General features: G+C 45.8%; 4 protein-coding genes across 4 annotated transcripts; 2 read left to right on the top strand and 2 right to left on the bottom strand.

The window, feature by feature from the left end:
- Positions 1-13,460: 13,460 nt before the first annotated feature.
- Positions 13,461-22,620, top strand: LOC310683542 (uncharacterized protein; the record flags this gene model as incomplete). The annotated part of the gene is made up of 4 exons (XM_083453474.1): positions 13,461-14,643; positions 16,981-19,754; positions 21,720-21,959; positions 22,582-22,620. 4 exons carry the CDS (start codon positions 13,461-13,463, stop codon positions 22,618-22,620), a joined length of 4,236 nt encoding a protein of 1,411 aa, XP_083309600.1.
- A 693-nt stretch (positions 22,621-23,313) lies between these two features.
- Positions 23,314-36,134, top strand: LOC310683541 (IgGFc-binding protein-like; the record flags this gene model as incomplete). Its single annotated transcript, XM_083453473.1, has 8 exons — positions 23,314-23,966; positions 25,042-25,631; positions 26,493-27,060; positions 27,768-28,372; positions 29,463-30,036; positions 30,826-31,025; positions 31,827-32,207; positions 36,093-36,134. The coding sequence occupies exons 1-8, from the start codon at positions 23,426-23,428 to the stop codon at positions 36,132-36,134; spliced, it is 3,501 nt and encodes a 1,166-aa protein (XP_083309599.1). The 5' UTR covers positions 23,314-23,425.
- A 4,432-nt stretch (positions 36,135-40,566) lies between these two features.
- LOC310683540 (IgGFc-binding protein-like) lies at positions 40,567-46,699 on the bottom strand (the record flags this gene model as incomplete). The annotated part of the gene is made up of 6 exons (XM_083453472.1): positions 45,991-46,699; positions 44,758-45,331; positions 44,138-44,337; positions 43,537-43,678; positions 42,705-42,943; positions 40,567-40,854 (listed from the first exon to the last, which is right to left on the bottom strand). Exons 1-6 carry the CDS (start codon positions 46,417-46,419, stop codon positions 40,567-40,569), a joined length of 1,872 nt encoding a protein of 623 aa, XP_083309598.1. The 5' UTR covers positions 46,420-46,699.
- A 2,182-nt stretch (positions 46,700-48,881) lies between these two features.
- On the bottom strand, positions 48,882-58,546 carry LOC310683538 (IgGFc-binding protein-like; the record flags this gene model as incomplete). Its single annotated transcript, XM_083453470.1, has 11 exons — positions 48,882-49,025; positions 49,688-49,957; positions 50,465-50,805; positions 51,348-51,489; positions 51,949-52,148; positions 52,569-53,142; positions 54,148-54,734; positions 55,598-56,165; positions 56,580-57,184; positions 57,543-58,116; positions 58,538-58,546. 11 exons carry the CDS (start codon positions 58,544-58,546, stop codon positions 48,882-48,884), a joined length of 4,014 nt encoding a protein of 1,337 aa, XP_083309596.1.
- Between the last annotated feature and the right edge of the window lie 13,256 nt (positions 58,547-71,802).

Here is a 71,802-nt window from a genome sequence, read left to right as displayed (position 1 = left end):
CGTACATGCCCCTTACAATGTAGTGGGCGGGCGGGAAGGTGACATTGGGACAGTGCATGACTAACGCACGAACCGCCCCCATGCGACGTCACAGCCAGTACAGCGCCCGCCACAGTGGGGAGTGTCGGGGCGCACAATGCACCTCCTCCCCTTGCTAGTATCCACCCCGGAGCTGCGGCAAAGGTGTAAAAGAGCCACATGCAGCTCCGGTTGCAGACCCCTGGCCTAGGTCATAGTTCACTGTATCCTGTTTCCCACAGTGACCAAGTGCCTTACTCCTTTGGTATTTTAATCTTAGGAGTCATCCAAGGAGGTTCACTAGCAGGATGTCCTCCTGATACAGAAGCTAGGAATAAGATCATAGAAAGGTCATGCTGCATCAGACCAAAAGTCCATCCGGGTCGCAATCGCACCAAACATTCAAAGTGCTCTTTAGCAATCATGGTTACCCTGGAAGAATCTTCGGAACTGTAATTTCATAGAATCATGGAATTGCAGAGTTGGAAAGGGTCCTGGGGGTCCTCTAGTCCAACCCCTTGCAATGCAGGAATCTCAGCTAAAGCATCCATGACAGATGGCCATCCAACCTCTGCTTAAAAACCTCCAAGGAAGGAGAGGAATTTGTTAAGCATGCTGGTCATTGGAGCTCTGTGAGAGGTCTCCTAACAACTCTCAAGATCAGGCATAGGCAAACTCAAGCCCTCCAGATGTTTTGAGACTACAATTCCCATCATCCCTGACCACTTGTCCTGTTAGCTAGGAATGATGGGAATTGTAGTCCCAAAACATCTGGAGGGCCGGAGTTTGTCTATGCCTGTTCAAGATGCTTAACAAGACTTAACAAGAGAGCCAGTGTGGTGTAGTGGTTAAGAGCGGTGGACTCATAATCTGGTGAAGCGGGTTCGCTTCCCCGCTCCTCCACATGCAGCTGCTGGGTGACCTTGGGCTAGTCACACTTCTTTGAAGTCTCTCAGCCCCACTCACCTCACAGAGTGTTTGTTGTGGGGAAGGAAGGGAAAGGAGAATGTTAGCCGCTTTGAGACTCCTTCAGATAGTTATAAAGCGGGATATCAAATCCAAACTCTTCTGCAGATCCCACAATTCTTTAGAAGAAGCCATGGCTGTTAAATTGTTATAAGAGTGCTTTAAATGTATGCTGTGAATGTGATCCCAGCCCAGCAACCAGTTTCCCACAGTGGCCACCCAGGTGCCTCTGGGAAGCCCACAAGCAGGCCATGAGCCCAACAGCATTCCCCTGCTCATGGTCCCCAGTCTCCACCCCGTCATTCAGCCCAGACACTGAGGTCCATCACTGCGAAAAGTGAGGTTACAGGGAACCAGGCAGAGGGCCTTCTCGGTAGTGGTGCCCACCCTGTGGAACGCCCTCCCATCAGATGTCAAGGATATAAGTAAGCTTTAGAAGTCATCTCAAGGCAGCCCTGTATTGGAAAGTTTTTGGAAACCCAGTCAGATGGGTGGGGTATGATGATGATGATGATGATGATGATGATGCCAGGTCAGTCTAAGTGTCTTTCTTGCTTATTGGCATCTGCTCTCATTGGCAGCACCTCTTCAGGGTCTCAGTCAGAGGTGTCTCCTACCACCTGCTACCTGATCTTCTTAACTGCAGGTGCCAGGGACTGAACATCCATGAGAGACATGTGCTCTGCAACTCTATCAGTCCATCCCCAAAGGAAGCTGTGGGGTGAAGGAGAATGAAGCCCCGCTGAAATTCAGCGCAGAAAAGTGCTTGGCTTTGCCCACAAAGTCTAGTCTTGAGCCACACCTGCCGAATCAGAGATGGAGAACATGCAGCCCCAGCCAGCCTGGCCCAAGGTCAGGCATGTTGTCATTCCACAGCCTTCTGAAGCTTGATTTCTATCAGGGTTCATCCCATTTTCAGTAGAATTCTTGTGGGTTTGATTCCAAGGGCCTTTTTAGCGATAGCACCCTTTACAGTCGTACCTCAGGTTACAGACGCTTCAAGCTGCATTTTTTCAGGTTACGGGCCGCTGAAACCTGGAAGTACTGGAACGGGTTACTTCCGGGTTTCGGCAGTTGCGCATGCGCAGAAGCGCCGAATCACAACCCGCATGTGAGCAGACGCGCCGCTGTGGGTTGCGAACGTGCATCCCACACAGATCATGTTCGCAACCCGAGAGTCCACTGTATTTGGAATGGCTTCGTGGGACAGATTCCTGAGGCATTTACATAATTCAGGCCCCAGATTTTGTTCACAAAGTAATATTTTAATCATCATGTTTTCAAAATGCATATTTTGGGGGGGGGAGTAGCCCATTCCCTCCAACATTTCTCTGATGAAAATAGGGACATCCTACGGTAAAATAGGACATTCCGTGATGAAATCAGAAACCAGTGTGGCTTCTATAAATCCGGGACTGTCCCTGGAAAATAGGGACACTTGGAGGGTCTGGGGGGGGCTTGTTGGGGCCCCTGTGTGATTCTTCATTTGTTCCCCCTCTCACTTAACAGCAGGCTAAGGGCACCTTTGCCACTCTGCAGAGATATAGTACAGTCAGCTCACACACTCCTCCCAGGCTGGGATTGAGATCAATCAGACACCCCAGCCATAAATCTCAGCACAGTGACTCCACAGTGACCGTGTCTTTGCTTTTAATTTCTTGAGCAGTTAAGGAAAGAAAAGGCATAATTGGGCATTGACATGATCTTGCTTTGACCCACAGCATAATGGCAGAGCGTGGCTCGCAATTCTGGTCACAGAGGGACAAATAAACAATGCTTCTTGGGTTGGTCTCCTATCTTTCATTGGGCACAAGACCCGATGAAACTTGTATTTGCCACAAGGAGACAAAATACTCAAGTGGCATTCATAGTCTCTGGCTTATATTCCACATAAGATGTTCATTCAATAAAGTAGTGGGTGGGGGGATCAATTTCGAGAAGGCCCCATGAAAACACACTGCAGATTCAACCGTGAAAAGGACAAACCAAGACTTGCGACACTGTGACCGCCTAAATACCAAACATGGCTTTGAATTCACGAGCTTTTCATGCTAATCAAATGCTGCTTTGAGGAGATAAGAAGCTACAATACCCAGCTCTCTTGGTCTGGCCACGCTTTAACTCCTGCTGAGATAAAAAAAATAGAGCTACAACTGGGAATAAATTTGCCTCTTATACAACTTGTATGGCTGCAATGTTTAGTTGGTGAATCAGTTATATTTGTTGGTTATAGGGCTGAATGAAAATGAAGGGAATGACACATTTCATGAGCATCTTTGACCTCACATGATGATGTCACTGGTGGCAAACGAAGTTAAATTTGGAGTGAATGCAGTTCCCTTACTCTGCACTAACTTAACTCGCCTTCAATGAGATCATTACAGACAAATCTCCCTAGATACCTGAAAATGGTACTGTTTCCATGAAAAGAAGTCTGCCAATCTGAGCGGTGAACAACAGTGAATGGACAGGTAAGCACTGGAGAAGTTGTTTGGGGGACATTTTAGTTGCGTGACAAGGCCCTCTTTTTGTCCTAAAAAAACAACAACAAACAAAAGATTATTATTGAACATTCAGCTCAGCCTCCTAATTAAAAGCTTTTTTTTTTCCAGCTTACCTTTGTTATTTCCAAACATTTCAAGGCATTTCAAAACAGTGTTTGTTTTATTTGTTTTGACAATTAAATATTTAACCACTCTTGTGACAATTTAAATGCTTTAAAAATTACATCTTTCATTAAATAGCAACAACAACAGCTCAGTTAAAAAGGTGCTCCTGATTAATCAGGCAGCAAAACTGATGGTTCAGAAAATGTTAAATATGTTTAATGTAACTTCTTACATTCTCACAGGCCCATATAAGAACAGCATAAACAGCTGGGCCTGATGAGCATTTACTGTTCCCAACCCTAATCCTGCCGAAAGTCATCTAATTAGATTGCTTTCGGTAGGAGGATGGGATGCAAATAAAAGTTGCTTATTATTATTATTATAAATGAAGGGGATGGTCACTGTATTAGAAGAGGCATTCCACCTCCCATCTTAGAAAGGAAGGAATGCCTCTCACTAGAAGGTCATTTTAGACCATCAAAATTTGGTAAACCGGCTGAGTTTGAGAGCCCTTCTGTTCATTTTCAGAAGAATGATGAGATAGTGCATTTGGTCATTTGTCCAAAAGTCCTGCCTTGTCTGTGCCACTGTTGCCTCTTCTAAGACAATGCTATGAAATGTGCATGCATCAGCTAAATATACCAAAATCAATGCTTTGTTTTCATCACAGGTACTGTTTTACACATATGCATATTTGTGCAGATTGTATCAACTAATGAATAAATTGAAACTTGTTTGACTAATTAATTGGGTGCCACCCCTAACAAAGCCCTATCAAAATTGCTCTGTCTAGTGGTCCTTTTCCAGAGATTTGTGGGATATTCTTGCCTTCCTACAGGAACTTGATTGAGCTTGGAAATGATGGGGAATGTATTCTTTCCTGTTCATCAGGAATAGAGCCGTGGTCCTCCAGATGTTGTTGAACAGAGGTGGGGTCCATCAACAGCTGAAAGGCCACAGTTTCTCTGTCCTATTGTACACGATGAGTAACTGAGCATCTGAATACCCCCAGCAGAATAATCCGTTTCATCCATTTATTCTGGCATATACGATATTAGCTGGGCAGATAAAGAAGCAAAGAAACATTTGCCTGCTTTGGAAGAAATTAGAGTCTGAAGCAAACATGTTTAAATACGCCAAGTCCTCTCAAGACCCAGACTAAGTGGCGCCCGCTCAGGGAGTTCAAAGGCTATATTGTGTTGTGGACAACAGGATTTGCAGCTTTCTGTTTTACACCCCACCCCCACCCCCAGTATGAGTGGAGGAGAAATTCAGTTTGGTTAATTTTTTTAGGTGAACCTACCTTATTTGCACTTCCTGAAACAATATGCCAACCAGAACAGAGCTATCCTTTGAAATTCTAACTTCTCCAAACCTTGTGATGTAGTTGTGTACAAAAAAAATTCACATTCAGGGAAAGTGTGTATTCAAATGCACACACTGAAAAGAAGTGTGTTCTGTTAGGAAAAGCTGATAACCTTTCACAAGGATCTTTTGATGAAAATTGCAAACTGACGCCGAAAAATGTTGAACTGAACTTTATGAATGGGGAAATAAAAACTGGCGACTCACTCACCCCTAACGCTCACCCATGTGGCCCATTATGCTCTCAATTTTTATTATTATTAACTTGTTCATGGCTGGTGGTTCAAGAATGCAAGACTGCTCTCAGGACAGCGACTTGCTTGCTTGCTTCTCAGTATACACAAAACTCTGGAAATATTGTAGTTTGTATCGCAGAATGCATTGTGCTAGAACTGATGGTCTTTCTTTGCTCTTCCTGGTGTCAGTGTAGCTCAAATGGTTAGAGAAGGGTTAGCAAACCTTTTTAGCAGGGGGCTGGTCCACTGTCCCTCAGACCTTGTGGGGGGCCAGACTATTTTTTGTGGGGGGGGGAGAGAACGAATTCCTATGCCCCACAAATGCATTTAAATAAAACACACATTCTACTCATGTAAAAACACGCTGATTCCCAGACTATCCGCAGGCCAGATTTAGAAGGCGATTGGTCCTGATCCGGTGCCGGGGCCTTTGTTTGCCTACCCATGAGTTAGAGCATGGTGCTGATAATGCCAAAGACAGCTGCATATTCCTACAGCTCTACAATTCTAATTCTTATGGGATAGAAGTTCAATGAAAGCCCTTTTGCTTTCTGAAACAGACTGTAGCCCTCAACACATATGTCAGGGCCAAACAACACTTTGGTGGCACTATTTCTTGCCATTATCTGTGAGTTTGTGGCCTGCGGAGCGGGGAACATTATGAAAATTAGGACAGTTGTATTTGACATTTCCCCCCTTTCTCCGTTACATCTTTAATTTGTTGTTAGGGACAGGCAACCCCCCCCCCCCAGATCTGAGACTATGAGGCATTGAAAGATGAGGAACCCCACATGATATGGGCACAAGGCTGCCCCCACATGGCAGCTGTTGGAATTACTGGTTACATTTCATCTTTGGTTCCCAAGGGAATTGTGCAAAAGAAAGATCCCGCCTTCCTTGCTCTCAGGCATCCAATAGGCAAGTGACAATTAGAATAGGGCTGAAGGGTGTCAAAAAGGAGTGTCCCTTCACCCCATTGGCTAGAATCTGGATCACAGAGGCTAGAAAACCAAGATTTTGAGACCAGGATCTCAGCCAGGATCTAGGAATGAGGTAAACCAAGACTGGGAAGACTAAGTCAACCAAGGTAGGAAGGAACAGATCTCATAAGTGGAGGGGTGGCGGCGGGGATGGAGGAGAAATACATTTGGTTCACATTTTAAAGCAAACCAATCTAATTCACTAGTTCCAAGATTATATGCAGGTTGGAATGCAACTACCAATCAGACCACAAACTTTCCCAAACCTTATGGTACAGTTTTGTTAGAAGTACATTTTAATATTAATATTTATTTCATTTATGAATTGCTTCCTAAGAAGCATCACAGAGCAATTTCACAATAGAATTATAAATAGATAACAGTTGCATGCGGTAAAATTGCAGATATTAAAGCTGCTTAAACAATTGCATTAAGCTTCCTTTTTAAAAAAAATTAGGGGCCATCTATAACTTTTCTCTTTTGTGGCCGAACTAGATGAAATTTCAGGAGAGGTTCTGCTGTATTTTTCCTGCAAGGGCAGCCTTTACATTTTCACGGTGGTTTAAAAACACACTATTCACTTAATCTTTGCTTAATTTGCTTAATCATTGTTTTGTGACCAATTTGCATGACAGAGGCATATGTCATAGAGGTGCCCCTAGGTAAGAAATCTGCCAAATTTCAGAAGGATGGGCACAGGACGATTTGGAGGAGCCAAAAAAATTTGCTCCCCCATTGCTTTGGTTTGGTGGCCAGTTTGTATGCATACACCATAGAGGTACCATTAAGTCAATAACCTGCACGACAGAAAGAAACTTTTAAGTGTTTCATCCTTGATGGAATGGGTGATTAACACCCTCTTGAGAAAATATGAGATGGACTCTTGTGGACATCTTACAATGCATGCTGAGCCTTTGAAATGCGGGGTGTTTTTAAAAGGGATTCTCTGTCCCTCTTCAGTGAGAAATTTGCAGTACAGTCGTACCTTGGTTGTTGAACAGAATCCATTCCAGAAGTCCATTCGACTTCCAAAAACGTTTGACAACCAAGGCTTGACTTCTGATTGGCTACAGGAGCTGCCTGCACTCAATCGGAAGCCGCAGAAGCCACACTGGACGTTCGGGCTCCAAAGAACATTCACAAACCGGAACACTCATTTCCAGGATTGCGACATTCAGGTTCCAAGGTACGGCTGTACTTTTTTCCATGCGACGGTGCTGAACACCAAACCCGGTGTGTTTGGTGCAACCTAAACCCCTACTTGTGTGTTCTTGAAAGTCCCTCAAAGTACCCCTTCACCTACTGTATTTTTCGCTCCATAAGACGCACCTGACCATAAGACGCACCTAGTTTTTAGAGGAGGAAAACAAGAAAAAAAATATTCTGAACCAAACAGTGGATGTATGATTTTTGTGGTTCATGCTATGGCCACAGACATGTGATCTGATGGTGAATTTGGGGTGACCCAATGCAAAAATCCTGAGAATCCATGTGGATCCGTGCTTTGTAACCACGTTTTTGAACCATTGCAGCCCCAGGAAACAGTGGATGTGTGATTTTTTTGGTGCAGGCTGTAGCCATGGACATGCTATGTGATCTGATAGTGAATTTGGGGTGACCCAATGTAAAAATCTTGAGGATCCATGGGCTTTTACATTCCCCCTCCCAGGCAGCCTCCACTAGCATCCCTTATCTCTCTCCCGATCCTACCGATCAGTTGTTTCCTTTCAACACTCTCTTCCCTCTTGTTTGCCTTAGTGTCTTTACCTTAGCTGGAGCAGTTTTTTGCTCCTCCTTTTCTTCAAATTTCTCTCCTTATTGCTTTAGTCTTCCTGTTTCCCCCCTTTGCAAGTTTGCTGTCTTTACCTCCCCCCTCCCAGGCAGCCTCCTTTATCTCTAGCGTCCCTTATCTCTCTCCCCAATCAGCAAACCATCAGCGGCTTTGTTTCAACACCCACTTCCCTCTTTCAAAAAAAAAAAAAAGGCATGATCTGCTTTTCTCCCCTGGGTAATTTGGCTCCAGGGACCACACATTCGCTCCATAAGACACACAGAAATTTCCCCTTACTTTTTAGGAGGAAAAAAGTGTGTCTTACGGAGTGAAAAATACGGCATATTCTTTCAGTAAAACAGGATGTGACCTTCTCACTCTTTGGTTCAGAGCGGGCAGCCTAGCTCACCACTGGGTTTTCCATTATGCTGCAGGAGAAAGGTGGCATGGCCATTTCTTTCCCCCACCAGTTATGCTTCCCTAGTTGTTTATTCAAAACATAGGAAGCTGCCCTATACCAAGGCAGAGCAAACTGGTCCACCTACCTCTGTACTTCCGACACTGACTGGCAGTGGCTCTCCAGAGTTCCAGCCATTCTCAGCACTACTTGGAGAAGGGTTGTGACTCACTGGTAGGACATCTGCTTTGTATGTAGATTGCCCCAGGGCCAATCCTAGCATCTCTAGGTAGGACTGGGAAAGACCTCCATCTGGAGAGCCTCTGTCAGTCAGTGTAGACATTACTGAGCTAGCTGATCCAATGGCCTGACTCCATAGGTTTCTAGGATTGAATCTGGGGTTTTATGCATGCATTGAGCCAGTGGCACAGTTACTCAAAGCTACTGTGAAGGCATCATCATTAAAAGAGGCAACTTTAAGAGAGCCCAACCAGTTCGGTCACACTGGGCATGGAGCCTCAGTGGCTCGACAGGGGACGCTGCAACTGTGATGTTGAATGGAAAAGGCGGGGGGTGAATTTTGGTGTTGCACAGAGCACTGCTGAAATTTGAGATGCCTTTAGCAGGAAGGGATGCCTTACCCTCTGCTCTACCAAGCAGCCAGGGGAAACGTGCTTGGCTGGATTGACCTAGGTTTTTCGGACTTGGTGGACTTCACATGCCTACTCGGGGAGTTGTCAGTTGTAGTCCCCTGCTGAACAGGCAGCAGCTGGTATAGGAGCAACCTTGTTCAAATTCCCTTCGCTCTGTGATCAAAAGTAAAAAGGAGAGCCCCTGAGTAAACTATTCTCCAGTTGGAAGCCAAAGCTGTCAGTCACAAAAGTACACCACTAACCTCGCTCCCTCTGCATTTGTCCCATCCTAGTTTTTTTTCTTCCTTATATGGAAAGTTTGAGGAGAAACATTGTCACTTTTGCTGGCACACGGTTTGCCTTTCCCGTTGCCTCCAAAACTCTGAATGGTTTGTGAGTCTTCAGGATGATCCAGATTGTTTGGTGTGAATCAAAGAGAAGCTGCTTTAGCTTGGATGCCTCTCAAATCCCTCTGAATCAGATTGATGTGGCTCAGGATGTTGGATTCATCTGAACCTGATGCACACCTCTAATCTAGATCACTAGTCACACACACACACACACACACACACACACACACACCAAACAAACAAACAAACTACATAACACACAAACCATCCCTATAGCATTTAAAAATGCTTCATATTTTTTTCTTTAATTTTTTTTTTAATACAGTGAAGTAAGATGGTGTAGATTTACTCATGTACATGTAGCACTTTAAATGCATACCATATATCTCCAAAGAACTTGCTCTCATTTGTAAATTGTTAATAACTTGGAAAAGCATGAGCTTCTTCACTCCAACATAGTCAATAGCATTCCTCCCTCCCATCCTTTTTCTGCGATGGTAAAATTGACTTGACCAGAAGCTACTTAAAATCTGATCCAGCCAATCTCATCCCTTCACTGACTTGAATGAGACGTGGGGAAGACCCCTTGCCCTTGTTGGTTAGGCAACATTGCAAGACGGTGCCTTCCTGCATCAGGATCTGATCAGGAGCAGCCTATTGCGGGGGGGGGGGGGTCCCTGGCTGGTGCAGCCCCAAAATGGAGCTTGCACCAGCCAGAGAAGTGGATCATAGCCTGCCCACAAATTGGTCAATCATGAGCAGACTGCTTGGCTAGCTCCATCCAGGTGGCAGATTGGCTGAAGACAGTAGGCTTCACTTTGATCTGCCTCTGGGGTATATTTTGACAGCCAGCATCCACCTCCCCATGCAGTTACTCATCAGATCTCCTACCCACTTCCCTATGCCTTGGCTTTACATGCTGTGTGCTTGACCTTGCTATGGAATATTTGTTGGTCGTAGTACAGTGGTACCTCAGGTTAAGAACTTAATTCATTCCAGAGGTCCGTTCTTAACCTGAAATGGTTCTTAACCTGAGGTGCGCTTTCGCAATTTCCATTCTTATCCTGGGGCCAAGTTCTTAACCTGGAGCAACCACTTCCTGGTTAGCAGAGTTTGTAACCCGAAGCGTCTGTAACCCGAGGTACCACTGTATTTGAGACCAGGCAGGAATTTGTCCATTGGACTAACTGGCTGTTTCCCTTGGTTTTGCCTGTCTCGTTGCAATTGTCGCATCTTTGGGGGCTAGGGCATTGGGTAAGCCTTACTCTTTGGTGGATGGGAGGTTGCAGCCTCTGCCTGCCCCTCCAGTCTTCCAGGGTTATCCCCTTGAAGGGATCCAGTGGAATTTGCTTCTGTCCAGAGGCCCAGGCAGGGGTTAGGGTCATAGCACTCTTCATGGTGGCAATGCCGTAGGGGGTTCCTACTTGATATGTGCCATAGGACCTCTTCGCCTCGGGTTGACCCCAAAACATATACCCCAGCAGGTGGGCTGGAGGTGTGTTTGTTATACCCAATGCCTATGCCAAACCTTTACACCTGGAATCGATAAAGTTTTGGCCTGATTTTACCCCAAGTGATGTTGTTCTGTCTGTTCTTTCTAGATGTGGGGGGAGGGGTGCCTGGCCCACACAAGTACTACAACAGAACTTCCAAGTACAGTGGTACCTTGGGTTAAGAACTTAATTCGTTCTGGAGGTCCGTTCTTAACCTGAAACTGTTCTTAACCTAAGATACCACTTTAGCTAATGGGGCCTCCTGCTGCCGCCTCACCACTGCCCCACGATTTCTGGTCTCATCCTGAAGCAAAGTTCTTAACCCGAGGTACTATTTCTGGGTTAGTGGAGTCTGTAACCTGAAGTGCCTGTAACCCAAGGTACCACTGTATCCCTATTTTCTAGAGATTGTCTTGGATTTACAGAAGCCATCCTAGTTTCTTATTTGATCCCCCTTTTCCTTAGGACGTCCCTATTTTCATCAGACAAATGTTGGAGGGTATGCTACAATTGGGAGCAATGGACAGGCTATTTCCCCCCACAGCAACCCTTTTCCCCCACTTTATGTTTGCACATATATGAAGCTGCTAGTCATAGTTCTGGGTCGGTGCCAGAGTAGTGCAAAGGGGGGGAAATGTTCTGTTTCCATAAGGAAATGATTGTCCATACACAGCCTAAGGAAGCTTCTTTTCTGTATCTGTTCTCATCTCAGAAAAGGTAAGGTATTAGGCTGCAATCCCAAACACTCTTACTAGGGAGGAAGTCCTACATATCCTCCAATATTTCTCCAAAGAAAATAGGGATGTCCTATTACAGTGGTACCTCGGGTTAAGAACTTAATTCGTTCTGGAGGTCCATTCTTAACCTGAAACTGTTCTTAACCTGAGGTTCCACTTTAGCTTATGGGGCCTCCCGCTGCTGCCGCACCGCTGCTGAACGATTTCTGTTCTCATCCTGAGGCAAAGTTCTTAACCCAAGGTACTATTTCTGGGTTAGCAGAGTCTGTAACCTGAAGAGTCTGTAACCTGAAGCGTCTGTAACCCAAGGTACCACTGTACATAATAAAAATAAGAATAAGAATTTTCCTATTTATACAGCCTGGGCTGCCCCAGCCACCCTGGGTGGCTTCCAAGATATATAAAAACATAATAAAATGTTAGACATTTTTTTTAAAAAAAACCTTCCCTATGCAGGGCTACCTTCACATGACTTGGGGGTTGCATAACTCTATTCCCTCCCAACATTTCACTGATGAAATAGAGACACCATACCATATCCTCCAACATTTCTTTGATGAAAATAGGGACGTTCTAAGTAAAAGCAGGACATTCTGGGATGAAATCAGAAACAAGGATGGCTTCTGTAAATCTGGGACTGTCCCAGGAAAATACTTGGAGGGTCTGAGTCTCACGGAACACATCGGGACCACTTCTGAATAAACAGACACAGGATTTGACTGATACTGTTTGTGTTTACTCAGAAGTACGTAAGCCCCATTATGGTCAGTGAGCCTTACTGGTGTAGTTTGTGCCTCAGTGGCGCAAACATTATCAAAAGTGCTCCCCCATGTGGAAAAACCGCAGACCTTCCAAGTTTCCCTATTTTCCAGGAACGTCCGTGATTTAGAGAAACCATCCCAGTTTCTGATTTGATCCTAGCATGTTCCACTTTTCCTTAGGATGTCCCTATTTTCACTGGAGAAATGTTGGACGGTATGGAGTTATCCGACCCCTGAGCCATCAGAAAGCAATCCTGTATAGGGAAGGGTTTTTAAAAAAATGTTTAATGTTTTATTATGTTTTTATATATGTTGGAAGCTGCCCAGAGTGGCTGGGGCTACTCAGTAAGATGTGTGGACTTTAAATAGTAAAATTATCATTATGAAATGGGACATCCCTATTTTCAATGGAGAAATGTTGGAGGGTATGGAACCAAGAATAACCCAACATTAGTGCTGAATACAGCTTATTCCGGAATTCCAACAGATGTTTTATATTTTTACATTCCAGGCTGAAGTATGATCAAAATGTTGCTTCTATGGGCCTGGATTGCTCTTCTGTGTGGTAAGTATAGTCATGGCTATAAACTTTTGTGTTCTAACAGAAAACTATAGATTAAAGTGCTTTGGGGCCCATGTGCAACCTGCAATCTATGTTGCACTCACTATTTTTCATTTAACAAAATTGATATACCTCTTGCTAGAACAAAAGACCTGTAGCTTGTTTACAAAAAAAAAAAAACAGTCTAAAAAAAGTCATGCAAGTCACTTTGAGCTCTTTACCTAACAAGTGACTAGTAAGTCTAAATAATAATAATAATAATAATAATAATAATAATAATGTACAAAATAAAACCAGTAATTATTACAAATGTTACATACCTGGATAGGCTTGCTAGAATAAAAATGGTTTAGCAGCCCCTGAAAACAGTACAGCTCGCTGTCTTCCCATAGGCATCAGGTTTGCCACTGTGAGAACAGTAGGCTGGGATATATAAACCTTCAGCTTGATTCTGCCTTCAGAGGCAGAATACTGCCTTGAGAGCCATTTTGATTTTCAATTATTTCAGCAAATGCATCCCTCTTTCATCTCTTTAGGTAGAGTTTCTGGGCGAACCCAAGGGAAGCACTTCATAACAGCCTTCATGCAGAACGGGTTGCAGAAAAGCTTTGAGGAAGGCAGTTTCAAACTCTTCGTCACTGGCCTAAAAGATGGCACCTCTGTCACTGTTGCTGTCTACAAGACCAAGTTCCTGAGGGACTTTGCTGTCAAGCGTGGTGAGACCGTGCCAGTACAGTTGCCAAGTAACGTCGAAATGGTTGGAAGCAACAAATTCCACTCTGCCGTCATCGTCAGGGCCTCCCATGATGTCACGGTCCTCTCACTTAGCTCCAAACCCAACTCAATTGCCACCACAGTTGTCTACCCCAGGTATTTACTTGGGAATACTCACTACGTGGTTACACCTCTTGGAGAGCCTTCCAAGGGGTTCCAGGAGTTTTCCGTGGTATCCAGCCAGGACCCTACTCAAGTCTTCATCTATGTCACCGGCCAAGTGACTTTCCATGGAGTGACGTATGGTCCAGGAAGCAAGCTTGTGGTCTCCCTTGAAGCTTACCAAGCTGTCCAGATCCAAAGCCACCAGGACCTTTCTGGCACCAAAGTGGTCTCTCACAAGCCGGTTGTAGTCTTGTCTGGCCACAGCTGCATTTGGGCACATGACAATTGCCAGCATGTTTCTGAGCAGCTGCTTTCCACCCGGAAATGGGGCAAAGAATTCTTGGTAGCCCCACTGCCCTTCCAGACCAATTACGATGTGGCCTATGTGGCTGCTTGCCAGACAACACACCTCCAAATCCGTTCTGGCACCCATTATGCCAAGCACCATTTGCAAGATGGGCAGGTGATTGCAGTTGAAGTGAGAGCCCAAAAGCCCCTGTACATCTCTTCCAATGTGGGTGTCCAAGTGCTGTTCTACGCCACAGGAGGGGTCAAAGAGGGTGTTCCCTATGACCCCTTCCTCTCTGGTGTCCCTGCAATGTCTGACTACTCCAAATCCTACGGCATCCTGGGTCAGGAAGGCTTCCACAACCTGGGACTCATTGTCGCAGAGAGCAGAACGTGCCAGAGCATTACCTTAGACAAGCAACCACTGCATTATGCACATTGGCGGGTCATACCAGGCACTTCCTACTCCTGGACTGAGTTCATCTTCAGTGGGCACCAGGCAATGCACTTTGTAGAACACCCCAAGTCTACCTTCAGCCTTCTGAGCATTGGGGTCGCCCCACACAATAGCTATGGCTCTGTGGCCTTTGCCATCCATTGTAAGTCCTGCCTTCCTTCCTCCTTTCCATCCTTCCTGTTACATGCTGAACATCCAGAGTTCCCCTGATGTATCCAAGATCTCAAAGTCATCTCCAGCTGCCATATCTATTTCTTCTTCTTAACCTATATCACCATATCCCAGAGGTAAGGAAGCTGCGGCCTTCCATATGTTGTTGGACTCCAACTCTCAACTACCTGGCCAATGAACAGGGATGGCAAGAGTTGTAGTTCAGCAACTGTTGGAAGACCACCAGTGTCCAGTCTCTGGTGCAGGAGCTATTGTGTCTTTTTCAGTCTGAGCACAATTAAGGCAAAGTTTGCTTCTGCACTAGAGCCATTGAGCACTGCTAAGGCATTGCTTGTACCCAATCTGCTGGAAGAGGGATTAAAATGGTCATTCCATGCAGTATTTAATGCTTTTACTAAATTTAGCAAAGCCCACCAGCAATGCTAGTTTTCTAGAAAAAGAGGTGCCAGAATTCACAGTGAACGCCTCCCTCATTCTCTTAGAATGGCAATGGCACCCACCTGAAAGGTGCCGGAGCTGAGTTCTAATGAGTTCTGGCTGGGGGGGCGGACCCTGCCCACCAGCAAGGCCTAGATCCTACAATAATGTTTATTCAGAGGCCTCATTCAGTAAATATCCCTACAATTTTATGAAGAAGTTCCCTCTGTGTGGCTCCTACCAACTGTAGTATTAGAGAGAAATTGCCTCTTAAAAGCTTCTTAATTAATTAGTTCCTGTTCTAATCAGAGGGGCTTTGATTCTTCATTTCCTCACTTCTTTCTTTTTTTATAAATTGCAGTTGACGAAAAGAAAAGAAAAAGAATGAGAGCAAACCAATGAGCAAAGATTGCCTCCCTTGAAAGAACAGGAGCTAAGAAATTCAATGTTAAATGTACTTATGATTTGCTTAATGATTTTATTATATGTTCACTTTACACACACACACACACCAAGCAGTCTAGAAATTTTCAAAATAAAATCAATCTATAATGTCATGTCCCTACTGAGCAGGAAGCATAAGACCCAATAAGGAAATTTCTAATTAAAAGGGCATTAGCCCTGAAAAGCTTCAGTCACATTACCTGTGCACTTCTGTTGCATTTTTAACTTTAAAAATCGATGCAAATCAGGTCTGAAAAAGGTGGATGGGGAACACAGAAAGCACTGGAATGCAATAGATTGGCAATTCCATTTTCTGGATTCTCTCTGACAAGTGAGTGATCAAAGGATTAAACTGCTACTATGGAACATTTAGGCCTCTTTAGTAAGGGAATTACGGAAGTTTGAGAGAAGTGTCATGCAGCACTGTGTTCTCCCATCTTGGGTGTCCAGATATTGCTGTATCCCATATCTCATCATCCCCAGCCAGCTTTGGATGGTGGCAGTTGTAGTTCAACAACAGCTGGGGACCCAAGGTTGAAGAGCACAGGTACATCACGCAATTTGGCAAAAAAGGGAAACAGAAGTGATCTTATGACATGTCGGACCATTTGCTCACCTAGTCCAGAACGATCTGCTTTCCTTGGCAGCAGAGCTGCAGGGCCCTACCCAACTCCTGTTACCTGACTCTTGTAAACAGAGGTGCCAAGGACTGAGCCTGAAACATAGACACAACCTGAAATGGTCTAGAACTGACCACCTTCTGCAAGCAACAGTTCCAGCTGATCAGCCAGCTAGCAAGGGAGTGAGGGACACCAAAAGTGTAAGGCAAAGGCAAAGAGGAAGTGCTTGAAGAACTGCTTTGCAGGAAGTGCTTGAAGAACTGCTTTGCATGCAGAAGGCCCCAGGCTCAATCCTTGGTTTCTCCTGGTAAGGCCGGGAAAGACTCCCTATCTGAAACTTTTGCAGAGCCACATCCAGTCAGTGTGGACAATGCTGAGCTTGTTGGGCCAATGGTCTGACTTTGTAGGAGGCCGCTTGCTGTGTTTCTATGTGCTTTTGTACTTACATGACCTGCTTCTCCTTAGGGCTGAACACAAAGAGCCTTCTCTGATTAGCTGAGTGCACAGGTAGGTTGATATGGGAGGAAAGAAGGGAGGACAGTGCTATATGAAGAAACCTGCAGTCCCATGATCCCTTTTTCATCAGTCATGCTTGGCTTGGGCTGATGGAAGCTGATGCCCAACAACATCTGGAAGGCCACAGGTTCCTCACCCATGATGTACAGAAATGGTTGGTGGTGGGGGACAGGCTTTGAGATTCTGTGGAACAGGGCGTTATTTCATAGTCTATTATTTCCTTTTCTCTTTCATGTCTTTCTGGGCCTTCCAAGATATTTCTGTACTGATAGCTCTTCCATTTACCCTCAGTGATTCTTTGTGTTTTCTAGCAGCCCTGCCTCCACTGAGCCCTCATCCCATCCCCTGCAGTGGAACGAGTTGTGGAAAGGGATACGTATGCAGCATTACGCACAATCAGCCACAATGCGTCCCAGAACCTCAGACCTGCAATACCATCCAATGCCAAGAGGGGACAGTGTGCAAGATAGTAGAGGGCCATGCCAGGTGTGTCCCTCACCCACCATCTTGTCATCAAGTCCAGTGCAAAGAAGGGTCAATATGTGACCTAGCTGATGGCTTCCCTAAATGTATCCCAGCACCGGCATCCTGTGAGAATACTCAATGCAAGCCGGGAACAGTGTGCAGCCTCATCAATGGCTGGCCCCAGTGTGTGCCCCACCAGCCTTCCTGCCACAAAGTCCAATGTGAAGTTGGGACTGAATGCGAGGTTGTCCATGGTCAGCCTAAATGTGTCCCGGTAACAGCATCATGTGGTGTCCTTCTTTGTGATAAAGGGGCCATGTGTGAAGTGATCGATGGCTACCCGACGTGTGTCCGATTGCCACCATCCTGCCTGCATACTGTCTGCGAGCAAGGGACTATGTGTAATATTGTGGATGGTTGGCCTAAGTGTGTCCCAGGGCCATCCTGTGCCAATTTAAATTGTGTGGCTGGCACTGAATGCAAGACTGTGAACAACTTGCCCAGGTGTGTACCCGTCCTGCCGTCCTGTGACAAAGTTCACTGCAAGCAGGGGACACTATGTAAGATAGCTAATGGGATTCCCGCCTGCGTGCCCACTGCACCTTCCTGTGGCACGATTCACTGCAAAGAAGGGACAATCTGTGAGATCACCGATGGCATGCCCAAGTGTGTGCCCACCGTAATATCCTGTGACAAAATCCAGTGTGCAGTGGGAAATGTCTGCGAAATGGTGAACGGGTGGCCCAGCTGCGTGCCCCTGCCGCACTCCTGTGAGAATACTGAATGCAAAACGGGAACAGTGTGTGATATTGTCAATGGCTGGCCGACGTGCATCCCAGATAAACCAATGTCATGTGCGTCCTTTGTTTGCACAGAAGAGGCCGTGTGTGAAATGGTTGATGGCAAGCCAACATGCATACCCATCCCACTTTCCTGTGACAGATATAAATGCAGACAAGGAACTGTATGTGAAATAGTGCATAACTGGCCCACGTGTGTGCCTTTGCCATCTTCATGTCAGAAAACAAAATGCGCAGAGGGGACTGCCTGCAAATTCATCGACGGAAGGCCCAAATGCATTCCCATCCCTCCCACCTGTGACAAGTTGCAATGTAAAGTGGGAACCATCTGTAAAACAGTTAACGGATGGCCAGAATGTGTTCCAGCCCCTCACTCCTGTGAAAACGTCTACTGTAGACAAGGGACCGTTTGTAAAATCATCCAAGGTTGGCCCCAGTGCACAGCAATCCAACCGTCCTGTGACAAAATCCATTGCAGTGAGGGGACAACTTGTAAAATGGTTGATGGTTGGCCTCAGTGTGTGCCTATCCCACCCACCTGTGACAAACTCGGCTGCAGGGATGGGACTACTTGTGAAATTATAGATGGTTGGCCAATGTGTGTTCCAATCCCAGCCTCTTGTGACAAAATCCAGTGCAAAGAAGGAACACTTTGTAAATTAGTTGATGACTGGCCCACCTGCATTCCCATTAGAAACTCGTGTGAAAAATTCACCTGCAATACAGGAACTGTGTGTGAGATATATGAAGGGCATCCAAGGTGTATTTCCGTCTCACCTTCTTGCGACAAGTTCCATTGCAAAGAAGGGACAGTTTGTGAAATCAGTAGTGGTTGGCCCAAATGTGTTCCCCGTTCCAGCTTGTCATCCTGTGAAAAAGTCAGCTGCAGTGCAGGGACCAAGTGTGAGATATATGAAGGGCATCCAAGATGTATATCTGTATCGCCTTCCTGTGACAAGTTCCATTGTAAAGAAGGGACTGTATGTGAAATCAGTAGTGGTTGGCCCAAATGTGTTCCCCATTCCAGCTTGTCCTCCTGTGAAAAAGTCAGCTGCAGTGCAGGGACCAAGTGTGAGATATACGAAGGGCATCCAAGATGTATTTCTGTATCGCCTTCCTGTGACAAGTTCCATTGCAAAGACGGGACTGTATGTGAAATCAGTAGTGGTTGGCCCACATGCGTTCCCCGTCAAAGCTTGTCCTCTTGTGAAAAAGTCAGCTGCAGTGCAGGGACCAAGTGTGAGATATACGAAGGGCATCCAAGATGTATTTCTGTCTCGCCTTCCTGTGACAAGTTCCATTGCAAAGAAGGGACTGTATGTGAAATCAGTAGTGGTTGGCCCAAATGTGTTCCCCGTCAAAGCTTGTCCTCTTGTGAAAAAGTCAGCTGCACTGCAGGGACCAAGTGTGAGATATATGAAGGGCATCCAAGATGTATTTCCATCTCGCCTTCCTGTGACAAGTTCCATTGTAATGAAGGGACAGTTTGTGAAATCAGTAGTGGTTGGCCCACATGCGTTCCCCGTTCCAGCTTGTCATCCTGTGAAAAATTCAGCTGCAGTGCAGGGACCAAGTGTGAGATATATGAAGGGCATCCAAGATGTATTTCCATCTCACCTTCCTGTGACAAGTTCCATTGCAAAGAAGGGACAGTTTGTGAAATCAGTAGTGGTTGGCCCAAATGTGTTCCCCATCAAAGCTTGTCCTCTTGTGAAAAATTCAGCTGCAGTGCAGGGACCAAGTGTGAGATATACGAAGGGCATCCAAGATGTATTTCCGTCTCGCCTTCCTGTGACAAGTTCCATTGTAAAGAAGGGACAGTTTGTGAAATCAGTAGTGGTTGGCCCAAATGTGTTCCCCGTTCCAGCTTGTCATCCTGTGAAAAAGTCAGCTGCAGTGCAGGGACCAAGTGTGAGATATATGAAGGGCATCCAAGATGTATTTCCATCTCACCTTCCTGTGACAAGTTCCATTGCAAAGAAGGGACAGTTTGTGAAATCAGCAGTGGTTGGCCCAAATGTGTTCCCCGTCAAAGCTTGTCCTCTTGTGAAAAAGTCAGCTGCAGTGCAGGGACCAAGTGTGAGATATATGAAGGGCATCGAAGATGTATTTCCGTCTCGCCTTCCTGTGACAAGTTCCATTGTAAAGAAGGGACTGTATGTGAAATCAGTAGTGGTTGGCCCACATGCGTTCCCCGTTCCAGCTTGTCATCCTGTGAAAAATTCAGCTGCAGTGCAGGGACCAAGTGTGAGATATACGAAGGGCATCCAAGATGTATTTCCGTCTCGCCTTCCTGTGACAAGTTCCATTGTAAAGAAGGGACAGTTTGTGAAATCAGTAGTGGTTGGCCCAAATGTGTTCCCCGTTCCAGCTTGTCATCCTGTGAAAAAGTCAGCTGCAGTGCAGGGACCAAGTGTGAGATATACGAAGGGCATCCAAGATGTATTTCCCTATCGCCTTCCTGTGACAAGTTCCATTGTAAAGAAGGGACAGTTTGTGAAATCAGCAGTGGTTGGCCCACATGCGTTCCCCATTCCAACCCAGCTTCCTGTGAAAAATTCAGCTGCAGTGCAGGGACCAAGTGTGAGATATACGAAGGGCATCCAAGATGTATTTCTGTCTCACCTTCCTGTGACAATTTTCATTGCAAAGAAGGGACAGTTTGTGAAATCAGCAGTGGTTGGCCCAAATGTGTTGCCCGTATGAGCCCACCTGCTTGTGAAAAAATCAGCTGTCATGCAGGGACTGTGTGTGAGATATATGAAGGGCATCCAAGGTGTATTTTCATCTCGCCTTCCTGTGACAAGTTCCATTGCAAAGAAGGGACTGTATGTGAGATCAGTAGTGGTTGGCCCAAATGCGTTCCCCATTCCAGTTCACAATTTTGTGGAAATGTCAGCTGCAGTGCAGGCACTGTGTGTCAAATGGCTTATGGTTGGCCCAGATGTGTTACAATCTCACCCTCCTGTGACCAATTTAGCTGCAGTGCAGGGACTGTGTGTCAAATTGTTTATGGTTGGCCCACATGTGTTCCCATCCCACCCTCCTGTGGAAATGTCAGCTGCAACGTTGGGACTGTATGTCAAAAGGTTTTTGGTGGGCCCCAATGTGTTCCCAGCCCACTTTCCTGTGCAAAATTCAGTTGCAGTGCAGGGACAGTGTGTCACATGATTTCCGGTTGGCCCCAATGTGTTCCGAGCCCTCCTTCCTGTGACCACTTCCGTTGCCAAGATGGGACAGTTTGTAAAATTGTGGACTACTGGCCCAGATGTGTTGCTGTCCCACCATCCTGCGACAGAGCACATTGTCAAAGAGGGACTGTTTGTGAGGTCATCAGTGGCTTGCCAACTTGTGTACCCATTCTGTCTTCCTGTAACAAAACTCACTGTACACAGGGAATGGTGTGCCAGATTGCACATGGCCAGCCAACATGTGTTCCAGCAGCAGCACCTTCTTGCGCTTCTGTACATTGTCAAGTGGGGACTGTGTGTCGGCTTGTTAATGGATTCCCCCAATGTGTGCACAACCCACCTTCCTGTGACAAATTCCGCTGCAGTGTGGGGACTGTCTGTCAGATTGTGAATGCCTGGCCCCAGTGCGTCCCTCTGCCGAGCTCCTGCCATAGTACCCATTGCCAAAGGGGAACTGTATGTCAAGTTATAAATGGACATCCCAAATGTGTGCCAGTAGCAGCACAAGCATGCCGCACAATTCACTGCAAGAGAGGCACCACCTGTAAAGTTGTGAATGGTGTCCCCAAGTGTGTGTCTGTTTCACCCGCCCAGTCAATCTGCTGGGCCTCTGGACAACCCCACTACCACACCTTTGACGGACGCAGCTACGATTTCCAAGGTACCTGCACTTACACCGTGGTTAAGACCTGCCAACCCACTTCGGCTCTACCTTTCTTCCATATCTACACCAAGAGCCAGAAGAACTCCCGGTTCTCTTTCGTCAGCCAGGTCACCATCTCTGTCTATGGCTCCAACATCACCATGGTCAAGTACGAATATGGCCTTGTCAGAGTAAGAGCCCATCTCTGTGTGGTTTTATTAAAACTGAGGAAGTGGCGCCAGGGGTTGGGAATCTATAGTTGTTGCTGGACTTCCACTCATTTCAGACTGTTGGCCATGCTGGCTGGGGCTGATGGGAGCTGAAGTCCAATAACAACTGGAGGGCTACAGTTTGCTTATTTATTTTATTTCTCTCTCACACCTGTCCTTCACTATAGCATTCCAGGGTAGGTTACGAGAGAGACAGAGAGAGAGTTTGGTTTAGCAGCCTCTTCAGGGCCAGCAGTTTCCTACACCTTTTTTCTTTTAATTGCTGCATTTGAAGGTGGTGGAGATTTTGTCTCCTATCTACCTTTGTCAGAATCCACTTATCTGAAACCATCCTTCTTTACTGCGCTATTCTCCCAGTTTTTCAGGCACTCCCTGATTTTCCAAATTTGCATTTGTCATCTCGGGGTGCTTCCCCACAAAAGTACTTGACTATTCCAAGTATAAGGATCCGTACGGATCAGGAATAAATATGGCTCTGTTTATATTTTAATGCGAGCCTACCAAGTTCACATTTTCTGAAATGATATGCAAACTCAAACAGCTCACTTTCAAAATTTGCAATTCTCTGAATTTTGCATTGCAGTTCTGCAACCGGAAAAAAGGGCCGAAAATGTGGCATTAGGGGAAAGCATGCATAAAAACACCAATAGCGGTGAAATGCATTGTTAGAAAAACCTGCTTGCAAAAATGTGCATATTTGGAGAAATGCACAATGAAATGTTGACAACTTTGTGAGAACATTATTTTTAAAAGAAACAAATTGCAAAGTGAAGCAGAAGTGCAGCAAAGTGAACTTAAGCCTAGAAAAAAGAGAAGCTGACAGATTCATGCAGACCTACTCCTTTCTCGGTGTTGTTGTTTTTAAGTAAACGTGTTCTGACTGAGCCACAGAAACATAAGAAGCTGCCTTATGAAAAGTCAGATTATTTCCCCACCTGGCCTAGTATTGCCTGTTTTGACTGGCGGCAAGTCTCCAGCTACAAAGTCTTCTTGATCCTTTTTTGAACCTGGAGATATGCAAGGGACTTTCTTTTAAAAATCTTGTTTCACGTCACCTGGAAGTCACGTGATCACAAATGATTCTACTTTATTAGTCAGCATCACAACTAAAGTTGCTTCTTTAAATAGAAGTTTGACCTCACTAGAAATGTTGGCGTTTTGCTTCATCACAGCCTTTGCAAACCTGGATTCCTCCAGCTGTTGTTGGGACTCCAACACCCATCGTCACTCACCATTGGCCACACTGGCTGGGGCAGATGGGAATTGGAGTCCCGAAAAGCTGGAGGGCATCGGGTGAGGGAATGCTGCTGTGTCACTTCAATTAATTTGCAGAGTATGTGTATATAATCTTGACTAAAGAAAAACATTCTTTTATCTGCCTTTGCCGCTTCCAGGTCAACCAAGTACGCTCCCGCCTGCCCATAAGCATGCATGATGGGAAGCTCTCCTTATACCACAGAGGAGGCCAACTGGTTGTGGAAACATCATTTGGTCTGAAAGTTTACTATGACTGGAACTATTACCTAGTGGTGAAGGTCACTCCAGCCTTTCGGAGCCATATCTGCGGCCTCTGTGGCAACTACAACGGGGACCCCAATGATGACTTTATGACATCTTTGGGAGGCTTTGCCACCGATCCTGTGGAGTTTGGCAGGAGCTGGAAGGTGGAAGATGGTGATAGCCAATGCAGTCATGGCTGCCATGGCAAATGCTGGCGCTGTTCTCCAGAGATGGCGACCAGATACAGAGCGGAGACTTATTGCGGCCTGCTTACTAAGCACAGAGGTGGCCCGTTCCGACACTGCCATGCCTTGATTGACCCCAAGCCCTATTTGAACGACTGTGTGATTGATTTGTGTGCCTTTGAGGGCTACAAGCAGATATTATGCCGAGCACTGAAGACTTACGCTGATGCCTGCCAAAGAGAAGGGGCAGTGATATCTGCTTGGAGAAAACATGCCGGCTGCCGTGAGTACTGCAGAGCATTCATGGAGAGAGGGATCGAGCTACTTATGCAATTATGGGCACCTAGATGAGGGTCGTATTGTAGTATTTATTATTTACGTGTGAAATACATATGCTGCCCTTCCTCCCACAGGAGTCTAGGGAAGCAAACGCACAAAAGATAAAGTCATTAAAACATATAAAATATATAAGAAAGTTTCCAACACAGATGCAGACTGGGAACGATCTCTGCTTAAAAGGCTTGTGCAAAGAGACAGGTGTTCACTAGGAACCAGAAGATAACAGAGGTGGTACCTGTTTAATATTTAATAGGAGGGAGTTCCCAAGGGTAGGTGCTATGACACTAAAGGACTAATTACTATATTGGACAGAATAGTCCTCCTGATAAGATGATGTCTGCAGGAAATGCTCTCCTGGAGAGTGCTGTGATCAGTTGGGTATATAAGGGATGAGATGATCGTCTAAGTAAGCTAGTCCTTGAACTTAGCCCAGTATTAATTGGCAGCCGGTGCAATTCTTTCAGCTGCATCATAACATGGTGGTAATATCCTGCCCAAGTGAGCAATTGAACTGCCACAGTTTGCACTTGCTAAAGCTTCCAGACTAACCTCAAATTCAGCCCTGCATAGACCCATTGCAGTAATGCAACCTGTGGTTCCAGAAGGGAATGTGTTTCATAACTGAAATACTGAAATTCTGTGCACATATATGGGCATATATTAAGTATTCAGGAATACACTATCATAAAATAAAATAAAATAAAATAAAATAAATAAAAATATTTGACCCTGCTATTTAGCTAAAAGGCTCTCCCATAGTTCAATAATCCTGAACCACATTGTGGGGGGAAATGGCTACTTTCGTTTGATAGATAAGCTTACAGCAAGGATGGGAAACCCATGTCCCTTCAGATGTTCTTGAACTACAGCTCCCATGATCCCTAGCCATTTGCCTTGCCAGCTGATAGGAGAACCCTGATTTAGAACCTCAATGTATTAGATGAAATGTTGCTATCAAGCAAAGATGGGGCTTTATGTAAGAACAGTGGATGTGCTCACCTCTGCTTTCCTTTCTGCAGCCATGTCTTGCCCTGACTACAGTCAATACATGCCCTGTGGCTCAGCATGTCCTGCCACCTGCACCAACCCTGATGCTCCAAAGCAGTGTCACCTGCCCTGTGTGGAAACCTGCCAATGCAAGGCTGGCTACGTGCTGGATAGTGGCAAGTGTATTCCCAAAAACCGGTGCGGCTGCTCCTACCATGGTCGTCTCTATGCGCCCAATGAGCAGTTCTGGGGTGACCAGCAGTGCCATCAGCATTGCTTGTGCAGGGCGCAAGATAAAAAAGTGATCTGCCATGAGTCCCGTTGCAGGGATATGGAAGGGTGCCATGTTGTCAATGGCATGAGAAAGTGCTACCCCACCTACTATGGGACCTGCACTGCTGTGGGACAGTTGCATTACGTCACCTTTGATGGGTTGCGCTATGACTTCTACGGGACCTGTGTTTATCGCCTGGTTGAAATCTGCTACAAGAGAGCAAACCTGACCCAGTTTCAAGTCCTGGTTCGGCATGAAAAGAAGGGACACAAGGATTATCCTGCCACCAAAGCCATTGAGATCAAAGTCTATGGTTTTACAATCACAGTCAGCCATAGTAAAGTCTTGGTGAGTGCACTTCTTCTGCGCTTCTGCTAAAACTCATGCAATTTCTTGGATTTATCAATCACTTCTTATTTCTGAGGTTGATTATTCAGTATGTAAGGAGCAAGCAACCCAAACAGGATGGTTTATTCACAATTATGTATTGATGTGGAGCTTTTAAAGTTCTTCTGTCTCCATAGTATCTTCTCCTAGGGCTAGGCACAACTCACCATTTTCATTTATGAATTTGCTTCTTTGTTTCCTTTCTTTTATATCCACACTTTCTTCCATAATGGAATCCAAGGTAGCATACATGAACAAAGCTATCAATGGTTACCAGTCATGATGACTATGTTCTACCTCCACTCTTAGAGACAGAATGCCTCTGAATACCAGTTGCTTGGAAGTGCAAGTGAGAAGAGTAGCCCTGTTGCACTTGTATCCTGCCTGTAGGCTTCCCAGGGGCATCTGGGAACTAGAATAATGAACCAGATGGACCATTGTCCTCATCCAACAGGGCTGTTCTTGTGTTCTTTTGTTCCCAAATATCTTGACTTGCAAGTTGAATACCTACAGGTGGTCCAACTATGTGTTCATTTATTTGCTGTGGTGGTTAGGACTGATGAGTGTTATAGCCCAAAACATCTGGACAGCATCCAGTTGGGGAAAGTTTATCTAGCACATTACTGTTTACTTAGACTGGCAGTGGCTCTGAGACAGTGATTGGCAGGCAGAGTCTTTCCCATCACCTACTGCTACCTGGTCCATTTGAGTGAAGGCAAGACCTTTTCCCTGAAAAGCATGTGTTGTCCCACATCTGCTTTATACAACATCTCTAAATTCTTTTCTCTCTTTCTTTCTCCCTGCCTCACCTACCTTTTCAAGTTGAATGGATTGTTGGTCCACCTGCCCTACAACATTGAATACAACAAAGTTGCCCTCTACCGCCACGGCTGGGATATTGTGATCACGACTGATTTTGGTTTAACTGTTGCATTTGATGGGACTAACAATATCCGCCTCACGGTGCCAGGAGCCTACAGGGGTGACGTGTGTGGCTTGTGTGGCAATTTCAATGGGCGGGCAGATGATGACATGACTCTGCAACACAGCCAAGTTCTGACAACTAACCCAGGGGACTTTGGCCGAAGCTGGAAAGTTCGGGACATCCCAGGGTGCATTGAGAAGAGGAAGGAGGCCTGTGCAGACCTTGTGAACATTGAACACTCACAGAAGACAAGCAAGGAGTGTGGCCTCCTGCTGGACATGCGTGGCCCTTTCAGGGAGTGCCACAGCAAGGTGCCACCTCAATCATATTTCAAAGACTGTGTCTTTGACTTTTGCTCCAACAAGACCAATAAAAATGCCGTCTGTCACATCATCTCCTCCTATGCCGCAGCTTGCCAAGCATATGGCACCAGGGTCTATGAGTGGAGATCTGCCAGTTTCTGTAGTAAGTTCATGGGCAATAACCTTGCAGAAAGTGAACCCCCAGTTCCTGCCAAGGAACGATGAGTACATAAACTCCCAGGCCAATTTTCAAAATTATTTTATTTGATGGAGAAAGTGGATAGAAAGTTTTCCCCTTTCTCAGTACTTAGAACTTGAGGTCGTCCACACTGATTGGCAGGTGATTCAGGACAAATAAGGGGAAGAGCCTATGTTCACAATATATGGAACTTGTTGCTACAGATTGTGGTGGTTGCCACAATGGGATATTTGACAACTATCTGTGGAATGAAAAGTGGTATATAAATACATTGTAATATGTTATGTTCATCATCAATGATAGCTATAGTCATGATAGCTATAGGCGACCTCCAGGTTTCAGAGTTCATATAAATCTGGGTAGCAGTTGCTGGAGAGCCTGATGGGAAAACCAGTTTATTCATCCTCTGCTTGTGGACTTCTCAGAAGAATCTGGTTGGGCTTTGTGGAAAATAGGATGTTGAATTGGATGGACATTTTGATCTGATTCAGCTTATGCACTTATTCCTAGAGTCAGGATCAGGAGATCTCCCTGGTAGAAACAAGATTTGGAAATGTCTGAAATTAGTATCTCTTCCTACACTTACATTTTAGGTTGGGGGGGGGTTAGGAGAAGACACCAGACTAAGTGGGGTTCCACCAGGTCAATAATGTCTTCCTGTCTCTCTCCAGCTCCTAAATGCAGTGCAAACAGCCGCTATAAAGTCTGTACCAGCAATTGCCCAGTGACGTGTCTCAGCCTCTTTAACCCAGTAGCATGCACTACTAGATGCCACGAGGGATGCGAATGCAACGAAGGTTATGTTCTGAGTGGCGACCAGTGTGTTCCCATCTCCCAGTGTGGCTGTGTCCACCAAGGCTTCTACTACAAGGCGGGTGACTCTTTCTATCTCAACGGATTCTGCAAGGAGCGATGTGTATGCCAAGTAGGTGGCATCATGGACTGCCACCGTTCCTCCTGTGGTCCTAATGAGGAATGTCGTGTGGTGGAAGGTGTCCAGAAATGCCACTCACTTGCCCCCAAGAGGAGTGGCTCTTGTCATGTGGCTGGTGACCCACACTATCTCACCTTTGATGGCACCACATTTGACCTCCAGAGCAATTGCACCTACACCCTGGCTAGCAGCTGCACGCAGAAGACCTCCCTTCAGCCCTTCTCTGTCAAAGTGGAGAATGAGAGGCGGTCCAGGGGCAAGGTCTCTGTGACGAAGGTCGTGTCAGTCACAGCTTATCAAAACACCATCTCCATCTTGCGGGAAAAGAGAGGCATTGTCCTGGTAAGCCTTTGTGAAACAGAGAGCAATGGAACATGGTTGCTTGGTCAAAAGACACGAGGTGTTGAATATATAGGGTGAATGGTTGCAGCAAGGAGGTTGTGTAATGATATAGCTATGGGTAATGATGGAGTCAGCGGATGGGCTGTACTTCAGTGCAGAGAATCTGCCTTGTATGAAAAAGGTTCCAAGTTCAATCCCCAACATCTGGGGCTGGCAGAAACCCCTGAGAAACCCTGGAAGGTTCCTGCCGGTCAGTGTAGACAATACTGAGCTAGATGAACCAATGGTCTGATTCAATATAAGACAGCTTCCTATGTTCAAGATGAGCACAGTAGAACTGATGTGTGGCTGGTGGGCAACAATCAATATACAATAGTCATATTAGCAAGGCTAGATCTAGGTTTGGGGGAGGCCTTGGGAAAGTCTCTACAGGTGGGCCCCCTACTTCATTAGTGAGTCCCTGTGGCCAAAGCTGGCAGCAGCAGCAGCACTATAATTAGTGTTTGACAAGGCCATATTAGCCATAGGTGCTAGGGGTGCAGGGCACCTGGGCGCTGGGCTCTTGGGGCACCAGCCGAGAGTCTGGTGAAGAGCCCACCCGCCAGTCAGAGTGCTGCGGTGGGCTCTTCTGCTGCGGGCGACCAAGCCAGCAAGACGCTGGGTGGCCGGCCAGCTCTGCCCTCATGCGCACCTGGGACTGGGCAACCGGGGGGGGGGGTGCTGGGTGGATCTTTGCACCCCGGCACCACATATGCTTAAGACAGCCCTGGTGTTTGGGCAGCTTTTTTAATTTTCTGCTTTGACATTACAGGAAATCTAAAATGGTGGCTCCAAGCCATCCAGCACAAGGGGTCCAGGGCAGGTGTCAGTACAGTGATGGGCCCTGCTTGCAATCTGGAGAGCCTAGTGTTCAGGGATGCTATGTGCTAATGTTAGGTTTTCATGTATAAGGAACATACGTAGAAAACAGACCAGTAAACAAGGGCAAAAGGTGAAACTACATCAGATGTTGCTTTGGACACATCAGAGGAGTGGCCATTGTCTTAAACTGCCTGCCTGCCTGATTCTCACTAACTTTCCACTGCCACAGGTCAATGGTGCAATCACCTACTTACCTTTCCGGTTGGTAAGTGATGGTATGTGGGCGTACTACCATGGTGACAACATTGTGATTCGGACAGACTTTGGCTTATTCGTCTCTTTTGACCAGCTCTACCATCTTGTTGTCAGAGTACCTGAATCCTATCAGGGCCAGACCTGTGGCCTATGTGGTAATTATAATGGCAGATCCAATGATGACCTCTTCCTGCCCACTGGCCACCCAGCCTCAAGCGTCCAAGTCTTTGCAGCTGCTTGGAGAGTGGACGTCCCCACGGCTGTCTGCGCAGATGATTGTGCCGCTTCAGTATGTGGTGCATGCAGAGAGAGCCGGAAGGCCAGCTATGTACACAGCAGTCAGTGTGGCATACTTCAAGCCCCATATGGGCCTTTCAGTGCCTGCTTTTCCACCATCAACCCTGCAGACTTCTACAACAATTGCGTGCATGACCTCTGCAAAGCAAGAGGGAACACTGTTATCCTCTGTCGGGCTATCCATGCCTACGTCACTGCCTGTCAAGCTGCAGGTGTCAAGATCAAGCCTTGGAGGACAGCAGCATTCTGCCGTAAGTCCTCCTACAGAACTAGCTTTCTAACCCCACTTTCACAACCCCTGCCAGCATCCTTCTTGATCTGTGCACATTATTAACAATCTCAACTATACATCCAAGAACAGGTATTACCAACTTGTCTGCTCATAGTCCAAACTTGGTGATGGAAGCAGCAGCATGTAACATCCCAATTCATACTTTGCAAAACAATGGTAATTTTCCAAATGCAGTGCTGCAACCCAGTGTACAAAAGTGCATATACTAGAGTAAAGTGTGCATAAAAGTTCATATATTAGGGGGAAATAATTCACAAAGATGCTTTATATTAGGGGGAATAGCTTTGCAAAAATGTGCATGTTAGGCAAAACTGCATAGAAAAATGTGCATATTCGCAGGGGGGGGGGGAATCACATCGAAATGTTGTTGAGTTTTCCCAGTGACTTTAAAAAAAGAAAAAAGCAAACTTACATGGAACTTAAGATGGGAAAAACAAGGAACTGGGAATAAACAAAACTGTGAGATTTACCAATTCCTATTCTCCATCTGCCCCCCCCCCCATACGTTGTCAGGTGTGAGGCAGCTGAGTCCAGTTTTGGGGAAATGACCTCATTGTTCAAATTTGTACCCTTGATTGGCCAAGTTTGGCATGTGGGATGGTGATTTCTTATCCATGGTGCAGACAATACTGAGCTAAATGGACAAAATGGTCTGAACTGACTCAGTATCCTAGCTCCCTATGTTCCTAATCCAAACTCATCTTCCCCTTTCATATAGTAACTTAATTTCCCCCAATCTTCCTTGCAGCTATGAAGTGCCCGGTCAACAGTCACTACGATATCTGTGTCAGAGCTTGCCCCAGAGGTTGCAGAGAAGCAGTCAGCATCACCAAGTGCTCTAGCAACTGTGCCGAAGGCTGCCAGTGCAAAAAGGGTTACTTTATGGCTGGGTATCATTGTGTGCCTATTAGTCAATGCCGGTGCTTTCACCAGGGCACATGGTTTAAGGCAAGTGACAAGCACATCGCTTCTCGGCCTTTTGGCTAAGATCAAGTGTAGTGGCAAGTGACAAGCACTTTCTGAAAGAACAAGAACTTGTTATCCCAATACACAAGCTGGCTAAACTGGAATGCTTGAATTTAAAGGCATTTTGTTCAGTTGGGCTGTAGTTTCTCTAGAAAGATCAGGAAGAGATGCTAGTGTCTGTGTGTGTGTGTGTGTGTGTGAGAGAGAGAGAGAGAGAGAGAGAGAGAGAGAGAAGGAGAAGGAGAAGAACTTTAACACACACACTTACAAACAGAGGCATAACCCCAGCTGCACACTCACAGATTGTTCTTGTTAAGAATTCTTCTGCACAAGGGGGAATAACACCTGAAGAAGGGTTTTGCTCCAACAGGAAGCAGAAGGCTAGCTGGGATGTTTATGGAGCAACGGGAAGAAATAATGTTGTAGAGGCAGAAATGGGAGTGGTGTAGGTTCCAGAAGCACATTTGTGGGTGTCACACGCCCCTGAAGTTTGTTAGGCAGAGCTTTCAGTGTGGTGGCATTCATGTTTTGGAATATGCTCCCACTGGAAATTAGGAGGCACCAACTATTTTTTTCTATTTTTACTCAATGATGTGATGAAAGTATTATTTTTTTTCTGTGTCAAACTCACACACACAAATTTGCAGTTGGGTCAGCAGAACTGTGATGATAACATACGGAAGATACCACGTAAACTCACCATACATTATATGATTTCAAATATGGCAAAATGCAAGAGTCACCTGCTTTCAACCCAGCTCCTAACCGTGTTTTTATTGGCAGGTTGGAGTGAAGGTGATCACAGCCAACTGCAGGGAGCAGTGTACCTGCCATCGTCAAGGTCGGGTTGTGTGCACACCTCTACCATGTGCAGCTGGACAAACCTGTGTCCTGAGTAATGCCAAGTGGACTTGTATCCGGCAAGAGGGCCATTGCACCATTTCCCAGGGGCACATCTTCACAACTTACGACGGGGTCTCCGGAAAGGTTCCCCCTGTAGGGTCCTATGAGATTTCCGCACTCATCAATGCCAAATCTACATCTTGGTTCCGGGTGGTGATTCAGCTGCAGAAATGTCCCGCATGCCCCACACCCCTTGTGGTCACTGTCACAATCTATTTCCACAAGCTTATTGTGCTGGTGAAGCAGGACAGCTCAGTTACGGTAAGAAGTAAAGAATGGAAGTTGACAGAACTCATATTGTATCAGCCATTATACCTTTCAGTATCCACTTCTTATTTCCACAAAAGCTTTCTTCCCAATCAACACACCACCATCTCACCACCCACTCTTCCCACTAACTTGTCATCCTTTTTATCTTTCTGCCCTGGAATGTTGTAACTAATGAGCATTAAATTAGTGTATACAGTTGCAATAGACACTTTATAAGGGTGGGCTTAATTCTCTTCGACCAGCCTTCCATAGGATTCATGCCAGAAGTGGGCAGGGCCAAAGTCAATAGCGGGAAAAGCAAAAACTAATAGGTGGAGCCACTCTACACTTTCACACATGCATGCACCATACCCACCCACATAAATACACACATCACACATTCAGCACTCATCACACAGTCAGTTGGCAATAGAGATGCTGGTTGGATGAGACTAGTCTGACATAGGAAAGTGTCATATGAAAACTCTGGAGGGGTGAATGCATTGAAAAATGTAGAGCATAGAATTGCAGGGGCACAGAGATCAGAGAAAGAAACAAAGATGTTAAGAATTGCCACTGAATCAGCAAATTTAAGGGTAGTTTTGCTCAAACAAAATGCCCAGGGATATAGAAGACTATCAGTAGTTTTCTTATGGGCTAGTGACATAATTCAGTGTGTGTGTGTGTCAGAGAAAGAGTGAGCAAGCGAATAGATACACTTCTGAGTCATAGGCAATGGCATAGTTGGAACTCAAGTTGAACTCGAAGGTCCTCTCAAGAGAAACTTCTATACAAATTCAAAGGGAAATGAAAGGAATTTTGATAAGAGTTTCAAAATATATGGGTATGTATGTATTCACATACATTTCTGGAAAGGTTCCTTAGCAAATGTGCTAGATGTATGATACAGAAAATGGAGGGAGGGGTGGTAGTCTAAGGCCATGAGCTTTAGAAGTTTTGTGACAATAGCTTGAAATTGATGCAGCTTGCAGGATCCAACGCAGAGGCTTAAGGGGTAGGTCATGGTCATATCATGGGGAAGAACAGTGAGTTTAGCAGAAGCTATATCTCTCCAGCAACCACACATCTTCTAAAGTTATATTGTTGTTCTCCTTGTTTTGTCTTTATCATCTGTAGTAGTTCTAAATGACCAGATGGTTTACATGTTATAGGTTAATGGACACCCAGTGCATCTTCCAGTCCAGCCCTCAAAGGAAGTATCGATAAGCCTGGCTCAGGACTTGGTGACAGTGGCACACATATCAGGTGTGCGGGTTCTCTATAGCACCAGAGGAGACCTGACAGTGGCCATCAGTGGTGAACTGGCCAACAAAGTATTCGGAGCCTGTGGAAACTTCAATGGGAATGGTGCAGATGACTTGCGGTTACCCAACGGTAGAGTAGCGCACACCATTACAGAGGTCATTAGCCACTGGCGAGTCACGACAGCTATGCAAAATGGTATGTAAGGACAGAAACTTAATCAATTTTTCCCCAATGCTTGCATGTCTTATTCCACTAATCTATTTAATGATCCCCACTGCTTAAGTTAATGGGCAAGGGTGCAATCTCCCCCCCCCCAAAAAAAGCAACTGGGACATAAATGATGGCAACTGGATACTTGGTTGTTTAAGAAAGTAGGTTTCTACTGATGCTATTTATGCTGCTCTGTTGAGCATCTCAAGGTTGCACCCCATGACCCAAGCATGGAGGAAGAAGGAGAAGAACGAACAGTTTATTGGGGCCTATTGATCATGGAAGACTGGGCCTCAACTGTAAACACATTGCCATTGAGGGGTGTGTGTCAAATTGTAGCTCATGCTTGAGGGTGTTAAGGTAAACTTATTTCCCTTTCTCTATCTATGATTTCTGCTCTTCTTTCCTCCTCTTTTCTTTCTTCCATTATTTCATCTTTACTTCCTTTTAACTCTTTTCTTGCTTTCTTCTCTTCACATCCTTCCTTTCTTCCCCCTCTCCACAATATGTTTTTCCCTAGAAGCAAGACTCAGTCTAAACGAAGACTTCCATGGCACTGCTTGAGAGCCAGCAGACTTTTCCACCCTGGTGCTCTCCAAGTGGTCTGGACTACAGCCTGACCATTGGTCATCCTGGCTGGGGCTGCCTAGAGTTGTTGTCCAAAGAATCTGGAGGGCACCAGATTGGGGCAGAATGATATAAAAGTGCTTCTTCACCATCGTAGCTCTGTGGTAGAAAGAATGTTTTGTATGCAGGAACGGGCCAAGGGGAAACCTACTCTGACCCATGCCTAGAAATAGGGTTACCATACGTCCAGAATTTCCCAGACATATCCAGAATACTGCATTCGTCAGCAGCGTCCAGGCAGAAATCAACTAAATGTTCGGGAAATTCCAGACGTATGGCAGCCCATGTTGGCAGTGATTTCCCCGATTTCCCCTTAAAATAGCTCAAAAACAGCAATTTTATGACACGAGTAGAAGTGTGGGCAAGCCTCGACAGATTTATTCATCCTTAGCAATGGCTCTTTAGTGTCTCCTGTTAACAATAACGCCTATACACAGTTTGGAATTGCCCACCATGATGCATGTCCAAGTATGGGTATACTCCCGCAAGGGATTTGGAATACTGTTGTTTGGTATACAAGGCACTGAATGCTCTGTTATTCCCTTATATTTTTAGCTCGTTTTAAAATCCACTCCTACTGAAACCTAGAATCGAGATCACTTTTGGATGCCAACCCCTCTGAGGCAATATCTGGACTGGTATCGTGACAGAAACAGCTTCTCCCTGGCTGAATCCCAGGGATAGGACAGGCAGCTGGTCTCCCAAGCACAACGGAACACCTCTTGCTGTTAAATAAATGTGATTCCCTGCAGCAAAGCAGATTGGGTTCACCAGCTCAGAAATGCTGAGCTTCAGCCCCACAGATATTGTACATATGTTCGGTCACTAGCTAGCCTCTGCTTCCTTGAATTTGCATTGTTTGATGTTTTCAGTTTGTTTCACTAGCTTATTCACATTTGACTCAAAGTGTCACATAGCATACATAGAGGGGTCCCTCTGCCAAACAGTACAACACATTCCAATCTGATGTGTGATAGCTGCTCCCCAGGTACACAGCAAAGTCTTTCTTGGTTCAAGGCTACAGCTGTCTTTGGGGCATGGCAGCGGGCGTTTCACAGCAATGTTTTGACCCAGACCGAGTTGAATCTAACAGACAAATCAATAAAAAGCTTTTGGTAAAGGTCTTGCATTTGTGTGAGTCCATCTTGACAGCTTTTTGGCAAAATAATGATTTTACACAGCTGCCTGGGCTACAGTGCTGGTCAAAGAAGTACTGAGAGTACCACCAGGCCTCGATGGTTCTAGCTGGCATTTGGGCCAGTGCTATTACTTCCACAAGGACGTAGTCCATCAGCAACTGCCCAGGTTTTCCTGGTTTGGAGTGTATGTGCAACAAGTAGGATTGCTAGACAAGAACTGGTAGTCATGTTTGGAAAAGTATTTAGTGAGAGGGAGTAAATAACCCCAATTCATTGTTTCTGTGAGCTGTTTTGGAAATAGAAAAGCAATAGAAACAATGTGTTAAATAAGCAAATAAATCGCCTCATAAGAAGACTCCCACAGGACTGGGGGTGAAGAAAGAGGCAAAAATTGACCTTATGATCATATTTTGGTGATGCTGTTCCTCATGGCCAGTATGTAAAACATGACAACCATTCAAATGGTGGGTGGTTGCTAATACTGCCTCCAACTCTTTCATTTTTCTCCTTCCTCCAATCTTGATCAACACTTAAAGCCTCAGGCTTTGTGCCAGCGCTGCCCTTCCACAATTTGCCCATGTCACCTAGATGTAGCTCAGACCTGTAGGCTGTAGACCAGCCTTTGTCAACCTGGTGCCCTCTAAATGTTTTGTAGTGCAACTCCCATCACGAAGTGACCACTCTCGATCCTGAGTGAGACCCTGTCAGCATATAAAACCTCTGCTCAGAGATCTTTAGTGGTTGCCAATTTGTTACTGGGCCAAGTTCAAGGTTACTAGTGGTATGTAAAACCCTTAATGGCTTGAGACTAGTTTATTTGCAAGATCACCTTACCCCATATATGCCCATTTGACCACTGGAACTTGCACTGTTACAGATGCTGCATATTACTCGTCCCACACTTATCTGAAATTGACCTTTTAGTGTGGCAAGGACTACACTTATTCTCTGCCTATTGAAAACAGGCAGCCCCTTCACAAGCCTATCCAGACAAAAATATCTTGACATGTTTTAATCTTTTTTACTTTATATTTTAATTATCTTTAACTGTTTTCGTTGTTTTCAAATGGTTTTATTGATAATTTCAATATTTCTTGTAAATTGCTTAGAGGTTCTACTACAATCAAGCAGTGTATAAAAGCTTTGTTAAATAAAAATAAATTTTCTTAGGGTTTTATGTTACTTTGGGTTTTGTGCTGCATTACACTCTTCCAAACAACATGTTCATACAAACTGAAATGAGCGGGACATTATCTCTTCTGTGCCCACAACACGCCCGTTCATGTGGCTCCACAGCAAACAAAACTAGGTGGTCTCAGGTACAGGGAAAGATGGAGGCCCTCTGGTCACAGTATCACATTTTTATTGTCAGCTGTGGCAGGGGGGAAACTGGGGACAAGATAAGAAAGGAATATTGCTAATGGCGATGAGTTCAGTCAGAGTAAAAAGACAAAGCTTCCTCAGAGCTCCAGGCAGGAGATCCTAGGGATTGTTTCATGACAGACAGCTTGCATCTGATACACAAAATGGAGGTTATTGCTCTCCAACTTCTCAGAGGCAAATGCGACACATGTTTTGAATAAGCAGATTCCATACAACTAACACCGCTAGGTGACATATGCAAGAGGTTCTAAGGGTGCGATATATCATCACAAGCACGAAGTAATATTTGAGGTTCTTCCTTTACATAGCTTTTTGTTGTTTTTATTTACCTCAGAAATTTTACCTCAGAGTGGGGATGGCCCTACAATTAGGCGGAAGTTAACCAGGGAGGGCAGCAGCAACAGCCACCTTTCCTGAATCCCCAATAATTCCCCTCAGTGTCCACATGGTATCTCATAATCTGGCCTGCTGCCTCAGGGGCAGTGAGGAATATTATCCTGCCACCAACGCTGAGGTTAAGATTCAACTGCCAGTCTGGAACATGAAATGGGTAAGTGGGGTGGGGGTGGGGGTGCCATCTTGTCCTTTGTATCAGAAAGCAAACTACCTTCAACCATTGCAGGTGCATTTCAGCTAATACGTGCAGTGCGTGAACTGAATTATTCACGGCACAATCTACTGCCCTGTTCTGGAAAATTCATCTTGTTCCTCAGTTAGTTTAACTGCTAGTCAATCTGAGGAGACTGTCATGGGTGGTGTATTGAAGGGCCTGTTCAACAGCAATGTCCTGACTGAAACATTCTCCTCAGACAGGCTGGCCTGGTTCCATTTTTCAAACGCTTTTAATTTATTCTTGCCTGTGCCTTAAAACTCTTTGTGTTGGTTTCGGGGTCCAGCTGCTTCTATCTATTCACATGTTTGCCATTTTATTTTATTGTACAGTTGACTGTGTTTATCGTAAGGCCCCCTGATAATGCAATGTTTAAATAAAAACATAAATTGAAGCACCTCTTTAATCTAGCCTTTGACACAAGAGATGTGTGCTTTCAGGACTCACTGTATTTCTGTGATGGTAATCTGTTTTAACTGGTTTTAATTCTGAATTTTAAATTGTTGTAGTCCACCCTGGGGCCTGCTGGCAAACAGTGGGTAATACATTAATTAATTAATAGTGACCTGAGGATAAGTTATAAATTTATAACTTATCTTAAAGGCCATTGTAAATAGTTAAAATCGTTTGTATGAATGGAATATCACTTGTAGTTTAATGGTGAATTTTGGATATAATGGAAGGGGTAAAGGGTTTGGATTATCATAAAAGATGTGGGAGGAAATGGTTAATAATAGGACCCACAAAGGGAAGTCCAGGAGATTCTTTGGAATCTGGTTTTTATGATTTATGTTTGATGTATCTCTGTAAAATTTTAAATTGAAAACCAAATAAATTAAAACAGCAGCAGCAGCAAAAGTAAAAATAAAAAAAAAATAGCGACCTGAGGAGTATTTTTTAACTTTCAGTGAGGGGATAAAAATAAAGAAAGCTATGCCTAGCCTTCTTTCAAAACTTTCCCAGGAACAGTGCTGAGGGAACCCCCCCCCCATGTACCCATCCAAGTCATTGTTACATATTTAGACTCAAGAGAGATTAAGACAAAATTAAGCCAGATGTCTTTATTAGGCATAATCAGTTCGCTCTCACATACCTTTAATTAAAAGATCTGAAGAAATAGAATTACTGAACAAAGTCATTCTAATGAGATTTTGCCAAGGATTACCCAAATTATAGGATTAAATTCATCATTTCACCATTCACCCAAACACCAGTTTCCCCTTAGTACAATTTAGTAGCTTCAGTCTGGAACTTTCAGTTTACCAAGTGAATCTTCTCTCACTTTCCTGCTTGGCAGGGGGTTGGACTCAATGGCCCTTGTGGTCTCTTCCAACTCTATGATTCTATGATTGCACACTGAGAAGGGGAAAGAGAAAGTGAAAGAAAGTAGCAGTTAGAACATAAAATGGACTGAACCAGTGGTGCAGTTAGGCAAAATAAAGATTCAATGATCTTATGGAACATCTCTTTTTTAGGTCCTTCAAAATGTCACCTTTTCTGTTTGGGATCCCTCCAGTCCACCATACTGAGTGGAGCTATAGACTTCTACCCTCAAGTCCCACCTGGTGGCATTGCTAGACCAAACAAGCCTCTACTTTAGTAAATTCAGTGAAGCTCCTAATGTAATAATTGCTGAGTTTGCTCTCATTCAAGGCAGCAGGGGAAGCCCTGTGTCCCCTTGGTGTTCTTTCTTTCTTTCTTTATTTCTGGCCAGGGATTCTGAGCATTTCCATGTGCCTGGATCTACCTACTTTTTAATTTCCAGAATGCACATGATTATAGTGTTTCTCTGCGGCATCATGAGAACATAGGAAGCTGCTTTATTCCGATTCAGACCATTGGTCCATCTAGCTCAATTGTATGTACCATGAGTGACAGCAGGGGTTCAGATAGGAGTTTTCCCCAGTCCTGCCTGAAGGCACCAGGAATTGAACATGAAACCTTCTGCATGCAAAGTAAATACTCTACCACTGAGCTACTTCCCTTCTCCAAATCAAAAGGGTGGCTAGGCCCAACTGCTCCTGTCAGAGACGTCTGCTAGAGGAACTTGGCCCAGGCCCACCTCAAGCCTTGTTGCCTGAAACCTTGTTTTGCGCATTGATGAATAATTGGAACATGTTGCACAGTAAAATAATATGCAAGATGCATATTGGGCAACACACACACAAAAGGAGTTGATTCAAGTGCTCGAGAAATCTAACCATGGCACAATTTGATAAGATACTAATTAAGAAGTCATATCACAGTGGTTCTTCACAGTGGTTTATTTTCCCTTTTCTAAGTCATTTTATGGTTATTTAAGGAGAATTTTTGGACACCCTTCAAAGTCAACCAATTTAATTTTCTCTGCTGTTCTTAGTAATGAATGTTGTATTTTAACTTTGTTATTGTATATCATTTTCTTCTTGTTAATTGCCTTGTGGGGATTGTTAGGGGTGAATGTGGGTCGGTGGGTGGGTGGGTGTGTATCTAAGTTTGCTGACAGAAAAGCACAGAACATTTATGAAAGAAGCCCATATGGCTTGCCTCACCTTCATTTCATACAGGTTTTCCCATTCATGTCAATAGAACGGGCAATACTACCTACCCATACCCATGAGAACAGGGAAGAGTTGCTTCCACTGAAATGAATGGGTAAACCATTCCAGTTGGGAACTCCACATATATATTTGAATCCCATCACTTGCAAGGGACTGTAGAATTCCAGGGCATTTCTGAAGATCCAATTGGCTGGATCTCATCCAGTTTTAATAAAATAGTCTGTCAGACCAGATTCCAATTTTTCATCACTCTAATTTTGTTAGTTTTGTGGTTTTGTGGTTTAGATAGAATCCAACACATTCTTTACTCCACTAGAGGGCCTGCTACTGCCTTCCCCACCAGTGGAGCCAAGTAGAAAGCTGCCAAGTTCTTGGTGGTGGCAGCAAAAAGTCTGGATTGCTGTGTTGCAGCCAAACTTTTGAATTGGATCAACTTGGTGGTGAAATGTGGGGAGGGGAGGAGAGAGATAGAGATAGAGAGATTTGGAACCTCTTATGGGGCACCATTTCACCAACATGCTTTTGCAATTGTCAGTGGAGCTCTTTTTGATGGCCTCCATTCAGTCATCCACAAGGAGAAGCAATTAAAAGCTAACTTACCAGGGGGTGAAATCTCTGGCTGTCCAAGATGTCAACAACCCAGGAACATCAATTACTTTCACTTCATTTGGGCCAATTAGGTCATCCGTCTGATCATTGTTGAAGTTTCCACATGCCCCACATACTTGGCCGTTCAAATCTGGACTAGCAGTCACCTGCACCCCTCCAGCTAGGTCCAGTTTTACTTCAACTTGAGGTGAACTCAGGGTGATGACTTCACCAGACAGATTAAGTATTATTGACTCTGTGATTTTGGACGGGATCTGAACTGGCAGCCCATTCACCTGAAACACACAAAACAGTTAAACAGGACAGAGAAAAGAGAAGCATACAGTGAAACAGGGTTCTCTTCCAAGTGCTTGGCATCAAACTAGAGCTATAAGGTTTAACTGGTTTAATCTGGAAGATTGGGGATGGGGTACATGTGGCCAGCCAGAGGTTGTGGGACTACAACTCCCATCATCTTTTATCATTGGCCATGGTTTTGGGATGATGGGAGCTGGAGTCCATTAACATCTGAAGGGTCATAAGTTCCTCATTCCTGCAGAGTATACTGATTTGTTGATGACTGAGAGCAGTCTTGGGGGCTAGACCCTGCACCACCACATGGAGTGGTTAGGCGAATGCCGCTGGTCCCCATGAATACCATGATTTTTGTGGTGGCAGCCATGTTTTGTTTTTGTTTCTTACCCACATTGTGATGGAAATTCCATTTCAGATCAAGGGAATGCCCAGATGGAAACCCAGACAAGGAGGGCCCTGGGACAGCATCTTTCATTTTCCAAGGGCACCTAGAACAGCTCTGTTAAGGGCCCCATGTTTGATTACATTTATATTGTACCTTTTCTCCAAGAACCGTATGGTGTTGTACATGATTCTCCACCCCAGGCCCCTCATTTTATCTTCATAAACCCCGTGCAGTAGGTTAGCTACCCCACCCTGTATTTTTGGAAGCCTTGTAAGAAGCTACTGCAGAAGAGTAAATTTGACTAACATCATGGGATGAACTGGTGCCTGAATGGTGATACCAAAGGGGCAGTGATTCTTTGGGGAAGCTGAGGCCTAGGCATTTGATCAGACTAGTTTTATCCTTGGATAATTGTAGCTGATATAGTAGTAGTGGCTAAAATAGGCTTGCCATATTTCAAAAAGTAAAATTTCTTTTTTAGGAAACCACCATAGTTGTTGAACTTTATTTTTTTATTGTTGTTGTTTTTTTAAGGATGCTTCTGCTTTCTGGCTAGGCCCTGGGTGGCATATTTCAGTTCTTCAAAGCTGGGCTGCTATGGACTCCTTCACAAAGAGAGAGATTTTAGATTTAGATTTGCAGAGTTGGAAGGGACCCTTAGGATCATCTCGTCCAACCCCCTTCAATGCAGGAATCTTTCACCCAACACATGGGACTCAAACCCACAACCCTGAGATTAAGAGTCTCATGCTGAGCTAGAGAGAGAGAATGCTTAATGCACAGATACAAACAAAACCCTCCCTGCTCAGAATTCCTTTCCTGACAGATGTGGAGCATTTCAATTCAAGAGATCCGGGGGGGGGGGGGGGCAAAAAACAAAACAAAACCCGGGTTGCCATATGTCCAGGAAATTCCTGGCATCTCTTAAAATTCAAAAAATCCCCCCTGGACACCATTTTAGGTGTCCGATTTGCTGCCATGACCAGAATTTTCCAGACGTATGGCAAGCCTAGGCTAAAACATCCAGGACCAAGGTGAAACTGTTCAAACATCCTTGTCATTTTTGCTACTGCTAGGAGGAGTAATGTTGCAACATTGATACTACGAAAATGTTGGTGAGGGGTTTTATTTGCCATTACATTTACCTTATGTTGCTTCTTTATTATGGCTGTTAATATGAAATTATTATCGCAATTGTTGATTTTATGATGTGTTCTCATGAGCCAGTTTGAGCATAATTTTGTGTGTGTGTGTGAGAGAGAGAGAGAGAGAGAGAGGGAGAGAGAAAGCGGCATACAACTAAAGTGGTTGTGGTGATGATGTTTATAATACAGTGACTGACCCAAAGTCATGGCAAAGTGGGGGATAATAAAATAAATATTGTATAAATAAATATTTTAATACGTAAGTAAAACTTCTCCCTTTCTTGTTCAGCTTTCTACTTACCCAGGCCTCCTTCTGTCTATTCACAGTAATAAATAGATCCTTGTAGAAGAAATAGAGCAAGTTGGCAGTGACTACTCCATTGGGTGGACATGACGAAACTTCCACAATCACACGGAACCAATAATCAGAGTTGAAGTCACAAAGGGAAGTCAGTTGAAAGGTGCCAGGAGCAGGGACTTTCCCAGAAAGGCCATCAAAGGTGGATAGCTGAGCTCCAGGCATCAGGGAGCAGCGGGACTCTGTTGGGAAGATAAGTTTGAAAATATACAACCTGAAGTGTATGGAATTTCAAAAGCCTAAGCCTTCTGGGGCAGGATGAAACCAGGACATTGCCCTCTTCTATGTGGAAGATTTGGAACTAGTAGTTTAAGAGATCTGCTTCCTCCTTAGTCTTCTCTTTACTAGATTCAACATAACCAGTTCTTTCAGACTTTCTAGATAAGACCTTTTATAATCTTTGTTGCTCCCCTTGAAGCCTTTTCTATTTTGTAAATAACCGTTTATTGTGGCACTGTGAACTGTGACTCCCTACTTAGAAACTTTGGAAACTGCAATAGTCAGAGCCATTGGTCCATCTAGCAATATGTTGTCTATGCTCACAGGCAGTGGCATTCCAAGATTTCAGGCAAGGGACATTTCGCGGTTGACCTGGAGTTGCTGGGGACTGAAAGCCCTTGAAAAGTGCTTTTTTAAAATTTCAAAGGAAGTTCCCATTGGCACCAATGGAGGGCTGAATCTATAATGCCCTGTCAATAAGGAACCCAAGAAAATAAAGAGAATCCAACAGTGTTTACCCCTCTGTTCACAAGAACAAGCAATCATCAAAAGTTACCTATCCTGTTGCATCGCATGATGCCATCGATCACCTCGCAAGTTTCTTCTCCTTGGCAAGTGATGGCCTCACACCTGAACCCTCCAACTGCAGTGCAGATGCATTTCTCCTTGCAGTCATTGAGCACCACAGGTTCATTAGGCTAGGGATCAAGAGATAACACTGGTATACAGGGGGAAAGGGTCAGAGAACACAGCCTAGGACCACTTGGAAAAGAAAGATTTTCATAGTAAAGGAAACCATCACTGAAAACTTAAGATGAGCTGGACTTGATCTGGCCACTGGGCATCGAGACCAGAATTCTGTTCCCATGGTGGCCAACAAGAAGCCCTATAGGAAGTTTGCAAGCCAGAGCTGAGTACAACAACATTCTTGCTCCAGCAGCAGAGATAGAACCTAGCCATTGTGATTAATAGCCATGGAGAGATTTCTGATCCGGAAATATGTCTAATCCTCTTTCACAACCATTCAAGTTAGTGGCCACCACTGCCTCTTGTGGGAGTGAATTCCATAGTTTAACCAGAGATGGCTGACAAAAAGGGTTGTGTATAGGCAATCCAATACTATCCCCATCACCACCACTGCCTCCCTCTCCACATACCGGGAAATATCTGCCACGCTCAAAGCAGCCACACTCATCCAAGGAGATGCATTTCAGGCCATCAAAGAAGAAGCCAGGATCACACTGGCAGCCCTCGACACAGTATTCCGGGCATCGAATGTGGTCAGTCAGTCCAGCACACTGGGTTTCACAGATGTTGGAACAAGTGGTATAATAACTGTTGGCAGGGCAAGTCACGGCTACAAGAAAAGGGACACAGAGGGTTAATCGGTGGGTCCCGCATATAGCAGAAGCAGCAGAATTAAACCTGCCCGCTTTGGATGGGCATATGTGATGCTGGCCAGAGCAATGCTAGTCAACAAAAAGACCAGGTCACAGGACCAATGAGATTTACCCCTTGGAGAAGTGGAAGGAAGCAATGGAGGTTGATGCGTTAGAGATGATGAGATGCTAGCCCAACAACCTCAGTCGGCCCCCAAGTGGTCCTTGCTTGCTTACAACACCTTTTTACTTACAACAAGTCAGCAATGGCTCTGCCCATCATTGCCTCAGGCACCACTTACTCCTAGTCTCCTTGCCTTGTGCCTTGCCTGTCTCAGTGGGTACCAACCATCACTGGAAAGAAGGGAAAGCAGAATCAAGGTTCTCTTGGTACTCACGGCAGAAGGTTGCGCTTCTCCAAGGCTCAATAGTGACCCTGGCCTCCTGGCAGGCTTTCATGTAGCTCTGGAGGCTCTGGCACAGGATCTGTTGGTCACCACCTCCTACACACAGGTCATTGATGCAGTTGTCCAGATATGGCTCGGGGTTCACTATGGAATGGCATGCACTGAATGGACCATCGGATGCAGTGAGGAGTCCACAGGAGCTGGGCTGTTTGAAAGCTTCTTTCTTCTCCTCTGCACAAACTAAGCAGCCCTCTGCACCACACCCATCCGTGCAGGATACGCCCAGGACTGGAATTTTCCAGGCGGCACCAAATTCATTCACATCAGTGACCACGGTGCCATCAGGGAGCTGAAGATCGTCACTCTGGTCTCCATTGTAGTTCCCACACAAGCCGCCTACGTAGTCCTGGTAGATGCTGGGAATAGTGACCCTCACATGGGAATACAGGTCGTAGGTCAGTGCAAAGCCAAAGGTGGAGTCTATTGTGATACTGATCCCATGCTGAAAGATTCTAAGTTGCCCAGACAAAAGATTCACAGGGAGGCGTTGAAATACTCCATCCACCTGGAAAAATAAAGGGGATTGGCCTACTGAGTAGGGTGTGCTATGCAGAATAAGGGCCAATCTAGCCAAGATGCCATTCACACAAATAGCAGCTGGCAACTTAAAAATATATTGCAAGCTCATATGGAATGGACCTCGGTGAGAGAGAGATAGGGTCTTTAACGTTTTTGCGCTTTGTCATAGTCCCAAAACAAGATGCGTGATCTGCAGCTGTTATTTCTGTTGGGCTAGATAAGGAAAGCTTCCATTCACTGAAATTGGATCTCTTGTCCAATGCAAGGAGCAAACACAGGCATAGGATGATTCAGATTTGAAAGTTTAGCAGTGTGTGGGGGGTAATAGTGATGATGATGATGATGATGTGTTAGGCCCCCCTACTGCACAAACTCACCCAGTAGGGTACAAACTTGGATCAGGCTACCAAACCTGCAACTGACTTCTTAGAACCATTCACACAGTAGTTATGTGTGTGAAAACTACTGCTTCTACTCTGGCCATAAAAGAAGGACAATGAGCAAATCATCTCCAAAACAATCTTCTAACCCAAAGGCAAATATCTCAGGATGATTAGCGGGTGGCCTGATCCTGGTTACAGAGTGAGTAGGAGATGAACGCCCACCCCACCAAGCTTGTCGATTTAGCAGCATGAAGAGACTCACCAGCACTACTCCCCAGTTGTTCCTCAGCAAAACAAGCTGCCTGTCAAGGACCTCCACATGGACCATCGTGGGAAGTGTGATCTCCCCATTGCCCCAAGGCTCATTCTCGACAATAACAACCAGCGGTTTCAAGCTTTGGGTTGGCTTCTGCAGCTTGGTTAAGACGTAGGTGCAGGTACCCTGGAAGTTAATGATTCGGCCATCGAAGGTCAGATAGAGGTCACCAACCACCGAGCAGGTGGCATTTCCAACTGCATGGCACTTGCGGTACCCTTCCACCATTTTGCATTCTTCATTGGGGGTGCAGGGAGCAGTAACACACATCACATTTCCACCAGCCTGGCACCTGCAACGTTCCTCGCAAGTTGGATAGAAATCTTCCAAGGCTGGATAGTAGCGTCCCTTGTAGAAGCAGCCACACTCAGACATAGGGACGCAAGTGTCAGAGCTCCTGACGAAGCCCTCATTGCACACACAGCCCTCCTCGCACTTCTCCGGGCATTGAGGCAGGACATGCAGGCTGCTGCAGGTCTGGTCACAGCCCTTGGTGCATTGTTCATAGTGACTGTTGAGCGGACAGGGTATGGCTGCAAGTGCAAAACAGAGAGGTTAGCCAATGTTATGCTTTAGTGGTCTCGTGCAAATCTTGCATGTACAAGGGAGTAGAGGCTGGTCCATTTGGGACATTGTGGACCTGCCCCACCAAACTCGGCCTGGCTTTACACAGCCCCACCTGAGTGCTTTCTTACTTTCAACCAGTGCAGTGGGTGGCAATAGCTGCCAGCTTCTCTCCTAAGTCTTTGTGTTGCCCCATAAAACGCTGCAAGGAGGAGGATGGGGAGAAAACTAGAATTTGTTATCTCCGTTTCTCATTGTTTCTGGCTCCAACTACTGTTGAGCTCCCTGTCTTGCTCCCTACACATCCTGCCATCACTGCTAAGAGAGGATCGATGTGCAGCCACATCACAGGTGCACGGTTGCTAGAGTCACAAACAGGGGGTGGTGTGATATCATATTCTCTCACCTTTTCTGGCAGGAGGGGGAACAATTGAAAGTGGAATCTTCTTCTTCCTGTCACACTTTTCCAGCAGAGAGCACACTGTATTTTGAATTGGACTATGAACTTTTGCAACTTTAAAGGATGGTTGCCTGGATCTGTCTAAAGCCCTGTAGCCTGGGCAAGACATTTATTTGACTAAACATGTCAGTGTGTGCGTTTATATAGACAATTTGAGAGTGATTTCTTTGTTAAAAGGGAAACATAGAAGGGAGATGATGAAGGACTGTATGGTGGGCTTGGAGAGTTACCTCCTTTCTTCTCTCATTCGTTCTCCCTATTTCTAAACTGTTCTTTTATCTGCACTGTTCCCTCCTCTCATTATCTGCCCCTAGACCCTGCTGGAAATGAACTTGACCTTACTAGCAGGAACTGCTTCAAACAATGGAGCACTCACGGCAGAAGGTTGCAGACCTCCAGGGGTATATGGTGACCCCAACAGCTCGGCAGTCTGCGGCATAGCTGGCGATGGCCGCACACATGAAGGCATAGCGTCCCTTGTAGAAACAATAGTCGTAGATGCAATCTTGGAAGGCGCCCTCTTCATCAACCTGGCCATGGCACTCCCGGAAGGGCCCATCCTTGGCCACAATAAGCCCACATTCCTGGCCCGCTGAACGCTGCTGGGCAGCTAATTCTTCCATCCCTGGGCATTTGGGGTCCGCTATCTCCTTGCATTTTGGGTCAATGTTCTCAATTCCACTGCCACCAAATACTGGCCTATCGGGAATGAGAATGCTCCCAGGCACAAGGGCATCATCTTCAGGGTTCCCATTGAAGTTTCCACACAGGCCACGCAGGATGTCGGCATAGGTGTTGGGCACCGTGACTGACACCTTGCTGTCCCAGTTGAAGGTCACCACGAGGCCAAAAACAGTCTCAATCACAGCATCCTGGCCCCTCCTATATAACTTGATTCTTCCTCCAGCTGCACTATAGGGAAGGAAGGTGAGCAAGCCTTCGACCTAGGAAGACAGGAGAAGATGCTGAAGTTGAAAAAATGAAAAGGATATTTGGGGCTCTTGTTTCCCACCCCCATCATCTCAACAGGAGCTGTGGCACACTCTAGTCCAGGGGTCTAGTGTGGCTGTGCAAGTCTCTATCTGACACCTTTGACCCTTCCGCATTCACACACCCAGCCCCCGATTCGCACCCCCCTTGAGTGCTCTTGCCTGGTTGGAAAGCCAAACTCCCACTGGTATATGCCCCAGTGTGGTCCTTCTACAACTTAATAGGGAGGAGGATGTGGTCAGAATTAGTTTTCGTTGGCTCTCAGTCAGCGGACAGTGTCCACAACGCAACAGTCCTCTTCAAATGGCACCAGAGGGGACTTTTCACTATCATAATGATATCCCAATGTTATCCAGACTTACCAAGACTTTGCCAGAATATTGCCTGCTGACTATAATCTCAACATCATAGACATTGACTTGAACACTCCGGGTCCAGGTCACAGCAGTATTTCCCCGGTATTCATTCTGAACATAGACGCTAAACCCTTCCAGTTCCAAGGGTCTGTTGAAAACCTCAGCAAGCACATAGGCACAGGGCCCTTGGAAATCAAATCTCTTTTTGTCAAAGCTCAAGTAGTGGGGATCCCCAGATGCAGAGCAGGTGCTGTTCCCAGTTGGATAGCATCCCCGCACGCCTTTGACCACTTGGCACCGTTCCGTTGGTTTGCAAGCACTAGCTGCACACTCCACCACCCTCCTGGTCGGGTTGCACACACAACGCTTCTGGCACATGTCATCCGCCCAGAAAGCCTCGTTGGGGGCATAGGGGCGCCCTTCGTACAGACAACCGCAGCTGCTCTTGGGGATGCATGATCCTTGGCTCAGCACAAAACCCTCAAGGCACTGGCAGCCTTCGACACACACAGCTGGGCAGAGCTTTGGCCCTTGAATTTGGTCATCCATGCAGGTGGCTGGGCAGGCTGTTCCGCAGATTTGGTACTGGCTGTTCGGAGGGCACTCCAGATCTGTAGGGAAGAGAAGGGGTTGGGTGGGTCACAGTGGTGATGTTATATTGAACCTACTGGCAACATGGACTAACACAGTAGGTGGATTCCTAATACAAATCTTGAGACTGAGAGCCTGGTCTTCTGCCCTGCCACCCAGTTCCTACACTGAGTGCACTACTGTGCATTTATATTGGATCACATCCCAACTATGCATTCATATCACTTTTAGACAACTTTAAGAATTATGATTTCCCCCAGAGAATCCTGGGAACGGTGGCTTGTTATTTAGGAGACCGCTCAACTTTAAGACCACCATCTGAAACAAGGCCCCCTTCAGTTAGTTCATCCCCTTCTTTTCCGTCCTTTGCATACTCACAGCATCCAGAGTCCCTTCTCCAGTCACCAATTTGGGCTCCCTCGCTCTGGCAGGCATCGGCATAGGCTGCCAGGGCATCACACAAGGACTGTTTGTTGCCTTCAGTGGAGCACACGTCAAAAACACAGTTTGTAAAGTAGATTGTGGGGGGCACCTTGGCATGGCAAAAAGCAAAGGGGCCATTGGAAACCTTGGTTAGCAGACCACAGTAGGCCTCTGACTCATACTTCTGGGCCTGATCGGATTCGCAAGGCTTACATGGCCCATTGCAATCATGCCAGCAAAGGCTGCCAATAGTCGGCACCTCCCAGCTTTCACCAAAGGCCGGGATGTTAGGGGCTGTGGTGCCTGCAGGGGTTTCAAAGTCATCGCTGGGATTCTCGTTATAATTCCCACATAGGCCACTGACAGCCTCCTGATAAGCACTGCTGATGGTGACGCGGAGATGGTGACTCCAGTCGTAAGATACCTTCAGCTGGAAGTCCGTGGAAAGTATGACAGAGGTGCCAACCTGCCAAATTTGCAAGTTCCCACCCTTCAGATAAATGGGCAAGTGTGCCCGGATACCATTGACCTGTATTACAGAGGAAGAAAGACACAAGAGGGTAAAATCACTTTTTGCTCATGTGTAGCAGCAGAAGCTAAACTAAGCTAAGCTTCTATTGAACTACAGGTTTTGGCTGTTTTTGGATACAATTGGACACCATCTGGATGCCACGACCCTTAAAAAACTGCATGGATTTGAACCAAATTGGACATGTTTGTTCATGAGATCCATGAGCAGGTTTTCCTCTTTCTTTGGATATGAGTGGCTGGCATTTTGAATCATGGAAGGAACCTTTAGAAGCTGCACTGATCCTTTGGTTTCTTTTGCTTCCCTAGCAATGCCTGGTACAAATTTGCTGGTGGCTTATATGTAAAGATGTCTCATAGATCAAGATGGCAGGGCCTAAAAATGTCACCAGTCTTTTGTTCTACACCTTGAACATGTGCAGTAACCATCAGCTCACATGGCCATCATGAACTCGTAAGTGGCATTGAACTTGCCTTCTGAATCAACTCTGAATCGATCAATACTCACCTGTACAAAACCAATTTCTGATCTGGTCATGGTGATGGTATACCCATAAACCTCAGTTGTCACCACAGTCACATAGGACACAGCTTTGTTCCCCCGGTTTTCATTCTTGGCAAAGATATGGAAAGATGGAAGTCTGAAGCTTTCAGCACGTGTTTTGACAATTGTATAGGTGCAAGTGCCTTGGAAGTCATACTTGCGTCCGTCAAAAGTGTTGTAGTGCGGGTCACCCATACCCCAGCAGGTAGCATTAGAGGATGGCACACAGTGTGGTTGACCATTTATCATCTTGCACACCATGCCTCTTCGGCACTTTACAATGGTACAGCTGGGTGGTGGTACAACTAAGGACAGGAGGGAGAAAGTTAGTTGCCTGTAAACCTATTGGAGTTGAAGGAAAGCTTCCTACATCATCATTATTAATATTATTGAAAGAATATCAGGTTTCTAACTTCTGATACACTATTGCATCTAATATCCCTAAATCCAGGGATTCAAAATTGGAAACCCTACTTTAAAAATGAAAGAAGAGAATAATAATTTAAAAATTCTGCAAGCAAACAGATGAGGGGGTCACATCTCTCACAACTTGCTATGAGATTACAATGAATCACTGTTCCCTTCACAGCAGCATTGAGGAGGCCAACACAGTTTTGGAACCGTGGGGAGGGAATGTTCAATTCTGTCTCTATGTGCTGCTACAGTGTTGACAAATACTGCTTCTCTGAAAGTGCTTTTTACGTTTCAAAGGAAGTGCCCATTGCCACCAGTGGAGGGCTGAACTCATAATGCCCAGCACTCCTTGCCTATTTCACAGGAATCCAAGAGAATACATGGAATCCAAAAATCCCTCTGTTCATGGAGAAAAGTAATCATCACAAGTCACCTTTCTTGTGGCATTGCATGACGCCATCGATCACCTCGCAAGTTTCTTCTCCTTGGCAAGTGATGGCCTCACACCTGAACCCTCCAGCTGCAGTGCAGATGCATTTCTCCTTGCAGTCATTGAGCACCACAGGTTCATTAGGCTAGGGATCAAGAGATAACACTGGTATACAGGGGGAAAGGGTCAGAGAACACAGCCTAGAACCACTTGGGGGGAAAAGATTTCCATAGTAAAGGAAACCACCATTGAAAACGTAAGACTAGTCAGGCTTGATCTGGCCACTGGGCATCGAGACCAGAATTCTGTTCTCACAGCAGCCAACAAGAAGCCCTATAGGAAGTTTGCAAGCCAGAGCTGAGTACAACAACATTCTTGCTCCAGCAGCAGAGATAGAAGCTAGCCATCACGACTAATAGCCATGGATAGCTTTCTGTTCCAGAAATATTTCTAATCCTCTTTCACAACCATTCAAGTTAATGGTCACCACTGCCTCTTGTGAGAGTGAATTCCATAGTTTAACCAGAGATGGCTGACAAAAAGGGTTGTGTATAGGCAATCCAATACTATCCCCATCACCACCACTGCCTCCCTCTCCACATACCGGGAAATATCTGCCACGCTCAAAGCAGCCACACTCATCCAAGGAGATGCATTTGAGGCCATCAAAGAAGAAGCCAGGATCACACTGGCAGCCCTCGACACAGTATTCCGGGCATCGAATGTGGTCAGTCAGTCCAGCACACTGGGTTTCACAGATGTTGGAACAAGTGGTATAATAACTGTTGGCAGGGCAAGTCACGGCTACAAGAAAAGGGACACAGAGGGTTAATCGGGGGGTCCCTCATATAGCAGAAGCAGCAGAATTAAACCTGCCTGCTTTGGATGGGCATATGTGATGCTGGCCAGAGCAATGCTAGTCAACAAAAAGACCAGGTCACAGGACCAATGAGATTTACCCCTTGGAGAAGTGGAAGGAAGCAATGGAGGTTGATGCGTTAGAGATGATGAGATGCTAGCCCAACAACCTCAGTCAGCCCCCAAGTGGTCCTTGCTTGCTTACAACACCTTTTTACTTACAACAAGTCAGAAATGGCTCTGCCCGTCATTGCCCCAGGCACCACTTACTCCTAGTCTCCTTGCCTTGTGCTTTGCCTGTCTCAGTGGGTACCAACCACCACTGGAAAGAAGGGAAAGCAGAATCAAGGTTCTCTTGGTACTTACGGCAGAAGGTTGCGCTTCTCCAAGGCTCAATAGTGACCCTGGCCTCCTGGCAGGCTTTCATGTAGCTCTGGAGGCTCTGGCACAGGATCTGTTGGTCACCACCTCCTACACACAGGTCATTGATGCAGTTGTCCAGATATGGCTCGGGGTTCACTATGGAATGGCATGCACTGAATGGACCATCGGATGCAGTGAGGAGCCCACAGGAGCTGGGCTGTTTGAAAGCTTCTTTCTTCTCCTCCGCACAAACTAAGCAGCCCTCTGCACCACACCCATCTGTGCAGGATACGCCCAGGACTGGAATTTTCCAGGCGGCACCAAATTCATTCACATCAGTGACCACGGTGCCATCAGGGAGCTGAAGATCGTCACTCTGGTCTCCATTGTAGTTCCCACATAAGCCGCCTACGTAGTCCTGGTAGATGCTGGGAATAGTGACCCTCACGTGGGAATACAGGTCGTAGGTCAGTGCAAAGCCAAAGGTGGAGTCTATTGTGATACCTATCCCGTGCTGAAAGATTCTGAGTTGCCCAGACAAAAGATTCACAGGGAGGCGTTGCAATACTCCATCCACCTGGAAAAATAAAGGGGATTAGCCTACTGAGTAGGGTGTGCTATGCAGAATAAGGACCAATATATCTGAAGGAGCGTCTCCACCTCCATCGTTCTACCCGGACACTGAGGTCCAGCACCGAGGGCCTTCTGGCGGTTCCCTCACTGCGAGAAGCCAAGTTACAGGGAACCAGGCAGAGGGCCTTCTCGGTAGTGGCGCCTTCCCGGTGCAACACCCTCCCACCAGATGTCAAAGAGAACAACAACTACCAGGCTTTTAGAAGACATCTGAAGGCTGCCCTGTTTAGGAAAGCATTTAATGTTTGATGTATTTTAATATTCTTTTGGAAGCCTCCCAGAGTGGCTGAGGAAGCCCAGCCAGATGGGCGGGGTATAAATAATAAATTATTATTATTATTATTATTATTATTATTATTATTATATCTAGCCAAGATGCCATTCACACAATTAACAGCTGGGGACTGAAGAATATATTGCAAGCTCACATGGAATGGACCTCGGCAAGAGAGGCAGGGTCTTTAACATTTTTGCGCTTTGTCATAGTCCCGAAACAGGATGGGTCATCTGCAGCTGCTATTTCTGTTGGGCTAGAGAAGGAAAGCTTCCATTCACTCAAATGGGATCTCTTTTCCAATGCAAGGAGCAAACACAGGGAGGGGATGATTCAGATTTGAAAGTTTAGCAGTGTGTAGGGGTGATGGTGATGATGTGTAAGGCTTCCCTACTGCACATACTCACCCATCAGGGTGCAAACTTGGATCATGCTACCGAGCCTGCAATTGACATCTTAGAACCATTCACACAGTAGTTATGTGTGTGAAAACTACTGCTTCTACTCTGGCCCTAAAAGAAGGATGATGAGCAAATCATCTCCAAAACAATCTTCTAACCCTTAGGCAAATATCTCAGGATGATTAGTGGGTGGCCTGATCCTGGTTACAGAGTGAGTAGGAGATGAACGCCCACCCCACCAAGCTTGTCGATTTAGCAGCATGAAGAGACTCACCAGCACTACTCCCCAGTTGTTCCTCAGCAAAACAAGGTGCCTGTCAAGGACCTCCACATAGACCATCGTGGGAAGTGTGATCTCCCCATTGCCCCAAGGCTCATTCTTGACAATAACAACTAAGGGTTTCAAGCTCTGGGTTGGCTTCTGCAGCTTGGTTAAGACGTAGGTGCAGGTGCCCTGGAAGTTAATGATTCGGCCATCGAAGGTCAGATAGAGGTCACCAACCACCGAGCAGGTGGCGTTTCCAACTGAGTGGCACTTGTGGTACCCTTCCACCGTTTTGCATTCTTCATTGGGGGTGCAGGGAGTGGTAACACACACCACGTTTCCACCAGCTTGGCACCTGCAACGTTCCTCGCAAGTTGGATAGAAATCTTCCAAGGCTGGATAGTAGCGTCCCTTGTAGAAGCAGCCACACTCAGACATAGGGACGCAAGTGTCAGAGCTCCTGACGAAGCCCTCATTGCACACACAGCCCTCCTCACACTTCTCTGGGCATTGAGGCGGGACATGCAGGCTGCTGCAGGTCTGGTCACAGCCCTTGGCACAATGTTCATAGTGACTGTTGAGCGGACAGGGTAGGGCTGCAAGTGCAAAACAGAGAGATTAGCCAATGTTATGCTTTAGTGGTCTCGTGCAAATCTTGCATCTACAAAGAAGTAGAGTCTGGTCCATTTGGGACAATGTGGACCTGACCCACCAAACTAGGCCTGGCTTTACCCAGCCCCACCTGAGTGCTTTCTTACTTTCAAACAGTGCAGTGGGTGGCAATAGCTGCCAGCTTCCTTCCCCTAAGTGTTGCCCTGTAAAACCCTGCAAGGAGGAGGATGGGGAGAAAACTAGAATTTGTTGTCTCTGTTTCTCATTGTTTCTGGCTCCAACTACTGTTGAGCTCCCTGCCTTGCTCCCTACACATCCTGCCATCACTGCTAAGAGAGGATCGATGTGCAGCCACATCACAGGTGCACGGTTGCTAGAGTCACAAACAGGGGATGGTGTGATATCATATTCTCTCACCTTTTCTGGCTGGAGGGGGAACAATCGAAAGTGGAATCTTCTTCTTCCTGTCACACTTTTCCAGCAGAGAGCACACTGTATTTTGAATTGGACTATGAACTTTTGCAACTTTAAAGGATGGTTGCCTGGATCTGTCTAAAGCCCTGTAGCCTGGGCAAGACATTTATTTGACTAAACATGTCAGTGTGTGCGTTTATATAGACAATTTGAGAGTGATTTCTTTGTTAAAAGGGAAACATAGAAGGGAGATGATGAAGGACTGTCTGGTGGGCTTGGAGAGTTACCTCCTTTCTTCTCTCATTCGTTCTCCCTATTTCTAAACTGTTCTTTTATCTGCACTGTTCCCTCCTCTCATTATCTGCCCCTAGACCCTGCTGGAAATGAACTTGACCTTACTAGCAGGAACTGCTTCAAACAATGGAGCACTCACGGCAGAAGGTTGCAGACCTCCAGGGGTATATGGTGACCCCAACAGCTCGGCAGTCTGCGGCATAGCTGGCGATGGCCGCACACATGAAGGCATAGCGTCCCTTGTAGAAACAATAGTCGTAGATGCAATCTTGGAAGGCGCCCTCTTCATCAACCTGGCCATGGCACTCCCGGAAGGGCCCATCCTTGGCCACAATAAGCCCACATTCCTGGCCCGCTGAACGCTGCTGGGCAGCTAATTCTTCCATCCCTGGGCATTTGGGGTCCGCTATCTCCTTGCATTTTGGGTCAATGTTCTCAATTCCACTGCCACCAAATACTGGCCTATCGGGAATGAGAATGCTCCCAGGCACAAGGGCATCATCTTCAGGGTTCCCGTTGAAGTTTCCACACAGGCCACGCAGGATGTCGGCATAGGTGTTGGGCACCGTGACTGACACCTTGCTGTTCCAGTTGAAGGTCACCACGAGGCCAAAAACAGTCTCAATCACAGCATCCTGGCCCCTCCTATATAACTTGATTCTTCCTCCAGCTGCACTATAGGGAAGGAAGGTGAGCAAGCCTTTGACCTAGAAAGACAGGAGAAGATACTGCTGTTGAAAAAATGAAAAGGATATTTGGAGCTCTTGTTTCCCACCCCCATAATCTCAACAGGAGCTGTGGCACACTCCAGTCCAGGGGTCTAGTGTGGCCGTGCAAGTCTCTATCTGACACCTTTGACCTTTCTGCGTTCACACATCCAGACCCAGACCCCAATTTGCACCCCCCTTGAGTGCTCCTGCCTGGTTGGAAAGCCAAACTCCCACTGGTATATGCCCCAGTGTAGTCCTTCCACAACTTAATAGGAAGGAGGATGTGGTCAGAATTAGTTTTCGTTGGCTCTCAGCTAGCGGACAGTGTCCACAATGCAACAGTCCTCTTCAAATTGCACCAGAGGGGACTTTTCACTAACATAATGATATCCCAATGTTAGCCAGACTTACCAAGACTTTGCCAGAATATTGCCTGCTGACTATAATCTCAACATCATACACGTTGACTTGAACACTCCGGGTCCAGGTCACAGCAGTATTCCCCCGGTATTCATTCTGAACATAGACGCTGAACCCTTCCAGTTCCAAGGGTCCGTTGGAAACCTCAGCAAGCACATAGGCACAGGGCCCTTGGAAATCAAATCTCTTTTTGTCAAAGCTCAAGTAGTGGGGATCCCCGGATGCAGAGCAGGTGCTGTTCCCAGTCGGATAGCATCCCCGCACGCCTTTGACCACTTGGCACCGTTCCGTTGGTTTGCAAGCACTAGCTGCACACTCCACCACCCTCCTGGTCGGGTTGCACACACAACGCTTCTGGCACATGTCATTTGCCCAGAAAGCCTCATTGGGGGCATAGGGGCGCCCTTCGTACAGACAACCACAGCTGCTCTTGGGGATGCATGATCCTTGGCTCAGCACAAAACCCTCAAGGCACTGGCAGCCTTCGACACACACAGCTGGGCAGAGCTTTGGCCCTTGAATTTGGTCATCCATGCAGGTGGCTGGGCAGGCTGTTCCGCAAATTTGGTACTGGCTGTTTGGAGGGCAGTCCAGATCTGTAGGGAAGAGAAGGGGTTGGGTGGCTCACAGCGGTGATGTTATATTGATCCTACTGGCAACATGGACTAACACAGCAGGTGTATTCCTAATACAAATCTTGAGACTGAGAGCCTGGTCTTCTGCCCTGCCACCCAGTTCCTACACTGAGTGCACTACTGTGCATTTATATTGCATCACATCCCAACTATGCATTCACATCACTTTTAGACCACTTTAAGAATTATGATTTCCCCCAGAGAATCCTAGGAACGGTGGCTTGTTATTTCGGAGACCGCTCACCTTTAAGACCCCCATCTGAAACAAGCCCCCCTTCAGTTAGTTCATCCCCTTCTTTTCCATGCTTTGCATACTCACAGCATCCAGAGTCCCTTCTCCAGTCACCAATTTGGGCTCCCTTGCTCTGGCAGGCATCGGCATAGGCTGCCAGGGCATCACACAAGGACTGTTTGTTGCCTTCAGTGGAGCAGACGTCAAACACACAGTTTGTAAAGTAGATTGTGGGGGGCACCTTGGCATGGCAAGAAGCAAAGGGGCCATTGGAAACCTTGGTTAGCAGACCACAGTAGGCCTCTGACTCATACCTGTGGGCCTGATCGGATTCACAAGTCTTACATGGCCCATTGCAATCATGCCAGCAAAGGCTGCCAATAGTCGGCACCTCCCAGCTTTCACCAAAGGCCGGGATGTTAGGGGCTGTGGTGCCTGCAGGGGTTTCAAAGTCATCGCTGGGATTCTCGTTATAATTCCCACATAGGCCACCAACAGCCTCCTGATAAGCACTGCTGATGGTGACACGGAGATGGTGACTCCAGTCGTAAGATACCTTCAGCTGGAAGTCCGTGGAAAGTACGACAGAGGTGCCAACCTGCAAAATTTGCAAGTTCCCATCCTTCAGATAAATGGGCAAGTTTGCCCGGATACCATTGATCTGTATTACAGAGGAAGAAAGACATGAGAGGGTAAAATCACCATTTGCTCATGTGTAGCAGCAGAAGCTAAACTAAACTAAGCTAAGCCTGCTTCTCCATCTATTGGGCTACAAGTTTTGGCTGTTTTTGGATATGATTGGACACCATCTGGATGCCATGAACCTTAAAAAACTACATGGATTTGAACCAAATTGGACATGTTTGTTCATGAGATCCATGAGCAGGTTTTCCTCTTTCTTTGGATATGAGTGGCTGGCATTTTGAATCATGGAAGGAACCTTTAGAAGCTGCACTGATACTTTGGTTTCTTCTGCTTCCCTAGCAATGCCAGGTACAAATTTGCTGGTGGCTTATATGTAAAGATGTCTCATAAGTCAAGATGGCAGGGCCTAAAAATGTCACCAGTCTTTTGTTCTACACCTTGAACATGTGCAGTAACCATCAGCTCACATGGCCGTCATGAACTCGTAAGTGGCATTGAACCTGCCTTCTGAATCAACTCTGAATCGATCATCACTCACCTGTACAAAACCAATTTCTGATCTGGTCATGGTGATGGTATACCCATAAACCTCAGTTGTCACCACGGTCACATAGGACACTGCTTTGTTCCCCCGGTTTTCATTCTTGGCAAAGATATGGAAAGATGGGAGTCCAAAGGTTTCAGCACGTGTCTTGACAAAAGTGTAGGTGCAAGTTCCTTGGAAGTCATACTTGCGTCCGTCAAAAGTGTTGTAGTGCGGGTCACCCATTGCCCAGCAGGTAGCATTAGAGGATGGCACACAGTGCGGTTGACCATTTATCATCTTGCACACCATGCCTCTACGACACAGCACACTGCTACAGGTGAGTTCTGGTTCAGCTAAGGACAGGAGGGAGGAAGTCATTTGCCAGCCGTATTGCACATCGCTTCATCTACTATCCCTAAACTCAGTTGCTTTCAAATTATGAGCATTATTTTTAAAATAAACGAGGAGAATAAAAATTATTGCAAGCAAATTGGGTCAAATCTCTTAAATCTTACTATAGGTCTACAATCAATGACTGATACCTGCACCACATTGCCCCCTAGTGCTGCTCCTGCTTAGTGAGACTAGGCGTTATTTATACTAGGAATGGGGAACCTTTGGCCCTCTATATGTTTTTGGACTCCAAGTCCCATCAACCATAACAGGCAAGGCCAATGATCAGGCATGATGGGAACTGGAGCCCATGACACCTGGTGGGACACAGATTCCTCAACCCTGGTTTAAACGGAAGACATTTCTTTTCCCTCTTACTCTGAATGGGGGCATTCACTGAGATTAGAAGCCCAAGTGAATTGCCCTCCCCCATGAACCTGGCACTGGCAGCAGGGGTCCCACAGCTGTATGTGTAGCCATTTCAGTGCTGAGGGGGGGTGCTACCCACTTCTGAATGTCCTCCCACTCTCTGCAGCATGAATTTTTTTAAAAAAAAAAAAATGAATCCCCACATAGGGTACAAGCTTTTTGAGTTGTCTTCTGGAAATTGGTAACAGAAGGGTCCTGAGGCTACTGAGAGGCTGTAGCCCCTGCATGCCAGGAAGAAAGTCAAGGCAGGGGGAAGACCAACCTGGCCCCATCAATCAGCCAAAGAAGCAACGGGTGCTTGCTTCCCTACTCCCTACCTTAAAGCATACAGTGGCACCTTGGTTGTCGAACTTCATCCATTCTGGGAGTCCGTTTGACTCCTGGAACCGTTTGAAAACCAAGGCGCAGATTCTGACTGGCTGCAGGAGCTTCCTGCACTCAATCGGAAGCCACAGAAGCTGCGTCAGATGATCGGCTTCCAAAAAACATTTGTAGACTGGAACGCCTACTTCCAGGTTTGCGGCATTCGGGAGACGATGTGTTCAGGAGTCAAGCCATTCCACAACCAAGGTACCACTGTGCTCAGCTCTACCTGTCTGTGGTCCTGGAACTGCAGAATGGAACAGAAAGACACCCTAACCCCAACCATTGGCCGATGGAACAAGAGCCTTCAACTGCTATTGAAGAAAGAACACTAGAGTGGAGGCAGACCTAGTGGGGCACAAGGGTCATTGCCCCGCCAAACTGAGTCTGCCCTCAGCCAGCTTCCACTTGCCTCCCTCCTTAATTGCATCTAGTGTACTCTCAGTGTAGCATTTGTATAACTCAGAAGCCAGAAGGATGAGGACTAACCTCGAGTTAGATGGCCCCACCTGTCATTGATTCAACTCCACCTACTTTTGGCCTCTCTGCCTTCTGTCTCCACCAGTCCCAATGGACTCTGGCTGCCAATGCTAGCAAAGGAAGATGTGCCTGGTCTGAACTGGATACAAGCGCTCTCTTGTAACTCCCTACCTTGCTCCTACCTTGAAGAACCAATCTGCCCTTTCTAACTTTTCCCTCTGCTTCCCTTTCTTTGTCAGAGCCCTCATGTATTTTATTATTATTCCTTGTCTTAATAGCAGGATAAAAAGACAACAAACACATGGATAAACTTTGGAACCTTCTACTTACGGTCTCTGCCGGCACCACACGACCCATAGCCATTCATATTTGCAATGCCCACACTGATGACGCAAAAATGGGACAGGGGGTTTGCCACTATGTAGGGCACAAGTATATCTGGCAGGTCATATCTCCCCCAAGAGTACTCTGAGCCAGGAACTGGACTCCACTTCACTCCGCTCAGGGGATTCTCATTCACCGTGAGACCACCAGTCTCCAAACTCTTCACCACCAAAAGAATAGAGTTCTGAAAACCGACCTGCCCATTCACATAGTACGAGAGGCTGTAACTTTCGATGTCTGGAATCCCTATCAAGAAGGTGTCGTAGCTAAAAGACCGGGTGCTCCCACCATTACTATAGAGGAGCACCTGTACCGGAACATCGGCCGAGAGGTAGACTGGGGTTTTGGGTGAGATCTGAATCTGCTGGATCTGCCCACCTCCCATGCTTATCGTCTGCTTTGATGTACCCATCTGGTAGTTCAGGATAGTGGCTTGGGATGCTGAGACATAAAGGGTGTCAGTTTTGGTCTGCCAAGGTATAGGAGGGGCCACAAACGTCTTCCCCCAGTTGGACACGGGCAGGAGCTGCTCAAAGACATGGTTGCATTTAGTGTACCTCCACGAACAGGCATGGCCGGACAGGACAGCCACTGGTAGCTGAGAGACAATCCTAGTGCCGGAGAGATCACCTTTTCCTTGCAACTGGACTCCAGTGAAAGCATTTAGTGTCACACTCAGTTTACTTCCTGCGGTGTATGTTTGCCCATTGAAGGTCATTGGGCTCTTCAGGTGGATAGTGACCACATTAGGTCCCTGGGTGGTTAAGACAGCAAACTCTTGTAAATATCCTGTAGGGCCTATGGCAGGACCCACAACATAATGCTCAGTCCCTAAACTGCTCACAGGGTAGAGCAGAGCAGTTTCTGTGCTGTAAGGCTTGGAGCTCAAGGACACCACCGACACATCTTTGTCTGACTGGATCTGGACAACGCTAGAGAAAATTTTGCTGCCGATGATTTCCACAAAATTTGGGAGCTCAACTTGCACCATCTTCCCCTTATCGACAGTGAGCCTTCTTTCAAAGTTCTCTTCCTGCGGGCAGCCTTCACAAGGGACAGAGACTGTCACGGTGGTCGAGTCAGAGTAAGCGATGATCTGCACTTCAAGCTTGCCTTGCTGGTTAAAATTCTGCATAAAGGAGGTGACAAAATGTGTCCCAAAGCTCTTACCGAGGCAGGTAACTATAAGGGCAGGCAGAAAAGAGAGTGAAGAAGAGGGTGGTAAAGGATATTGTAAGGTTAGACATGCTGCGTTAGAATGATTTCAGTCTCCTCCAGCCTTCTGTTTGCAATAACAACCTCTCAATGTATTCCCTCGCCCCCTGAAATGAATGCTCTCGTCCAGGTCTTCATCTAGCCAGGACAAGAGCTGTGTACTCCCACTGAGGTAGAAATGGTTGGCTCTGGTCCACATCAATTTCTCATGTGTTCATTTCTAAGGATTTGTAAGAGCCACATTTCATTCTAGGCAACTTTCTGTGGGCCCCAGGGCAGGCTGGGCTGGGCCAGAGGCAAATGTGGGCAGAGCAGCAAATGTAAATCTTACCCTGTAGGCCAGTTTCTATGCCTGCTCACACACCCATCTCTATCCTACATCTAGACGTGAGCCAGAGGAGCATGGGGCTTCAGTAAGCTGCTCAGCTGAGGCACAGAAGGCTCCCCATGCCACAGCTGAGGAGCCTCAACAAGTCTTTGGCTAGCAAGGAGACTCTCCCCAGTACCCAAAGAGATCCTCATTTGGCTCTGGGGTTGGTCTTCTGAGTGAGTTCCAGCACCTTTTTTCTACCTAGGTTTAAGGTGCTGGTTTTGACCTTTAAAGCCCTATGCAGCCTAGGACCCATGTACCTATGGGACCGCCTCTCCTGGTATGCCCTGCAGAGGACCTTAAGGTCCACAAATAACAACACTTTGGAGGTCCTGAGTCTCAAGGAGGTTAGATTGGTTTCAACTAGGGCCAGGGCCAGCACTGGCCCCGGCACTGTCACAAGAGACTAAGGCCCTGCGGGACTTGACTTCTTTCTGCAGGGCCTGCAAGACAGAGCTGTTCCGCCTGGCCTTTGGTTTGTACTCGGTCTGACCCTTATGTTTCCCTCCCCTTATCAGCTACTTCAAAATGAGGCTGCATTTTAAATTGCATTTTAACCTGTATTTTAAATTAGGGGTTTTCCCACCCTCTCTTTTTCCCCTATTATGTTTTTACTGTGGTTTTATTGGTGTTAGCTGCCCTGAGCCCAGCTCTGGCCAGGAAGGGCAGGGTATAAATAAAAAAAAATATCATTATCATTATTATTATTATTATTATTATCAAAAAAAGAGAGAAAGCACTGGGGGTTCCTATGTTTCCTAGATAACTGGAATGTTTTAACTCCTATAGCAAGGGTGTCAGGGGACCTTACGTTACAACTTATACAACAGAAAATAATATTTAGAAGTTATCGGACTCCACTGCATTTGTATAGAAAAGGATATTCTAAGACATCATTTTGTTGGAGCTGTAATAAGCGTAATGCTTCTTTAAAACATATGTTTTTATAATGTCCTATACTTAGTAAGTTTTGGGGGGAAGTCATGAATTATATAAATATGACTGTGCGGAAAAAGCTAAAATTTTCAAAGGATAATATTATTTTGAACTGTGTGCCTACTGTAGGGAATTTGACAACCAGACAGCGTAAATGGATTCTCTATGGCCAAAACACTGATAATGCTGCATTGGATAGATAAATATAAAGCTCCATTTATTCAATGGTTTGAAGACCTGACTTCACTTCCCATTTATGAATGGGTTGCTTATAGACATAGACTCTGCAATGACAAGTATAATGAAATTTGGAAGTCATTTATACAAAATGCAGTAGGTTAAAAATGGTCATTTTTAACTGTTAACAATTGTAATAGCGGTATACTATTTTCTTTTTCCGCTTTTTCTTCTTTTCTTCACGTTTTTATTTTTTTTTTAAAGCATCTGTTTTGTAAAGAAAAGAAAGAAAGAAAGAAAGAAAGAAAGAAAGAAAGAAAGAAAGAGGGTTCTGTCAAACCCCTAACTGAAGATTGTAGGTAGTGAACCTGGGATCTTCTGCAAATGTTTTATCATTAAACCACAGCCTTCCTCTTTCCTCCTGAAACATTCCAGCAAACATTTCCTCTGCAACCAAGTTCTCCTCTTCTACCAGATACTCACGTCAGTGGTGGAGCGTGTTTTCATATCATTCGGGGCAGGGGCATAGCTACTGGCTACGGCATCCGGAGTGGTAGGGGCTGGGCGATCTGCCCACGAGGGCGCCACTACGATACCACCTCCACAAACTGCACATGGCACCACTGCTGCTATCCACGCGTGGCACTGCTGCTGCCATCTGTGCACAGCACTGCTGCCGCAAACCCGCCACCACGATCACGGCAGTGGCAGGGGGGCGAGCGCCGCTCCACTGATCCGCCTGGAGGATTCTGTCACCCTCCCCCAGGGATGGCACCCGGGGTGGTGCTCCCCACCCACCCTCACCTTCCTCTGCCAGTGACTGGGGGGGCACACATTTCGGGGGGCAGAGTGTGATGGGCAAACAGAGCTGCCATGCACTAGCCCAGCCTGAGCAACACCAGCCCCAAGCTACTTTATGAGGCTGGAATGATCCCAGCTTTGCAAAGTGCACCTGGCCCTGCAGCGCTTTGCGAGGCTGGGATCTCAGGGAGGGTGGCGTGAGAAGGATGCCATGCACCCTTGATCCCAGCCTCACCTTTGAGGGCCTGGGATCGAAGGGTGCATGGCTATCATGTCCTCCTCCCACCGCCCTCCCAAGTCAGCTCCATGGCGGAGGGCTGGCTCAGGGTGGGTGGCATAAGCAGCACACTCCCAAGAAAAATGTTCCTGGGATGCACACCCCAGTAAGCCCTCTCTGCTATGCCCCTGACTGACATTTATCTGCTAGAAAACTGAGCAGCCTCCCTGTTTTCCCTATACCTCCATCACCCCATTTTCTTTTCTCAGTTGAGCTCTTGGAAGCTCCCAGGTGCCTGTCGGGCCATTGGGAGAGAGAGAGAAATATGATTACAAAAGCATATTGTTCTCCCACCTGTTTTCTTCAGTTCGAAGCCATTGCCTCCATTCTCATTAATACTCACCCCAGAATGCTGAGCTCCAGACCCAAAGGCAGATGAGGAAGAAGCTTGTCCTCCCCATGGCTGGACAAGGAAAGAGAGAGAAGAAATCGCGTTTGGATATTATTTATTTTTGTATTATTTTACCAGATATATATATATATACCACTTGATTGTAGAAAAAGACCTCAAAGGCGTTTACAGAAAAGATAAAATATAAAGCGACAGAATTATTACTTTTTTAAAAATGCAACCATCATTTAAGACATACAGAAAGTTAAGGCTACAATAAAATAGCCTAAAACAAATTAAAACTCATACAAACTGGACAGGCTTTCCTAATAGTATCTTCAGCAGGCACCCAAAAGAATAGGGTGAATGAGCCTGCCTGATATCAATAGGCAAGGAGTTCCAATGTTTCAGTGCTGCCACAGTAAACAATCAAGTTCTTACAGATGTGGTGTGAGTATTATCCGGCACCTGTAAAAGTGATAATTCTGCCAATTGAAGTGGTCGAGTGGGTACATATGGGGTAAGTTAATAGGGTATGGAGACCGGAGCTTATGGGGCACTGTCCTCAGCCAGACCCTGCCTGCCTGCCTTCATATTTGCAACCAAGCCTGGCTGTCAGTCTCCTCCTTCTTAGTCTTGGTTTCCCCTCCTAGAACTCTGCAAGGAAGGAGATGGGGACAAATCTAGCAGCAATCAGTTCTGTCTGTCGATATTTTTGCTTTTGCCTGTTAGTCTCCCTGCCTTTGCTGATCCAATCACAATGGGCATCAGCCACCACTAAACATAGCTAGTTTATTATTGTTCCAAACCATGGGTCAGCAAACTTTTTCAGCAGGGGGCTGGTCCACTGTCCTACAGACCTTGTGGGGGGCCGGACTATATTTTGGAAAGAAAAAAAAGTGAATGAATTCCCATGCCTCACAAATAACCCAGAGATGCATTTTAAATAAAAGGACACATTCTACTCATGTAAAAACACGCTGATTCCCAAACTGTCCATGGGCCAGATTTAGAAGGCGATTGAGATCTGGCCCCTGGGCCTTAATTTGCCTACCCATGTTCCATGGGTGTGTCACACTGCTGTCACCTCCCAAAGGTTACTGTGAACTTATCTCCAAAGAGTCTCTCCATCTTGGCACATAGGAACAAAACACTCCTGAGGCTCCCTGAAGACTAACTTAAGAACCTAAGAAGAGCCTGCTGGATCAGGCCAGTGGCCCGTCTAGTCCAGAATCCTGTTCTCACAGTAGCCTGAGAGAAACGGGCAAGCTGGATATGAGTGCACAAGCACTCTGCCCACCTGTGTTTCTCCACAACTGAAATTAAAAACTACACTCTCTTTGACATCGCCATTGTGGGTAGTAGCCACAATGTAGTAGATTTGGCTAATCCCCTTTTAAAGCCATCCAAGATGGCGGCCCTCCCTGCCTCCCATGCGAGCAATGAAGGGTGTCCATTATAGTGATGGCTAGATTGTGCCTCCCCAATCCCCTTAAGCAAGAGCCGACTTCCCCAACTAAAGACTAAGGGTGTCCTTTATGAAGGTTAAGTACATCCATGGCCAGCATGAGCCATATGCCTCTGGAGACCAGTTCCTGGGCAGCACAAGTGGGGTCCTGTCTGCAGGTTTCCCATAGGCATCTGCTGTGACCCATGACACCGGGTTGTTGGGCTAGATGGGTGTTTAGTTTCGTTTGAAATAGGATGGAGCTGTGCTGAAGGACAAAGGAAGTTAAGGAGAACAGTAAGAAACTCTGTAGCTCCTTAAAAGACCTATAAAGCTATGTTGTTGCATTTGCTTCTTTAGGCTCAGGGATGCCAACCTGAATAAAATATTGGGGGGGGGGGCAGTAAGCCCTGCCTCACATAATCGATCACAAGACATGGCACATGCACACCATTTGAATGGCAAGCCCCTGGCCCCCTCAAATATTTAATGGGGGTGTGAAGGCACCTCAGCACCTACGAGCTGGATCCTATGTATAGGCTAAAACCCTCTATCCTGAGATGAAATTTGCAAGGTGGCAGCTAAAGCCAATGAACATGATCCAGCCAAAGTTTAAACATTCTCAGATTCTACGAGAGCCAACTGGAGTTCAATCTATGCTGAATTCCCCAGCTGAACTCAATTATGGCTGGAGTACAACTCCTATCATTCATGAGGACAAGCCATATTAGAGCCCAACAACATCTGAAGAGGGAGAGATTCTCTGGCCCTAGTTTAGTCCAGAATCTAAACCCACTAAATGTTGTGATGTTCCCATTTTCTTCTAATTCCAATATCAAACATGGAAATGTCTACTGCCAGCCTTGCCATGTTGTCTGCAATGGTCATCCTCAAATCATCCAGAAATGCAAGGCATGACCATCATTTAGCATATACTCACCTGCAGAAGGGTGCTGTGCATCCAGCAATTGAGTTATTTTCATTCCCATATATAGGCTCCCTTTATCCTCATCCCAGAAGTGTGTTATTTGCATTTCCTCATGGCTGGAGAGAAAGACAGGTTCAACTGGATCCTTTAACATTCATCCATAAAATCTAACATTCCAGGTGGGGTACAGAATTCCAGTTACAGGGTCCCAGTGGAATCTAATATTTCCACATACAATGGTTTTTTAAAAAAAAAAAAAAATTATTAGGAATTTGAACAAAACATATTATCTTAAAACATATCACCTTTAATTCCCCCCCCCATTTCCCCCTCCCAAAAGACCCTCCGCTCCCCCCCTGAATTCCTTCAGCTCCAATCTCTGGTTTCTTTACAGATGCTATTCTCTGCATGTTACAAAATTGTATAAAATCCTTAGTTTATCTGACTGATTATTGTCAAAAAAAAGTTTGTGAGTGTTTATTGAAAGCCTACCAAGGAGTCCAGTTCACTTTGTTGCTTCTTTAAGTACTTTGTAAAAGGTTCCCATTCATCTTAAAAGTCACAGTTATCCTTTTCCCATAGTTTATGTGTCAGTTTTGCCAATTCTGCATAGTCCATCAGTTTCTCTTGCCATAGTTCTATAGTTGTGGTATCCTCATTCTTCCATCCTTGTGCTATTAGGACTCTTGCCACCGTTGTCGCATACATAAAGATATTTTTCACCTTCCTTGGCAAGACTTTTCCTACAATTCCTAACAGAAATGCTTCAGGTTTCTTAACAAATGTTAGATGGAACAATTTCTTCAATTCATTGTACAGTGGTACAATTGGGTTAAGTACTTAATTTGTTCTGGAGGTCCGTTCCTAACCTGAAACTGTTCTTAACCTGAAGCACCACTTTAGCTAATGGGGCCTCCCGCAGCTGCTGTGCCGCCGCCGGAGCACGATTTCTGTTCTCATCCTGAAGCAAAGTTCTTAACCCGAGAGACTATTTCTGGGTTAGCGGACTCTGTAACCTGAAGCATATGTAACCTGAAGCGTATGCAACCCGAGGTACCACTGTATATCATTTCCCAAAACTTTTTAATTTCAATATCGTCCCACCACATATGGTAAAATGTCCCCTCCTTTTCCTTACACTTTCAACACATATTTGAGCTGGTTAATATTTCCACGTATAGTGTTTACCACACAACATAAAAGGCAGCTAAAACACACACACAGAGAGAGAATGAAATTTAACTGAATTTGTAAAAACACCCTGGTCCTATATGTCTGTGTAGATATTTCTACAGAATATTCTGGGTAAATTAGAGAAGGTTTTTCAGCAGTGGACTGTGGCACACAGCGGAAGCTGAATTCTATGGGACTGCCAGGCCTCTATGAAGCAGGGGTGAATGCTGTCCACTGAACAACATCAAGTTCTGCCACTTTCAAGGGGCCTGCTCAATGTGCACAGAAAGCAAGTGGCAATCCACTCAGGGAGGGAGGCATGGGGGGGGGAATGAGGAGGGGAACATAGAAGGAGCATACAACCCTCAGACCACGTCGTAGGTACTTTTAAATGAGAAAGTCAGTGTTTCCAGGAGCCTGTATAAGGACTGCCCATGAAATATCCACCTGGGGCATACTCTTAATGGGTCATACATTGCCATCTGCAGTGGTACCTCAGGTTAAATACGCTTCAGGTTACATACGCTTCAGGATAAAGACTCCACTAACCCAGAAATAGTGCTTCAGGTTAAGAACTTTGCTTCAGGATGAGAACAGAAATCGTGCTCCGGTGGCATGGCAGCAGCGGGAGGCCCCATTGACTAAAGTGGTGCTTCAGGTTAAGAACAGTTTCAGGTTAAGTACGGACCTCCGGAACGAATTAAGTACTTAACCTGAGGTACCACTGTACTGTACAAAGATACCCAAGATCCTTTGGCAGCTGCAACCACTGAACCTCTCCTATGTCCTCCTTTGGGGTTTTCCGAAGAAAAACTCAAGCATTCAGTGTTTTCCTAAGAAAGAAGCTCAACAATGTTGGGGTCTCCACAACTTTCAGGGTGTCCTGGTTTTTACTTTTTGAAATATGGCAACCCTACTTTTGCAGCGAAATAAGTCTGCTGAATTTAATAAAATTCTGCAGCTGGCTCAGGATTACTCAGCCTCTGATGAAAGGGAGCAAGACGACACACCAATTTAGTCCCCTGTACCCTTGTTTCTAAGTACAGGGCTGAGAGGACACACACATTCATTGCATTTTGCTTCTGAAACCAATTAAAGGCAGATTGCAAGAGAATATGTAATCTGGCCCCACTGACATCCTATGAATGCAAGCTACGTGCAGTTCCTGGAGACAGCTCTGAGCATGTTATTGGGTTCTTCTGCCCTGACTGGAGCCTGTAAGAAACACAGAGAGCCAATCACAGCTTTCCAACCCATACATACCCACACAGAAGAAATGTGGGTGTGGCCATCTAACATGACAGCTTCAAGGGCAAAATCTCATTATCTTTCCTTTTCCTCCCCTATGAGGCAATGGTTTTTATGTACAAGTTTAAAACTATTTGAAGAAGCCTTTAAAGAATTTTATCGCTTGAGATCATTGTCTGAGCTCAAGGATGGGCAGCTAAGCAAACAAGGAGGTATGAGAGCTACATCAGAATATCACCCTCGTTAAACATACTTTGACAGAAAAGCAATAAACTGGGATCGGGCCAAGCAATATTCTATAAGTTTACATGTCAGTGGGTCAAGGAGTCTAGCAGCTTGATTAGCAAAGAACCAGGGAGGAGTCCTTATCTTCCACTGTCCTGCCAGGAACATTTGAGACAAGACCTGCACCGAAGCCTGCAATAAAATGATTGGCTGAAGGTGTCTTCTTTCCATCACAGCTATATTTTTGTTGTTGTTGCAAAAGGGAGAGTTATTCAGCGACGTCTGGAGAGCCTAAAGTTCCCCACTCCTGCCCGAGAATCTAGAGCTGTATTAGCACATTCTATCCCATGTTGTGGAGCGGCCTCTGCAAATACTTTTATTATCCTCTAGAGGGTGCATTAGGCTAAATACTCCATAGGCATTCAAAATACAGTGGTATCTTGGTTCTCAAACTTAATCCGTTCCAGAAGTCCATTCCAAAACCAAAGCGTTCCAAAACCAAGGCGCACTTTCCCATAGAAAGATAGGTAAAGTGGATTAATCCGTTCCAGACTTTTAAAAACAACCCCTAAAACAGCCATTTAACATGGATTTTACTATGTAACGAGACCATTGATCCATAAAATGAAAGCAATAATCAATGTACTGCAGTCACACAATCAATCAATCAGTAGCTGAACTGGGTTCCACACAGTCACAAAAACAAAAAAGAGCCGTGAAACAAAAAGAAGAGTTTGGATTTGATATCCCACCTTTCACTCCCTTTAAGGAGTCTCAAAGCGGCTAACATTCTCCTTTCCCTTCCTCTCCCACAACAAACACTCTGTGAGGTGAGTGGGGCTGAGAGACTTCAGAGAAGTGTGACTAGCACACAAGCAGCTGCATGTGGAGGAGCAGAGACGCGAACCCGGTTCACCAGATTACGAGTCCACCGCTCTTAACCACTACACCACACTGGCTCTCTTGGTAAGTCTTGTTAAGCATCTTGAGCAGGCATAGACAAACTCTGGCCCTCCAGATGTTTTGGGACTACAATTCCCATCACCCCTAGCTAACAGTGGTCAGGGATAATGGGAACTGTAGTCTCAAAACATCTGGAAGGCTTGAGTTTGCCTATGCCTGATCTTGAGAGTTGTTAGGAGACCTCTCTTTTTTTATATAATAATATTTTTATTAAAATTTTCACAAAAAAAGAAAAATACAAAAATAAAAAGCAATTAAAAACAATTCAGTCTTTCATGACATATTTTGCATTTGCTTGTTTCTCAGACCTCCCCACACCTCCCCTCTTTGTATTCCAATTCAATTTATTAATTCAGCAAATCCTTTCCCTCTTTACCTTTATCTTAATCTTGATCTTCATATAAAGTACATTTTAATATTAATATTTATTTCATTTATGAATTGCTTCCTAAGAAGCATCACAGAGCAATTTCACAATAGAATTATAAATAGATAACAATTGCATGCGGTAAAATTGCAGATATTAAAGCTGCTTAAACAATTGCATTTAGCTTTCTTTTTTAAAAAATTTAGGGGCCATCTATAACTTTTCTCTTTTGTGGCCGAATTAGATGAAATTTCAGGAGAGGTTCTGCTGCATTTTTCCTGCAAGGGCAGCCTTTACAGTTTCACGGTGGTTTAAAAACACACTATTCACTTAATCTTCGCTTAATTTGCTTAATCATTGTTTTGTGACCAATTTGCATGAAAGAGGCATATGTCATAGAGGTGCCCCTAGGTAAGAAATCTGCCAAATTCCAGAAGGATGGGCACAGGACGATTTGGAGGAGCCAAAAAAATTTGCTCCCCCATTGCTTTGGTTTTGTGGCCAGTTTGTATGCATACACCATAGAGGTACCATTAAGTCATTAAGTCGGGGACAGAGGGTGGCGCTTGGGGGGGAATTGTCATCCCGCCACTCCTTGGTGTGTGGAGTGCCTCAGGGTGCGATACTCTCCCCGATCCTTTTTAACATCTTTATGCGCCCCCTCGCCCA

Source organism: Podarcis tiliguerta, assembly GCF_965153285.1.
Source record: "Podarcis tiliguerta genome assembly, chromosome: 8".
NCBI classification, from domain to species: domain Eukaryota; kingdom Metazoa; phylum Chordata; class Lepidosauria; order Squamata; family Lacertidae; genus Podarcis; species Podarcis tiliguerta.
The sequence above is the reverse complement of the archived record's forward strand: the minus strand, read 5'-3'. Positions and strand labels throughout refer to the sequence as shown.